The 58,594-nt window shown below is 41.8% G+C and overlaps 1 protein-coding gene across 1 annotated transcript; it reads right to left on the bottom strand.

Moving 5' to 3' along the window:
- Positions 1 to 14,345: 14,345 nt before the first annotated feature.
- Positions 14,346 to 46,461, bottom strand: LOC308288764 (alpha-protein kinase 3-like; the record flags this gene model as incomplete). The annotated part of the gene is made up of 16 exons (XM_080730234.1): positions 14,346 to 14,628; positions 15,933 to 15,981; positions 17,793 to 18,010; positions 18,701 to 18,789; positions 19,805 to 19,981; positions 20,488 to 20,585; positions 20,997 to 21,032; positions 22,040 to 22,167; positions 22,638 to 22,785; positions 23,992 to 24,414; positions 26,152 to 26,335; positions 35,311 to 37,047; positions 37,381 to 37,627; positions 38,095 to 38,212; positions 39,319 to 39,440; positions 46,316 to 46,461. The coding sequence occupies 16 exons, from the start codon at positions 46,459 to 46,461 to the stop codon at positions 14,346 to 14,348; spliced, it is 4,203 nt and encodes a 1,400-aa protein (XP_080586360.1).
- Between the last annotated feature and the right edge of the window lie 12,133 nt (positions 46,462 to 58,594).

Raw genomic sequence — 58,594 nt, 5'->3', positions numbered from 1 at the left:
GGAAAAATGAGTGTGGTTGCTAGGCAACACAGAATCTTTTGCCAGCAAAGTGAACCTACTTTTTTAAAGCGTTGTTGTCTGTTGTTATCCGGGTTGTAAGGCTGTTGGACAGCTTGGACAATATAATGTCCAGAGGCTTGTGCAGGTTACAAGTTACTTGCTAAATAATTGTAGTCAGTAACGTAATCCGATTACTACACATTAAAAAGTAACTACTAGTTACTTTCAGTTACTTTTGGATTACTTTTTTAGAAAAAAAATCTTTAATTTAAATAGTTTTTAAGTTTTACCATTGATAACTAGACAAGAATAATTGAGTCTGTGAAATTAAGAAAAGGACAACAGAATTTTACTTAAGCGCAATGGCAGTACTTCACACTGATTCGACTTGATTATTTTATTGTTTGGCATAACTTATTTGTAAAATTGATGAGGGCAAGGGGAGAATGTAATCCAGCATGTAACCCCCATCATTCAGATCCGTTACTGTAATCCAGATTACACATTTTAAAATGTAACCTGAGACTTTACAAGTTACCCGTTTTTTGTAATCTGATTACGTAATCCCGTTACATGTAATCCATTACTTCCCAACCCTGAATGTCCAATCAGACAGGATTTGTCATGATTCACTTGACATCACAATATATAATATAAATGGAAAGACGGAATTCATTTCCCTGTGGATTACTCGACTTGCGTCAGTGCAACCACACTTCTAGTTATTATTATTTTTATTTTTTCTGATTTGTGTTTCAGAATGGGAAATAGAATGACCGGAAAGGTCACTGTGTACAGCTCAAGTGCTAAAGGACAGAAAAAGAAAAAGAGAGAGAAGAATTGAATGAATTACATTGGATAAATTAGTTTCATAAATCTGACAGAAGTATGTTTGTTAGATAACTACAGTATCAGAGACAACATTCACTGATGTAATGTATTCATGTCTGCCACTATACAGTAGATGTATTCGACTAGTAAGACGCCTCAGGGCGACATGCGCCAATTCTTGGCCATCTGGCCAGTGATGTATATCGGACCAGTTACCCATATATGGAGACCCCTAGTACCCATATATGGAGATCCTTTTATGACCATGCATGGAGATCCCTGTCTGAACCAGCCACACAGATATGGGCTGTCTTCCTCCATATATGGGCATTCCCATATGAAATCCTGTTATATATGGGCTTAATATTGATGACATCAGGGATCTCCATCTCCAGGGATTCTGTTAGAGGGTTCCCATAACATCACAACATACAATATGTTTTATGCCCATACATGGAGCTCCCTATCTGAACCAGCCACACAGATATGGGCCATGTCTTGGCCATCTGGCCAGTGTCGATGACATCAGGGATCTTCATATATGGGCATAAAAGGGATTCTGGGGAATACCCATACCGGTATATGGACTTTTACATAGGTGATGTCACCTGTGATATCACCTGTGATGTCACAGTGATGTGTCAGGGGAACCACAGTGTCAGGCGAGACCTTCTGAGATACACGGATACGTGGACAAGATGTGCCGGTTTTCATAGTAAACTTGCGACCTATGGTCGCAATTAGTATACTGTAGCAACACTGGTGGAAAGTACTCAAGTAGCTACTGTATTTAAATACAATTCTGACCTTTTTCAACCTGGTGTCCAAATATTTGCGTTACTAGTTAATATTGGAAAGGAATACAGGACTTTTACCTTTAACAGAGCATTTCTACATTGTGGCATTGCTACAACCACTTAAACCCCAGTATCCGTATCCGATGACGCGTGGTGCACGTGATCTGATATTTCCTTTGAAATCTTTCCCCACAATAACAGAAAACTGAAGAGACACTAGCATAGAGCCCTGAGGGGCTCAACCATATGGGGTTGAAGTGGTTGAGTGAAAAATCTCAATACTTCTTCCACCACTGCCTAATTCAGGCCGGGGTGTCCAACAGAGGCGTCAATTGGGTATGGCATGGTCGAAGGCAAAGCTCTCTGTCTAGCGAGCAATCTTCGTTCCTACTCTCACCTATGGTCATGAAATGTGGGTCATGACCGAAAGTATAAGGTCGCGGGTGCAATCGGCCGAAATGGGTTTCCTCAGACGGGTGGCTGGTATCTCCCTTAGAGATAGGGTGAGAAGTTCAGTCACCCAAGAGAGACTTGGAGTAGAACCGCTGCTCCTACACTTGGAAAGGAGTCAGCTTAGATGGTTCAGGCATCTATTACGGATGCCCCCCGAGCGCCTTCCTAGGAAGGTCCTCGATGCGCGTCCCACTGGTAGGAGACCCTGTGGCAGACCAAAGACCAGATGGAGGGATTATATCTCCAAACTGGCTTGGGAACGCCTCGGTATACTCCCTGGAGGAAGTTGCTCAGGATAAGGAAATCTGGAGGTCTCAGTTGGAACTGTTACCCCCGCGACCCGATTCCGGATAAGCGGTTGAAGATGGATGGATGGATGGCAGCCGCCATACCTTGGCTACAGGGAAAACAATATATATATATACTTCTTAAAATAAATGCATCATGCCTGTTGCTAGGGTATGGCAACATGACTGGTATCTTGCACGCGCGACACCAGTCATGTTGCCATACCTTAGCTTTTGCTGAACTGACACCACTGGTGGTGGTGGCCAAAAGGTAGACTGTGATATAGGCTACCAGTAGATCATAAAGGCTATACAGGTAGACCCCACTATTTCCCGTTTCAAGTGTGTTGTGCTGGCTTGTGGCCATGTGCCACAAGCCATGTGGCCATGTGCTGGCAGCTTGTGACAGAGGTGACAGCTTGTGAGTTGTGACTCACCCATGCATGCACATGTGGATGTTGTGTGACAGGAAGCATAAGTGACATCACAGTACTGTCTGTGTACGTTTGTAGTATCACACCTGAATGTGATGAGGTCACTACTTACATCAACAACCATCTGGGAACCACGCAGAAGCTCCTAGGAATAATGAAGGTTTCTGTTTGCAGGGAACACACACTGTGCTGCATATCTCCCAGTGCTGGAAAGTATAAGTGCCTTTACTAAAGTACCGCACTTACGTAGGCCTAGCCCGGGGGTCAGCAACCCGTGGCTCTAGAGCCGCATGCGGCTCTTTAGCGCCACCCTAGTGGCTCCCTGGAGCTTTTTAAAAAATGTATGAAAAAGAAAAAAAGATGGGGGGAAAAAATGTATTTTTTGTTTTAACGATTTTTTTATCGTCACTGTCGGGCAGAAACCTTGTATCTCCAAGTTTCAAATTTGTATGTTTTTTTTTCGCAAAGTAAAGCCCTGCTTCATCATACAACACTGACGCACAAAAGTAGTGAAAACAGCAGATCTACAAGCACACAACGCCTCGCACCGCGAGGCGTTGTGTGCTTGTAGATCGGCTGTTTTCACTAGTTTAGTTCATTTTTTAAAATGATAAATACAAAATGAAGTTTTGGACATACAAGGTTTCCACCCGACAACAACGATTTATAAGGCTTTTATAATTTGTTGCGGCTCCAGACAGATTTGTTTTGGGTTTTTTTGGTCCAATATGGCTCTTTCAACATTTTGGGTTGCCGACCCCTGGCCTAGCCTATACCATTTTTAGGTACTTTCACTTTATTTATTTCCATGTTTCAATATAATTGTACTTTTTACTCCACTACAATTATTAGAAAATTTTTGTTAGCCCACAAGTTACTTTGCATATTTATTAGGGTAACAATAATACAAATAATAACAACAACAATAATGATAAAGAAACATGCAAAATAACCGATCTACTATAAAAATATATATATATATTATTTTTGTATTCATTTTTGGAGCGGTGAAGCAGCTCCCTACAAACTAGTAGTGTGTCTCCCTGTCTCCCTGTCCAGTAAAGTACAAATAGCTGCAATGCAGGCCAGGGTAACCAAGTGGTGCTGTTGAGCAGCCGAGACACACACACACACACCCACTATGCGCACTATGTTTCTTTAGTACAACGGTGCATGGCCGGAGTTATGTTTCATTAGTACAACGGTGTATGGCCGGAGTTATGTTTCATTAGTACAACGGTGTATGGCCGGAGTTATGTTTCATTACTACAACGGTGTATGGCCGGAGTTATGTTTCATTAGTACAACGGTGTATGGCCGGAGTTATGTTTCATTAGTACAACAGTGTATGGCCAGAGTTATGTTTCATTAGTACAACGGTGTATGACCAGAGTTATGTTTCATTAGTACAACGGTGTATGGCCGGAGTTATGTTTCATTAGTACAACGGTGTATGGCCAGAGTTATGTTTCATTAGTACAACGGTGTATGGCCAGAGTTATGTTTCATTAGTACGGTGCGTGGATGGATTTTTAAACTATAAAAACAGGAACAGATTGAGAACTGTTGTGCAGCCTAGACACACACACACACACACACACACACACACACACCACACACACACACACACACACACACAAACACACACACACACACACACACACACACACACAGGGTATAGCTGCTCAAATTCACCGCTCCACTTCGAACTGAGGTTAGATTTTTTATTTCACTCTGGTACTAGGCTATAAGTGTATTTGTTTGCAAATGTAGGCCTACTTTAATTCAAGCAAACATTTTAATGCAGTATTTCTACATTATTGCAACCTTTACTTAAATGGGTAACATATCTGAGTACTTGTTCCAACTTCCACCATTCGTGCGCATATCACCATTAACCAGTGTTTCTGAGGAGTCTGAAGTGGCACACTTTCAATTCTAAGTTCCATCTCTAAGGTAATTGAAAAAATTGTCTACAAACAGGTGGCTAGATATCTTGAAGAGAAAAAAAAAAGATTTACAAGTTCTAATCTGGCTTCAGAGAGTCCCATTCCACAGACACATGCCTCATCTATTTGAATGATTACATCAAACGTGCGATTCACGATTTCAAATATTGCGGCATGGTCATGCTCGACCTCCAGAAGGCATTTGACACCGTTGATCACTCTATTCTGATTGATAAGCTAAAAGATATCGGTTTTGACAGCAGCAGTGAGATGGATGCACTCTTACTTGGTGGGGAGAGAACAGATGGTGGAAGTCAACGGAACCCTGCCCCCCCCCCTCCCAGTAAACTGTGGGGTTCCCCAAGGAAGCATACTAGGACCACTGTTGTTCTTAATATATGTAAACGACATGTCATTTGCTTGTGACTGCAATCTGTTTCTGTTTGCAGATGACTCGGCTCTCCTAGTCGTAGGCAGCGACATATTGCAGGTTGAAAAGGCCCTTAACTGTGAACTAAACATGATCTGCACCTGGCTCAACAACAACAGACTCTCAATTCAATGTATCCTCTTTGGATCTAGTCAGAAACTCAGCAAAGTCTAGAACTTCACTATTAAATAATTAGGTAACACTATGTAATAACAAGAAAAAAAACGACATCTCCTACCTGGGTTGCACCCTGGAGGCTAACCTACCTACCTATGTGAAAACATGACTACCAAGGTAATCAAAAAAGACAAGCAACAAATCTGTTTCTTTAAATTGCCCCGCTGATCAATTTTAAAACACGAAAGACTAGGAGGTGCTCTTATTGGGCCCCTCATTGATTACGGAATCCTCGCATGGTATCGCGATGCCCCAATTGCCAGAAAATTAAAGCTCCAAACAGCCCAGAACAAACTGATTAGGGTCGTGCTTGGTCTTCCTTCTCGGGCCCACGTCACCGCTTATCACTACATAAGCGTGGGGTAGCTTACAGTAGCTGACAGAGTACAGCATTGCAATGGACCTGGTGTACAAGATACACTACACCTCCAAGATACCCATGTACCTGACAAACTACTTCCAAAACGTCAAGGATGTCCACTACCACAATACCAGAGGTAGCTCCACTAATCATGTTCAAACCTGATTTAACACTCTAATTCGTAACTCCAGCTATGTGGAACGCCCTCCCACAGGCCTTGTAAATAGACTAAGCCCCCATCTATTGTTTTTATCATCGTTTTTATTGTTTTTATTATTTTCTATTCTGCTTTTGTAATTGATGTTATCTTACTCTGTTCTATCCATCTGTATAATGAGATACATAAAGTGGTCCCTGTGTAAATAAGCTGTAAAGCTTACTAGGATCTCCTTTTAGTTGATCTTGTACCAGTGCTGTCATACTGTCAAACTGTACTTTTTTCTATTGCAAACTGCTAATAAACTCTTCAATCAATCAATCAAACAAACAAACACAGTGGCCATGAGAGTGTGTCTTTGTGTAACAGTGCTATCTAGTGGACAGACTGGATTGGTTCTGGGTTTGACAGATCCATTTCACCTGGATAGTAGCCTACCTACAGTACAACATCAATATTAGTATGTAACCTATTTAACAAGGAGAGTCACACTGAGGTTCTATACTTCTTTTGCAAGTGAGACCTGGCCAAAACATAGGCCTAGATCTGTGTTTATTCATCATATAGTTGAAGTGTCATTATTGTGGCTCAAATTAATATTGTAAAAGCAGTATTGACCTAGATGTTACAATTGGGATGCACCATATTGAAAGTTTGGCAGATAACTGATAACCAATTAATTACATGATGAAATGATACCTATATCGAATTCAGTACACTTACTTACTTACGCCTTTAAATTCCCTATTTGAGGCGGGTCGTCCACTGGCCTACTGGTCCGGGCACGTACCACTTAGGCATTGCTACATAGGCATTGATGCCTGGCGGCGTCACCGGTTTGATTCCCCATCTGGACGACCTTTGCTGTGTGTCACTCCCCATCTCCCCCCCATTTCCTGTCAGTCTACTGTCCGATCAATCCCCCCTAATCTTTAAATTCCCTTGGGAACATAGACCATTGGTGAAATGGCCAACAGTTCAGTAGAGTTGACCTGTTATAGCAGCCATTCTGTAAGACTGTCCAAAAATATCAGGGTTATTTCTGCAGATATAGGCCAACTAATTGTTATTGTTATTTTGACATACAGTCTTTAAATAGCTCTATATTCTGATAGTAATGATTGGATGCTATATTGTTTGTTCAGTACAGGGGTCTGCCCGTCTCTCTTTAGTAAACATAATATACCGGTAACATGTCAGGCTGGGATACCACTTCCATCCAATCAGGACAGAGAACTCATGCTGGATAGATACAAAATTAAATAGGAAGTGTCAGTGTGACAAAAAAAAAAGACAAAAAAAAGAAAAGAATTAAGAAAGAAAAAAAAAATACATTTGTAACTGCAACTGTGGAACACTACATTGAAGGAGAAACAGGGAGGCCCCTGTTACTACAAAAACTAGAATTGAATATTTCAATAATAACATTTTGTTGCTTGTTGTTTTCTTAATGTGTTAAGCCGCAGGGGGTCCGGGGGGGTAATCTGCCTAAAATGTATGGCACAAAATGACAATGATTGTGCCTAGTGTTCACCCACCAAATGTCATCTAACCCCTGGAAATGCACAAATGATATGTATTTGGTCCACGGAGCGGCTCCATGGCCTGCCCATCCCAAAATATTTTGTTCCAGGGACCCCCAGAAGTAAATATTTGAGTTAACAAGACTGACCTATGACTGTCTTGATCCAAGGCTAAACAAGCGAAGCTTAAACCAGCGTCCTCCAAGTTACACCACTTTTTATGTCAAGGACCCCTAAATTGACACTTATTAGCCAATGGACCACCATGAATCACTGCTGAATCACCATGCCCATGTTAGTTAAAAAAAAAAAAAAAATCTCATGAGGCCCCCAGCCTGTGTGGGGCCCCAGGCGGCTGCCTATTTTGCCTGTATGGGCTGCACGGCCCTGAAACTAAGACTAGCCTACCTCCTTTATTTATTATGCACCCGAATACCCTTCATGAATTATTTTATTTCATGATGGCCCTACACTGTATCTTTTTTGCAATTATTCTTGAGTTAAATTGTCCCATTAGAAATCTAATCCACATGACTGGCATAGCACAAATAATAGAACAGAGAGAGGGGAAGAGAAGGGGAGACTTGTGGATATAATTATGCTCAGCTGCAGTTATTTTGTTACTAGTGACAAGAGGAAAACCTAAACATGCATTGCGTTCTACCTTTTCTTTGCTGACATCATTCCTGAAAATTGTGGGGCCCCCCTGCGAGGAGGGGGGTGGGGGCCCTTTTGCAAATGATGACGGAGTTATATCTGTTCAATGTTATATGAGTCATACATAAAGGTTTCCTATGTAAATAAGCTGAAAAGCTTACTAGGATCTCCTTTTAGTTGACCTTGTACCAGTGAACTGTACTGTCATGAAACTGTACCCTTTCCTATGCAAACTTCTAATAAAGTCTTCAATCAATCAATCTCTCTGGAAGAAGTTGCACATGAACTCTGCTGGCGGACTGAGGCGCTCCAACACGACCACTAGCTAAATGCTGGGTGCAGTAAATGTATATTCCTTTCTTGGTAAGGGAAAGCTAAAGGAGTGCTCATTAACTACATTCCACACAGCTGTGTGGAGACTGGGCCAGCAGGCGGGGGAGGGGGAGAGAGAATTAGACTGGAGCAGTAGGGAGCATTTGGGTGTGTGCTGTGTGGGGGCCCCCTCTGCATTGCGGGGGTTGCGTGCCCCTCCCCTACGCCACTGCACACAGTGCTGCAAAGTGCATGATAATACTCGTCAATTCTGCGCTTCTTTATTAACTAATTTACTTTGCTCCATTGTTGGCTAAATGACGTTTCGTTTCGGCGTTTTTTGGGCAAATCTGAGCTGCAGTTCATCTAACTACTTTCGCCGTGGTTTCATCCACAATAAGCGTGGGAGGACGGAGGAGTGACGGTGGACCGGAGCGTTCAGTGTAAGCGATGACTGCCGAGCGAGCTCTATAAATGAAATGCACACACGTGTGTGTCTGTGAGCTTGTGTATCTGCTATTTTTCTATACCAATGAAACGGGAGATTAGCAGAGATATGTAAATGTAACCATTAAAGCAATAACACCACTCTGAAAACCGGACAATTAGGTGTCCGGCCAGAGGCTGAGCTGGGCAGAGGACAGCAGGGTCGGAAAAAAAACAGATCGCCCTGTGGGCGCTCAGGCACGACTGCTCTATATTTGATCAACATAAGGGGTTTAGTGGTGCTCAGGCAAGTGATGGGTATCGTTTGGATTTTTACGATTCCGGTTCCTGTTCTGCTTATCGGTTCCGGTTCCTAACGGTTCCTATTTCGGTTCCAAAATGGTTAAAAATATATATTTTTAGCTGAAACTGAATAGAGATTTCTTTTTTATTATATATACACACACATTATTTTTAAACATTCTTTATTTATTTAATTATTGGGTAATAAAAGGTAATATGTCTCCAGTTGCATAATTGCACATTTATGGCCTAATTGTGTTATTATTATTACTATAATAGGCCTGCCAATGTTTGGGGAGAATTCACTTTCAGTTTCATTTTAGCAACACACACACACACACACACACACACACACACACACACACACACACACACACACACACACACACACACACACACAGTATCTTGCTGTGAACTCTAGAAGTGGCCCGAACTCTAGAGGTGAGTGGCCCGAAGGACCGCCGAACTTCAACACAGAGACGCTCCAGCGTTATGCTTCGACGCATCGCGGTGCTTGGATTGTGCAATTTGTGCTGTTTGTGCTGTCTTTTTTTTTTGCGCATCACATCTAGGAACCGATAGGCAGTACCGACATTACATATATTTTTTGGGTACCCAGGAACTGTCATGTGTAAGGTGTCCAGTGTAGTCAGGGCTGACAGTCTTTCAGCAAAAACTGTACTGGGACAAAAGATTTGACAGTAGGCTAACAATTAATTGCCTATGAAATCAAGTCAATACTTTTGTACTTTTACTGACGTAGCCTATATGTTGAATTGAGGACTTTTGCGTGGTGTGGGGGTGGGTGGGGGCTGTATAGGCAAATTCGCGAGGTTGTTATAGACTGATTGATTGATTGAAGAGTTTAGCACTGTTTGCAATAGAAGACGCAGTTACAATACACAACATTGGCACACACACACGTCACAGTCCCATTCCGCGAGACCCAGTACTTGGGAAACAACAATGCTTAAAACATCATACACACGCAGTTTTTATAGACGCTGTCTGTATCTGTCGCTCTCTCTAACGCACACTCACTCACTCTCACACACACACACACACACACACACGCGCGCGACGCGAGCGAAAAGCGGTTGTCCGTGGTGTAACCCATAGTTATACTTATTATAACTCTATGGGTGTAACACGTTGAAAAATTAAAAATATCCGAGCACATCGGTGCTTAATAATAAGTGAACTTTCCGACGGCGAAGTCCTTCTGATGGATTTTTCTTGGCTGTCAATGTATATAGTCCAAAAAATCGCTCTGAACGTGAGTAAAACGACAGTGTACTGTGTACGCTATATTATAGAACCGTAGAGGAGAAAGGAAGACCACTCCCCCTATGAAACCAAGGCACAAAAGAGGGGGGGCTGGTGGGCTGTGGCGCTCGATTCCACATATTTGCTATAGCGAGGGCACTGCATAGGAGGAGAAAGCCTCGTGCTGCCCGCCCATCCACCTTCTGACACATTTATCGCCTTTCCCAAACCAAAGAAGGGGGGCGAAAAAGCGACTAGCAATGCCCACGGAAGGAGGAGCAGTTGATTCCACATGATCTACACGCTGAGCGGGGCGGCGCCCACTGACTTCAATAGAATACGTGGAGCCAGCCGAGAGAACCTCCCGCGTTTATCATCAAGGGACATTTATCCACTTTCCATTCTGACGTCACTGCCAAAGTGACTTCCAGGGGCTAGGTAAAGACATTTTGCTATCACAAAATGTAAAAAACAACGGCACTTTCAGCACCTTTAAAAAATGAACAAATGTTGCATGTCTTGAAGTAGTTAGGACATTAAGAATGTGAGTTATCAGCCGTGGAGTCAGATATAGCCGTCCTATTCCTAGCCGCCGTGGTGCACTATGTCACATAAATGTGATGACAGGCAGCAGCTAGCCCTGAATACATGACTCTCATATACATGAGAGTCATGCTCGAACTTTAACATGAGGACCAGTGGGTAATCGAGCCCTCAACGGTTTGCTCTAGGAACATCAGATTTCAAAAATAAAGTGCTTACCCAAGCCAACTCTGCTAACGATTTGACGCCGCACAACGTTCATTACACGCCGCTCCCCGGTTGTTGAGTAAAAAGCATTTTTGTCCGAAATTATTTTGTTTTCCATTGGACTTCCTCGCTTATCCCAAATGATGATCCAACCTGCGCCTCACTTGTGCCACAGCGCCCCCACATGCTTGGTAGGTGTATTTCGCTGTAACAGGTAGGTTTTCACAGCTTCACTTGTTATAATTCTTAGCTTCTTGATTCTTTTCCCTTCTCCTCCGGTGTTTGCGCTCATGTGTCTCTCTCAAGTAGTCAAGTCAACAAGTGAGAAGATGTTCGGCCGCAGGGCGTGCACTACAAGACAATGTGTTTAGATTCAGTTACAGCCGATAGAGGGCGCAGTTGCGCACTTTGGGGGTAAGCGAGGAAATGACCCGGATGTCCAATGGAAAACAAAATAATTTCGGACAAAAATGCTTTTTACTCAACAACCGGGGAGCGGCGTGTAATGAACGTTGTGCGGCGTCAAATCGTTAGCAGAGTTGGCTTGGGTAAGCACTTTATTTTTGAAATCTGATGTTCCTAGCGCAAACCGTTGAGGGCTCGATTACCCACTGGTCCTCATGTTAAAGTTCGAGCATGACTCTCATGTATATGAGAGTCATGTATTCAGGGCTAGGCAGCAGCATGACTGAGTCCTCTCAGGTTACAGAGGTCACTGAGATAACACGAGTTATTTACCTTTGCAGACAAAGAACGTAGATGGAAATGAACGCCAGACAGCCACGGCAGAATGCCGTCACACAGTAAAACAGAATGTGTATTTAAAGGAGCTATAGTCAACTTTTTCTTGAAAAACCGACGCTAAAATAAAAATAATGTTTAGAAAATATTTTATAAAAAAGATTAAGCTTCATATACTGTATGTGTTTCTATTCAAAAATCACCACAAAAAGCGTAAAATAATGATAAAATAATCATTTTGGCCATAGGCTGACGGATATAAACAAAGTGATTATTTTATAATTATTTTACGCTTTTTGTGGTTATTTTTGAATAGAAACACATATATGAAGCATTATTTTTTATTTTAGCGTCCGTTTTTCAAGAAAAAGTTGACTATAACTCTGAGAGTGTGCAAATTGACCCAAACGGACCATTCTACCACTTTGTGTGGTCACATGTTGCAGATACTGGATTCTGATTGGCTTAAAACAGTGGTAAATCAGACAACAACCTTGAGTTGGCTCATGGACCCCGCCCACTGTTGTGTTGCAGTTGTAACATCTGTGTTTTCTTTCATTTATATGGTAGAAGTGGTAGAAAAGCAATTTACCATTCGAGGGTTTCGCCATGTGCCACAACCCTGAAACAGTGGTAAATCAGCCAACAACCCACTCCCTCTCATGGTAAATGGCTTACTTTGGTTCCATTTGCACACCCTCAGAGTTACAGTTGGATGATTTATAGCCTACTCCATATCTATCAATTGGCGTTTAGAACATTGAAAATGTTGACTTATACCTTTGAGGGAATCAACGGATGAATAAGCCACAAATGAATCCTTTAATTTGCATTCAAATTTGCAGTTCCTAAGAATGCAAAAACATACTTTGTGGCAGTATGAAAGCACAGCACCATTTAACCACTGTACAACAGTGACTTATGGATAAGCTACATTTGGCTCAACACAATCTCTCAACAACATACTTCCTGATACATGTGCCAAAGGCCTTATAATGCCTTATGCATTATTGCATATCGACAAGTGGACTAAAAAAAGACAAAAAGAAAAAGAAAAATGTGTGCACCACCACCACACACCAATGGACTGTACGTAAAGGTACAGGTAGTGATATTTTAGTCATTGCTATAGCAATGATCACAATATATCAGCAATATAGAGAAGAAAAATCACTTACTGCACCTTTAATGTTACTTCAGTCCTACTGTATATTATGTATTCACTATCTATACAATATATCGTTGCTGTAAGGCGGAAACCTTGTATCATCATATTTCATCTTTTAACGGTTTCCCCCCGTAAATTAATGCCCTACTTCGTCGAACAACAGTGTCGCTCAAAAGTAGCAAAAAATAGCCTATCTACAATGTGACACGTTGTGAGCTTGTAGATCTGATATTTCCACTATTGGAAAAATAGTGAAAAGTGTGTGGGTGGGTTTTATGAACATTGAACCAAAGAAAAACACACAAAAACAACAACACTTGCATTGGATCCATGGAACACTTTTCCATTTCTTGAAAAGTTACCGTTTTGGACATACAAGGTTTCCACCTATAGCGTCAACAGTTACAGTATCTTTACCCTTGATATTCATGCAGCACAATGTTATTGACCTGAGTCAAGTTTGGGATTCACCCTTATTTTACCTATATAAATATACAAATTGATATAATATAAACCCTAGCAGATGCTTACAGTATGTCATTTTATAAGTTCAATTTCTGCAGACATAGCTGTTTTAACAACTTAAAGCCTGTATACTTGGCCAGAGTCACAGCAGGGCTATTCTATACTACGCCCTCTCCAGTATCCGCTCAACACTAAATATAGCCTATATATAAGTGCACAAAGCGTTGTACTGTGATGCGTTGTGAACTTGTAGATCTGCTATTTTAATGTTCTCCCCCAGAAAAGGGACGCTAGGGTTCAAGTGATTAACGTTTAACTTTCTGCAATGTGGAGAGATGTCTTCAGTGGCTGTCACTTTAAGCAACGCATTAGGGAATCACGCCTGTCGAGGAATGGTGGTAGTCAATAATTTAAGTAAATTTTCTTCTATTATGACATTTGTCTGTCCTGGTATAGCCAGCTCTGTGGAGGGGTCACAAGCCTTCTCTGTTAGACTAGCTCCCAACTTCACACGGCCAGCCAAGACATGACAGATCCACATCTTTGAAAAAAAAAAAAAAAAAGCAAAACAACAACAACAACAACAAAAACAGTGACAATTCATCAAGATCGTGATCGACAGAGAAAATCGGTAACATTTCATCAAGATAGTGATACACTGAGAAAATCAGTGGCATTCGATGACAACAGACGCTTAAGCCTGGTTCATACCGAACAACTGCAAAATTATTCCTAACTTTCTTTGGATCAGCTAGCCAAAAAAATAATAATGGTTTGGACGTTGGTTGGACTTTTTAAAAGTATGACAATCCCCTTTATTTGGCATCAACACAAGACCCATAGGTGACTCAGCATGGCTTATTGCTTAGTGGCAGGCTTATCCTGATTCGATTCGGACTTCCTCGGAAGCCTGGGGCTGCCGGCGGCTTTTCTGCCAGGCTGGGGGCTGGAGGAGCCGGCAGCCAGCTTGCGTTGGAGTCCTGGGCTCCTGGAGGGGCCCTTGGCCCTGGCCGGGGTCTGCAGGGACTCCAGGGCCTTCAGGGAGCGCAGGCCCAGAAGACCACAGTAATAGTTGCACTGATGCTGGGAGGTGAACTGCTCAAAGACCCCGGGGTTTGCAGCCATGGACAGACCTTGATACCTGCAATGGTACACACAGTATTACTTAAAGCAGGGGTTCTTAACCTGAGTCCCCAAATTATTTTGGGGGGTCGCCTGATGATTAACTTAAAGTGCAACATTGTTTTCTCACTCAACAGTAAACAAACCAACATGAAGTTTAAGTGCATAGAGGGTTTCTGCACATTTCTAAAGTGCCAATTTAAGGACCTTTTTATTTCTCTAAAATGACAAATTAAACATTGGTGAAATTGGCGAATATTAGAGGCAGAAATTGTGAAGTATTGTGAGCTTGTAGATCTGCTATTTTTGAAATGTCGTGAAAATGTGTGAAAATCTTTGAATATAATTATGTACTTTGTTGAGCGAACATTTGTAACTCAAATTTTGCTTCTGGGGTGTCCCTGGAACTAAATATTTTAAGATGGGAAACAAAGGTTTTTCAAATAACTTTAGAAGTATTTAAAATATTCAAAGACTTGCACAAATGTTCACAATTTTTCAAAAATAGCAGATCTACAAGCTCGCAGTACGGCATTCAGTGCCACGCTATGAGCTTGTATTATCTGCTATTTTTCAATAGTTAAAGCACAAAATAAAGCGTAATAATGCGTTCCCACTCCCAGTTCCCCCTATGAAGAACATTCATGGGGGGCCCGTAGTGAACCCTTGTACCCAGGGCCCAGAATTTGGTGCGACACCCCTGGCTCCATGAATTCAAGGCATCATGTATTGTAATTGATAAAAAATAAGACATTTTGTGGGTGAACTACTCCTTTAACATTTAGTTTGAGTTTAGTTCATTTGTGCATGATTATAAACACACAGTAAAATGAAGAAAAAATAGAATAGTACATTAGAATGGTACGATAAAAAAAAACTAAAGAAACATGATGTGCCAGAGAGGCAAAAAACAACAACAAATGGGCTTGTAAGGTGGCCTTCCTAATCAGGGGCGTCATAAGGTGGGGCCTTGATTATTTTGTACTTTAGCTATTGAAAAATGGCAGATATACAAGCTCACAGCGCGGCACCGAGATCTTTTCAAAAATAGCAGATCTACAAGCTTGCAGCGCGGCACTTGCCAGCTGCTATTTTTCAATGGTTAAAGCACAAAATAATTGAAGTGAATCCTTGTACCCAGGGCCCAGAATTTGGTGTGACACCCCTGTTCCTAATGACAGTCCATTGAAGCCTACAATGGCACAGCTGGGTTTTTTGTTTGGCAATTAAACTATAACAATATAAATGTAAATTGCACGCTGTGTAGAGCCATTATCAATATTCTGTGTTGTGTTCACAGTTGCCAACAATAATATTACCCACCCTGGAGATTTGATTGAAATTGCAACATTTGTCGTTCTGGTGTCGACACCTGCAAGATAATCACACATAGCAATGTTAGCTTTCTGTTTTTGCCGATACAAACATTAGTCATGTTGCATTACAGAGACGTGCACCCATTTAGTCACACATTAAGCTTCTCCATAATTTCAACATTTGGCTTGCATTTTTCTCAGAATACCCTAATGTTCTTCTCAGGGTTCTCAAAGTGGGGTCTGGGGAACCCCAGGGGGTCCTTGAGGAGGCTCCAGGGGATCCCCAGCTAAATTAGTTAAAGCCACTATGAAACCTTTTTTAATTAATACATTTTAATGTTGTCCGATCTGTATGGTAGATTATGTTAGTATACAATACTAGTAAGACACCTGAGGGTGGAATGCGACCTCAGGGTGACAATTCTTGACTATCTGGCCAACCACAGCTTTTCTCTGACGATTCTAGTTGTTGTCATTCTGGGGAGAGTTTGTTCATGTTTTTGTGAGGGTATCAACCCTAGGAGACACGGGGAGAACATGCAAACTCCACACAGAAAGGCCCTATCGCCAACCCCACCTAGGGTGTGAGCGATAGGGCCTAAACATGGAGATGTGGAGAACACTATATATGGAGATAGTCCAGTCCATCATGTCATATGGGACTACCGTCATAGACAGTAGCCATTGTTAGGCCGGAGTCAATGGCTGTCTGTCTGACTGTCTGTACAGGAAGTGATGTCACATGACATACTTTTTATGCCCATATATGAGTCATTCTGTACCACATCTCCATGTTTAGGTCAAACAGGTTCGCTCCATTTCTCCATGTATAGGTCCAAATGCCCAACGTCGAGCTTGACAAGGAGGATACCGCACATTGTACCTCATCCACCCTTTCTTCTCTCTCCTTTTGGTATCTTTATCCTCCTCCTCCTTTTTTTCTTTTTTATTCTTCTCTTTTTTTCACAGCCGCCCCCATATTTACTTTAGAAAATATATATTAAATTCTAAGAACGTTTCGAGTACCAGTTTGATACAAGAGCGAATAAGCGCTACACTTCTGGAATCCTGTGCGTCGACTTAAAGTCGGATCCAGGCCTAATAACTTTATCTAGCCGCCCCGTTGCCACCTCCTTGTTACATTTTCTTTTCTGAGACACATTGTACCTCATCCACCCTTTCTTCTCTCTCCTTTTGGTATCTTTATCCTCCTCCTCCTTTTTTTTCTTTTTTATTCTTCTCTTTTTTTGTCTTTCTTAGTCTTGTGTATCCTTCTCTTTTGGCTACTGTCTATGACGGTAGTCCCATATGACATGATGGACTGGACTATCTCCATATATAGTGTTATCCACATTTCGTGACATTTCCTGACATCACACTGACATCACTCCCGTACAGAAGGAAGGTTACAGAAGGAAGGTTACGGAAGGAAGGAAGGAAGGAAGGAAGGAAGGAAGGAAGGAAGGAAGGAAGGAAGGAAGGTCACTCAAGCGACACGGTTTTTCAGAGTATATGCGACCTTCGGTCGCAATAACTTTTGGGGTGATTGTATTTTGTCTCCCTGTTCTTCTATTGAGACATTTAGATCGTGTCAAAGGTCATGTCTCACCCAGGTATAAGATCTGTCACAGATTCTGACCTGATGGTCAAGATTCAATTTACCTGGTACAGAACAAACGCTCTATCGCAATAATTACTACGGTAATATAAAGATATATCAAACTTCACACAACAACACATCACTTACACTGTCTTTAATTAGAGGAACTTTGATGCAGGCCTAAACCCATACCATTAGTTCAGAGAGTCCTTATGATGGGACCTAACTCCAGTACTCTGCACAGTTCACATTTCCTCCATACTGTACCTTCCAGGCGAGTAAACATCAGATTGCCGTTGGTCCACTGGTGGATCCAGTGCTGCAGGGTGCAGACCTTCTGCTCTGCCTCAGAGCCTGTCCTCATGACCAGCCTGCCTGTGGCGTCCAGCATGCAGTACTTCTGGTAGAGTCCGTCCAGGTCCGTCTCCACCGTGCCGTGGGGGACAGTGTTTGCTGGCCGGTACATCAGGTAGACCGGAATCACTCTGTGCAACAACCAAGGTGAGCTCAATTATTATTATTACGCCTGATTTGTACTTGGTTGCACACAGGGCGTCACAAGGGGGGGGGGGGGGGGATGGGGGGGGGGGGGGGGGGATGGGGTGGAGTGAGTCTGAGTTACTAGGGCCCAAGGTGGAGGGGCCTTAATTATTTTATACTTTAGCTATTGAAAAATAGCAGATATATAAGCTCGCAGCGCGGCACAGATATCTGCTATTTTTGAAAAGTTGTGAAAATGTGGGCAAATCTTTTAATATGTGTATTCTTTAAGCAAACATTTGTAACTAAAATTTTGCTTCTGGGGGGTCCCTGGAACTAAATATTTTGAGATGGGGGTCCGTGGCCAAATCCATATAATTTTGGGGTTCCTTCCCATGAAAAAGTTTGAGCAACACTGACATAGAAACATAGGTTTTTCAACCCCCCCCCCCCCTCAAAAAAATCACGCTGTGAGCTTGTATATCTGCAATTCTTCAATAGTTAAAGCACAAAATAATGTGTAATAATGCGTTCCCAGTCTAAATGCGTTAAACCCCCTTCCCCTATGAAGAACATTCATGGGGGGCCCCGCAGTGAATCCTTGTACCCAGGGCCCAGAATTTGATGCGACGCCCCTGGTTGCACATCATGTGTGTCACATAATAACCACATTCAGTTTAATCTATGATACTCACTCCAGTGTGGGACCAAAGTGTTCAATCACCCTGGCTTCAGCAGAGAAGATTTTGCAGTATTCACGAGCCATGTTCTGAATCCTGCATTCCTGGTTGTAGAAGATTGGAGGAAAGTCAAATGAGGGTATAAGGGGTGGCACAGTTGAGTTTAAAGTGTTAGTGTATAGAATAATAAAATATTCTTCTTCAGTCTTGGGAATGATGCAATCTGTAACTTATATATCCACTGCCGTGGATGGATTTGAACTCGGTTTTCCCACATGAGAAATGTTCACATTCACTTAAATAAATTGTGGAAGGCAGTTTTTAACTTTACAGGTCGTCACTGTTGGGCTGAAACCTTGAAATATGGAGATATACAAGGTTTTCTTGTTTTCAACAAGCTCAAAACATGTCCATTTTGAACATTCGTGTTTGGGTTTTATAAACATTGAAACAATGAAAAAGTATTAACAAGAAGTAGTGTAGTTATTATTTGACTAAATAATAACTACATTATTAGATGCGTTTATTGGAACACAGGTTCTTATTTACATTTCCAGAAAAGTAACAATTTTGGACATACAGGGTCTTCAACGTTTTCAGGCCAAGGACCCCTTAGTTGAGAGAGAGAGATGAAGCAGGGACCCCTACAACCTTTTCATAGATTCATTGTTTCATTGTTTGACAGCACAATCATCAGTGTATTTTAGATTCATGTCAATTTATGTTTTCAGATATTTAACCACTTGAACCATCAATACTTATAAAACTTGACCTTTCACTCTGTACATAGTCTGCTCTTTTTCCCCTCTACACCAAACCTCTTTGCTGAAAATAACTGATCTACAAGCTCACAACGCATCGCGCTGCGAGGCGTTGTGAGCTTGTAGATCTGCTATTTTTGGCGAAAGTTCTCAGAATATGGAAATGGAGGAAAAAAGGTTTCTATGACACAAAGATTTGGAGGACCCCCTATAGTAACTCTAAGGACCCCCTAGGGGTCCTGGACCCTCTGTTGAAGACGCTTGACATACAAGGTTTCCAGTCCACCCTACAGTGACTTGGCAGGTGAGCTGTGACAACAAACGCTGAACAGTTGAACAGATTTCTACAGTAACTTGCCTGTTGGACAACCTCCAGGTTGTTCTCTAGCAGCTGTCTCTCATCCTTCCCGCCGTACGTAATGCCGTTGCGCACTTTGATGATGCACGTGGTCCCGGACTCGAACACGGGCTCCAGACCGTAGATGATCTTTGCCCTCCAGGCTTTGCGAGAACAACCTTCACCAACGTGGGACTCCTGCATCACGATGAGGGTTACTATTAGTTAAAGGACCACCTCACCTCTGGGACAACCAGATCTTATTTTATTGTTGTTTGGGACACGATCAACACAATCCTGAGTTACTTTTTGTGTTCAATCTGTGTTTTTAGATATTTTAGTATTTCAGCATGCTACAACTGGTCATATGATGCTTTATTGCAATAAAGTGAATCAAATGAATTGAAAACTAAAAACTAAAACATTTTAGTTAATCAAATAAATTAAAAATAAATAAAAACAAGCCTATAAAAATGCTATAACTAACTAAATCAATATATAAGTGTTTACGAAAACCAACTAGAACTAACTAAAATCCCAAAGAAAATGTCCTACACTAAAACTAATAAAAACTAAACTAACCTAAGCCTTTTTAAACTACCAAACCAGCTTTGGAAACTAATTAGAACTAACTGAAATTGGAAACATGAAGTCAAAACGTAATAAAAATTGAAAACGAATGAATAATTCAAAACTCTAATAACCTGCATCATGATGCGGCCGAAGAATTTGTTCGCCCAAATGCCGGCGTCGGCCAGGCCCTTGTTCAACACTAGTGGGGTCATTTCAATCTCCTCCCCAACTGCACGGCACAAACAAGTGGAAAGTAAAGTACATTTACTCAAGTACTGTACAATTTTGAAGTCCTTTTACTTGCCTTCAGTATGTACATTCTTTTCACTTTTATATATTGTAGTTTTTTAATCCCAATCAACAAGCTCACAACGTGTCGCATTACGACGTGTTGAGTGCTTGAATAATTATCTGTTATTTTTAAAGGATTTTGAACAGTTTTTAAAACCTGAGTGTGAAATGGGATATTCTGCACAATGAATACTTTTGGTACTTTAAGTACTTTTCTACTTTTACTCAAGTTGTAAAATATGTTTACTTGTAACATGGTATTTCTACATTAGCCTACTACCATTGCAATTAAATGAATGTGATTGATTGATGTTATTACAGACATAAGAAACACAAACCATCACCTTACCTCCAAGCTCCTCCCGCAGGAACATTCCAGCCAAGACTGAAGCATAGGGAGGTAGAGAGAGACAACACAATGAGACATGGACAACAAACTGTTTGGATGTTTGTTAAGATTAATCAGGGGGCTTCAACATTTTTCAGGCCACAGTCCCCTTGGCTGAGAGAGAGATTTGAAATAGGGAACCCCACTAAATAGTGTAGACAATTATAATAAAACTTTGTTTTTGAGAGACCCTTCCGTGTAACCTAATAAGACACTTTCCAAGCACACCATAGCTGATTGTCTCATCAGTCTGTTGACTGTAATATATTCCACATGTTTGTCTTTCAAGTGACTATAGGGTTGTCCATGCTACAGCTTTGATGGATTTACAGATTAGTTTGACAGCACTATCACAACTAAATATTTGACAGTTTACACAATCTTTCCAATGATCAATGATATTTCCAATAACATGTTGAATCCATGTTAATGTGTATTTTCAGACTTTAAATAAATACCACGCAAGAATTTGACAGCCCCCTTGACCCCGAGTTAAAGACCCATTAGATCAGGGGTCTTCAACGTTTTCAGGCCAAGGACCCATTAGTTGAGAAAGAGATGAAGCAGGGACCCCCAACAACCTGTTCATAGATTCAATATAGTTTCATTGTTTGACAGCACAATCATCAGTGTATTTTGGATTCATGTCAATTTGTGTTTTCAGATATGTAACCACTTGAACCATCAATACTCAATAAACCTGACCTTTCACTCTGTACTTAGTCTGCTCTTTTACCCCTCTACACCAAAGCTCTTTGCCAAAAATAGCTGATCTACTGCGAGACGTTGTGAGCTTGTAGATCTGCTATTTTTGGCTAAAGTTAACGGAATATGGATATATGAATATGGATATATAATTGTATAATATAAAAAAAAGTAGAACAAAACCTATCAATCAAAGATTTGGAGGACCCCCTGTAGTAACTCTGAGGACCCCCTAGGGGTCCCGGACCCCCTGTTGAAGACCCCTGGATTAGATAATGTTTAAATAAGTGAGTACATACTGTCCACACTCAGTAAGAGGTCTGTGGAGTCTGTTCCATGTTGGTTTGTGATGGAGCACCCATAAACCCCACAGTCTCTGCTGGAGGCCTGGACAATGGCTAGATTGACTGGAGTCTCATCCCCGGCACTGAGAAATAAACAGAAGACGCCTATGATTATTCTAAATAATGTATTCTAATCACATAATATCACATAAAACATGCATTATATCTGTGGCATTTAACAAATGAAAACCTTTTAGGCTAAGAAGAGATACTTCACATCTATAACATCCTAAAATCCTTCCAGATGCCAGGAGAGACAAAATGACTTATTATTAGTAATGCAGACTCACAAGTTAGTCTCTGAACATTTCACTCAAACAGGGGTGTCGCACCAAATTCTGGGCCCTGGGTCCAAGGATTCACTGCTGGCACTCGGTGCCACGCTGTGAGCTTGTAGATCTGCTATTTTTCAATAGCTAAAGTATAAAATAATTAAGGCCCCTCCACCTTGGGCCTTAGTAAAGTATTTCTGGAATATCCATTTCTAAACAATGGAGCAACTAGTGAAGATATCTCACCACCAGTCACCACACTCCAGCTCACACCAGCGTACCTTCTTTCAAGCTGAGCGACCTCCACTTCATCCCTGAACCACCTGATCGTGGAGTCAGCGAGCACGTTGAAGAACTGGCACCACAGTTTCAAGTGTCCCGAGGCGTCCGAGAAGGGCTCTCCCCTAATCTTACGGATGACCTGAGGAGCTGCGAGAGGCAGGGGGAGAGAGAGGGGGGACACCCCAGTGGACGTAAAGATAATACTCTTTCTTACGTTTCATCCACATTCTAATCCCTGATTTATGCTCGGTGGCGCATCGGGCCCTGATCTACAAGTTGATCTATGAGCTCACAACGCATCGCACTGCAAGTTCTGCAACGTGTTGTGTGCTTGTAGATCTGCTATTTTTGCCGTGTGACACAAGTGTGAAACTAAGTATAAATCAGGCTTAAGCTATCAGCTTCCTTAATGTGCGATGCGTCCGTTAAGCCTGTCTACTTAATCAGCACCCCAGCATGGGTCGCTCTCACTGTAGCGCCAAAGCAAATGATCCCAGGCCGTGGGGGGGGGGGGGGGTTACTTCCCACTGAAGGTCAGCCAAAGAAAACTGCAGTGGATAATGACTCAATTTGTTCACTAAGACCGCTTCCTCAAACCATGCGGCTGCTTCAGATTCCAGCTGTACCGTCTAGCAAAGAGTCAAGCAACAATGCTTCAACAAAAAGAGCTGTTTTCAACTGCAGATTTTCAAAGAATAAATACAATGTATTCAAATTGCACTTACAGGTCAATATGAGGCACATAAAATACAATCATATGAAAGTTTTCCACTGTTAAACCCACGAAGAACTGGGCTAGCCTAGAAGACCAGACATATCCTCCTACTCATACTGTACATCAGGTGATATCCACAGCATCACAGAACCAATACACAGACTTTAGGGAGGTCCTTCATATTGGGATGGTAGGCCTATCAGGTTTGGTTTTCCAAACAGAGGAGGTGAGTTGGTGATCCTGATTTCAGACTAAGGGCTGTCTTATGCCTTAACTTCTAGGCCTGTCAATGCTGTCTCCAACCACCAAACGTTTCGTCAGAGTTTCGACTTTCCGACATGCAACTTTCCGAACTCTAATTCGGGGTAATGCTTTTCAGAAGATGCAATTGACGTCATTTCGTAGTTGAACCGGACCTTTCGTAGTTGTCCATACTGTCGGAGACAGTATGGACAGGCCTTTAAGTTAAGCTGGTACTTAAATTTATATAGGGACTTTCAAGAGACCCAAGTACATTGAGATAGAAAGACAGACAGACAGACAGACAGACAGACAGACAGACAGACAGACAGACAGACAGACAGACAGACAGACAGACAGACAGACAGAGTGTTGTTGTTTGTTTGTTTGTATTTTACCTTTGAATGGGTCTTGTTTGTCCTTCCCTGCTGGTTTCTGGTCTGTCTGGACAGTGGGTGTCTGCTGAATGGATTCTTGGCTTGGTTGTGGTTCTGGAACATCTACGGCCAGTTTCCTCCGGCTCAGCAGAGGAGAACGCCTCTCCGTGGGAGGTGTTCGCTGGCCGCCGGGCTGCAGTAGTAGAGGTGACCTTCGTGACAGACTCGGGGACACAGGGATGTTCTCCGGGCCGGGGCAAAGCTTGTTGCTCTTGGTGGACGCCTCATCCTTCTGAGGCTGGCTGTCTGAGGGAGACACAGTCTCACTGTCCTCCATTTGCAGTTTAGGGGTGAAGATTTTGCGTCGGGCGCCCAAGGCCAATTCTTTTGGGGTTGCAGAGGGGATGGGGGGCGTACCATTTCCCTTCCTCAACAGTGGGTTATCTTCAGTATCGGGAGTTAAAGAGGCAACCTCTGAAGATTCTTCTGCCGCTGATACATAACTGTCTTGTTGGATAAGTCGAACGTTCGCCCCTTGCAATTCAGCTTTATTTACACTTTCTGTTGCCAACAGCTGTATAGTTTGTAAGCCACTAATGTTTGGCATGTGTTCTTTATGCTGGCCTAAAAGCGTGTTGTGGGTTTCACTGATGACTTGCGTCTCTGGGTTTACGTTTTGAGAAAAGACTACATCTTTACTGTGAAATAGTTTCTGGCCAACACTGCTGTTATGTACAGAATCCATTTCTGTAACTACATCTGCCAGTGGTTTCCTGTGTTCTGGAGTCATACACACAGGCAAGTTTGATCGCGGTGAAATGTTTATTTCAGCGTCTGAAAGGAGAGATAACAAAGCAGTCTTTGAAAGGTCCTCAGCCACAGAGCGAGATATATCCTGCTTAATATGTGGAAAAATAAGCACTTGTGTGTCAGTGCCAAGACCACTTTTTGTGGTGCTCGTCGAATGGCTATCATTGATAACGTCTGTGTTTGGGGCAGCATTTTGATCTTGAAGTTCTGTGTCTTTACTATGACAGTGTGTCTCTGTATCGTGCTCCAGAACACAAATCACTCTCGGTGAGTGCACAGAACTCATCTCTATTTCTGCGTTCACCGGCGGTGTTCTGTGTTCTGAGACGATGCTCACTGATGGACTTGAAGTTAGGGAAACTTTATCCGCCGTGTGCTGCTTTGGAGCCGAGCGAGAGACTTTTATTTTGACATTTTCAGTTCCTAAAAGGCAAATGTCAGTATTATCTTTCAGGGGAATGAGTGCAGATTCTACAGTGTCCATGACGTTGTCGCCTTCCTTTGCTGTGCTGCCAGGAAGCATTATTGCGTTTTTTGTGCTGTCAGCATCTGTGACAGCGATAGGAGGGATCACAGGATCTGTGATTGGAGACGGGGCATTTGGGGATTGTATCGGCTCACGTTCTGCTTTAACTATTCTACGATGAGCCTGTAAATGTTCAGATTTGATGTTTGAAGCAGGACTAGAATCAACGCTCATCTTTTCTGCCTCCAGTCTACATTCTCTGTGGCCGCTTGTTAGTTCCTGCCTCCTTGCTGTGACCGTTTGGACTTGGGGTGTAGTGGGACATCGTTCACCTTCAGCAGAAGGTGGTGACATTGTTGACACAGAGGAGCCGAGAGCTTTCATTTGCGCTCTCAACATTTCGGCTACGGATATGACTTGGGAAACGGATGTTTTGGGGATTTCCTTGAATTCATCCTGCTGCTCCAACAAGTTTGTCTTTTGGATGCTTGGTTTCTCTGGGTTCAGATGTGGGGATTTGGGGACCTCCTCTGTCCTTTTTAACACAAGCTCATTCTTATCCATTTCCTTATTAGACACATCCACCATGGTAATATCACTGGCTTCCTTTCCCATTTCACCTATTGTGCTTTCTGTTTTAGCGTGCTCACTTGCATTTAGTGGTAAGTCAGTTTCCATCTCAGCTACATTCCCAGCGGGACCCAAAGTGTCTCCATGTACTTCTAACGTTAACTTATTACCCTCTAGTTTCTCGTCAACTTGTATTTCTGTCTGTTCTACGGCTTTTATAGCTTTCTTAACTTGACACTGCGGGACAGTGGGTGAAATGTTATACCCCGGGGTCTTCTCGCCCTCAGCGGGGCTTTCGAGGGGTGACTTTTGTATCTCTGTAAAAGGGAGTGCACTTGATCCGCTGGAATGAGCCCATGTTCCCTGTGACATTGCGTCAGAGGGTGCGAGGACTGGATGGTGCTTGGCAGGGGTCTGGTTGTCATCGGGCTCTCGCTGAGGCCGCACAGCGGGCTCTCGCCGGGCGGGTTGCGGTTCGTTGTTGACAGGTGCATCATTCCTGCTCGTCTGTGTATGGGCCTGTGGTGGATTAGATTCACATTGTTTTCTCTTACTGAGGTAAAAGTAGCAATACCACAATGTAGAAATACTACACTGTGTTACAAGGAAAAGTGATTTACCAACAATCACCAGGTAAATGTACAACAACATACACACACACACACCTCAAAAACCAATAAGGGATCAGAATAATACTTATTGTACCAAGGAAGAGTATTATAATTTTTTAATTATATAGCAAACCTCTTTCGAAAATAGCTGATCTACAACCTCACAACGCATAGCGACACATTGTAAGCTTGTAGATCTGACATTTTTGAATTGACAAAATATAAAATGGGGCTTAATTGGTTAATGCACGTTTTGTAATAACAATGTATCCATAAAGTAACTTGAAATAATTAATGTAGTTGAGTAAAAAGAGTCTTGAATCTTGCCTCTGAGATGTAGTGGAGTAGAAGTATAAAGTACTAGAAAATAGACATGCTCAAGTAGGCTAAAAGGTGATGAAAGCACCTCAAAATTGCAATGAAATGCAGTACTTGAGTATATGTACTTCATTACATTCCACCACTGTGTATAATAAGCCTGCATAACCTTGAGGCACAGATAAGCAGCGGGTGGGTTTCCATGCTGTAAATACCTATTCTCTTATATGCCAGGCATTGGATAAACACATGTAATACTGACGGGGAGCACATCGTTAGCAGCATCACACGTACACAACAGAATAGAAACACATTAAAAGGAAACCCGCCCTGTAAGCCATGGATTATTTTATGAGCATGGATATTTCAATCAGTGATATGTCAAAATGAACAGCTTTATATCAAAGCCATGGTGCGTGCAGTGAGGGAGGGACGCTGACTTTATGGACTGCATTTATGAGTAACCAGGGCCCAAGGTGGAGGGGCCCTAATTATTTTATACTTTAGCTATTGAAAAATCGCAGATATACAAGCTCTATAGCTTGTAGATCTGCTATTTTTGAAAAGTCATGAAAATGTGTGCCAATCTTTGAATATACCGGTATGTATTTTTTAAGCAAACATTTGTAACTCAAATTTTGCTTCTGGGGGGTCCCTGGGTCACTAATTATTTTGAGATGGGGGTCCGTGGCCAAATACATATCATTTTGGGGGTCCTTCACATGAAAAAGTTTGAGCACGACTGACATAAGCCCCTTTTCCACTGCAAGGTGGAACCAGAACTTTCAGGAATCTGAACCTATTTTTTTGGTTCTGGTTTTGTTTCCATTGCACACGGCCCAGTTTCAGACGGGGTTCCTGGAACCTTTTTTAGGTCCTGCTCCTGAGGTAGAACTAAACTTGAGTTCTGGGAACCTATGGGCGGGGCCAGCAGTGTTGCTGCCTTTTTTTGGGACCAAGTCTGGTTATATGGAAACGTAAGCAGAACTTGGTCCCAGAACTTCACAGGTTCTTGAAAGTTTTTGGTTCTGTAAAGTTCTGGTTCTAGTTCTGGGTTGGCCCTACAGTGGAAATGGGGCTATAGAAACTTATAAAAAATCCAAAGACTTGCACACATTTTCAAGATTTTTCAAAAATAGCAGATCTACAAGCTTGCAGCGCAGCACTCGGTGCCGCGCTGTATATCTGCTATTTTTCAATATAAAGTACCCAGGACCCAGAATTTGTTGTGACACCCATTTTCAACCACATCTTCAAGACAAATTGGTCCTCATATGAGGACATCATTTCCTGTCTACTCACTTGGTGTCTAGAGGAGGGCTGTGGACAGTACAGAAACCTGCCAGTGAGATCATCGGTTCTCTTACTGAAAAGTTATACTGAAATACTAAAGCAATTTTTCTTGCATTAATAAAAAAGAAAAGAAAAAAGAACTAGTAGACAGAAATGGAGCCTTATGGTCAATTTATAATGAGTATTAGTGAGCCAAATTATATGAAGATAAGTTGTGGTGAACTAGAGTTGAGCCAGAAAGCAAAGCTCTCTGTCTACCAAGCAATCTTTGTTCCTACTCTCACCTATGGTCATGAAGTGTGGGTCATGACTCATGACTGAAAGTATACAGTCGTGGGCACAATCGGCCGAAATGAGTTTTCTCAGACGGGTGGCTGGCATCTCCTTTAGAGATAGGGTGAGAAGTTCAGTCACCCGAGAGAGACTTGGAGTAGAACCGCTGCTCCTACACTTTGAAAGGAGTGAGCTTAAGTGTGGTTCGGGCATCTAGTACGGATGCCTCCCGAGTGCCTACCTAAGGTCCCAGACCAAAGACCAGATGGAGGCATTATATCTCCAAACTGGCCTGGGAACGCCTCTGTATACTCCCAGAGGGAATGGAGGAAGTTGCTCAGGATAAGGAAATCTGGAAGTCTCAGTTGGAACTGTTAACCCTGCGACCCGATTCCGGATAAGCGGTTGAAGATGGATGGATGGAGGAAGTTATATTTAGGGTTGTGTGTGATATTGGCCCATGTGATGCAGCTGTATCATACTGTATCAACTGCGCCAGTTCCATTATATCACAAATTGAAATTGAAGTCATATTTTGGGAACAAGGTATGCTTTCCTCTTTTTTTTCTCTTCTTTTATTTACAGTATAATGATATTTTTGAGTGACACGCAGCAATGGCTTTCGGGATCGGGATTCAAACATTAGAGCCAACAATGGTATGTAGCGGCCCTACATGCAAGGGCGTCACAAGGGGTAGGAAAGTGGGACTGAGTTACTAGGGCCCAAGGTGGTGGAGGGGCCTTAATTATTTTATACTTTAGCTATTGAAAAATAGCAGATATACAAGCTCACAGCGCGGCACCGAGTGCCGCGCTGCGAGCTTGTAGATCTGCTATTTTTGAAAAGTTGTGAAAATGTGTGCAAATCTTTGAATGTATGTGTATTTTTTGAGCGAACATTTGTAACTCAAATTTTGCTTCTGGGGGGTCCCTGGAACTCAATATTTTGAGATGGGGTTCCGTGGCCAAATGCATACCATTTTGGGGGTCCTTCACATGAAAAGGTTTTGAGCTCCACTGACATAGAAACATATGTTTTTCAAAAAAACTCAGAAGGATTTGAAATATTCAAAGACTTTCATGATTTTTCAAAAATAGCAGATCTACAAGCTCGCAGCGCGGCACTCGGTGCCGCGCTGTGAGCTTGTATATCTGCTATTTTTCAATAGTTAAAGCACAGGGGCCCCGCAGTGAATCCTTGTACCCAGGGCCCAGACTTTGGTGCGACGCCCCTGCCTACATGCTTTCCTTTTAAAGACAAAGCCTGTCCTTGTTTTCATGGAGCATCGAGATTCAATACTAACCTTGCTCATGTTGCGATGCAACAGATTTTGAGCTTGTAGTTGTGCTATTTTCTCTGTACTTCGTAGGGCTTAAATCTTTGATGAAGAATTTAGAGGTAGACTATTTCCCCCAGCTTTGCATTTATGATCATGATTAGATTTGGCCTACATGTCATCATGGTCATATACTCTCCACCTTGTTGTCTGTCTGACCACCGGCCCATCATGTCAGTCACATTCTCATGTCCAACTCATAAATCTTTCCTGCCTGTACACTACATTTCTTTCCCTAAACCCTTTCACTGCCAGGCAGCTATCTGATGCCTAGTGTATGTCAGTGGTTCTAAAACCTTTTCATGTCAAGAAGATTATGTATTTGGCTGTGGACCCCTATCTCAATATTTTGTGCCAGAGACCTCCAAAAGCAAAGATTTTAGTTAAATATGTTTGACCAAGAAGAGACAACAAACGCAAAGGGAGAAGTAGCTGATCAGAGCGCTTTGCTTGGCCCAGTGGATGCGAAATTTTTATTTAAAAAACTCACTCGTTGATTCCCTCGTACAACAACATGTGTTTTACTTGAAAAAAAATGCTTCTCAGGTCAAATATCAATGTGCCATTAAAATGCGATAAATTGCGATTAATTAATCACAGAGCCTGTAATTAATTAGATTACATGTTTTAATCGCATCCCAGCCCTAATATATACTAGTAAGATGCCTGAGGGCGACGAGGTCACGCCAATTCTTGGCCATCTGGCCAGTGATGTATATCGGACCAGTTACCTATATATGGAGATCCATGTACTGTATATAGTACATCCCTTTTATCCTCACACATGGAGATCCCTGTCTGAACCAGCCGCACAGATACGGGCTGTCTTCCTCCATATATGGGCATTCCTATTGATGACATCAGGGATCTCCATACCGGTATATGGGATTGGGCACATTAGGGATTCTGTTAGAGTGGTTCCCATGACATCACAACATACAATATATTTTATGCCCATACATGGAGATCCCTATCTGAACCAGCCACAAAGATATGGGCCATGTCTTGGCCATCTAGCCAGTGATATTATATCAATGACATCAGGGATCTTCAAATGGGCATAAAAGGGATTCTGGGGAATAACCATATATGGACTTTTACATAGGCGGCACCGAGTGACGCGCTGCGAGCTTGTAGATCTGCTATTTTTGAAAAGCTGTGAAAACGTGTGCAAATCTTTGAATATATGTATTTTTTAAGCAAACATTTGTAACTCAAATGTTGCTTCTGGGGGGTCCCTGGAACTAAATATTTTGAGATGGGGGTCCGTGGCCAAATACATATAATTTTTGGGGTCCTTCACATGAAACAGTTTGAGCACCACTGACATAGAAACATAGGTTTTTCAAAAAACCTTAGAAGGATTTGAAATATTCAAAGACTGTGAGCTTTATCTGCTATTTTTCAATAGTTAAAGTACCCAGGGTACCCTGTCCGTGTCACGACCATCTGGCATGTGACAGTCTGCCATCACATCCATCCACACTAGATAAGCCATGACATAGATGGAAGGTCATTCTCTTTGGCCATACTGTAGCACAGTGCATCCAAGGTGCTCAAAGATGACTAGTAGAAAAAGTCATTTTGCACACCTACTGAAATGGACAGCTGTGTTGGGTCCCGCACACCGTCTTCACTTACAACAAAAAATGTTTAATGCATATACAACATTTCTGGCACTCGGACCTTCAATGCCCAAAGTATTTGTGTTGTGAAGAGAAGACATTGTGCGGGACTCCCGTTTTTTGCTCTTCTTATACAGGAGATGACTAAATGTAAAAATCAAATGAGGCTTTATAAAAAATAACTAACTCAAACTTTATTGTGTGTTTACAAATCTAACACAAATTACAAAGAAAATGTTGTTTATTTCATACAGGCCTTGTATTTTGATCGTAAATATAGCCTCCATTTGTTTACCTGTGTAATTTTTTTTACATTTATTTCACAATACAAAAAAGCGAATGAAAGATGATTCTATAATAGCCTTGTATGCGCAGTGTAGTTATTAAATCACTTGCAGTCATTGTCATTCTGAAAATACAATCAACTGAATATTATGTCTTACACAGCTCATTTTGATCACAGCCTGATTTATACATTGTGAAATGACAGTGTCGTGCGCCGGAAATAACCAATAGCCAATCTACAAGCTCACAATGCGTTGCAATGCGATGCATTGTGAGCTTGTAGATTGTCTCTTTTTTGTCATGTGACACCGTCGTACGACGTACAGTAGTACAAACAAGGTTTACGTCTCTGGAATGGTCCATGGGTGCTGTGTGGGCATATTCACAAGGATAGTGGGCTATTTAAAGTCTTCCGTGTCTAGAATGGAATGTAAATAATTTTAAGAGGTGCTCCAGTCATACAGGGCCCTGCCCCAGGCCTTTATTCCTTCAATATTATCCAGCCTAGGGTGACGATGATCGCATTAAGCAGTTCAAAATTAAAGTTCATAATCATCAAGCAACTGTGAGTTTGTGTGCTTGTCCAGGTATTCATCTTTCAGTATAGTAACTGTGTCTTTATAGGTCTCCTAGAGAAATCGATCAGACAACTGCAATTCAGAGCGCCGCTGTTCCAGTCTTACTGATAACCAGGGGCGTCACACCAAATTCTGGGCCCTGGGTACAAGGATTCACTGCGGGCCCCCCATGAATATTAACTATTGAAAAATAGCAGATATACAAGCTCGCAGCGCGGCACTTTTAAATCGTGAAAATGTGTGCAAGAAACCTATGTCAAGGACCCCCAAGAAGATATGTATTTGGCCACGGACCCCGATCTCAAAATATTTCGTTCCAGGGACCCCCAGAAGCAAAATCTGAGTTAGAAATGTTCGCTTAAAAAATACATATATTCAAAGATTTTCACATTTTCACAACTTTTCAAAAATAGCAGATCTACAAGCTCGCAGCGCGGCACTCGGTGCCACGCTGTGAGCTTGTATATCTGCTATTTTTCAATAGATAAAGTTATTAGGGCCCCTCCACCTTGGGCCCCAGTAACTCAGTCCCACTTTCCTACCCCTTGTGACGCCCCTGCTGATAACCAAGAAAGTGGAGCATGTCTCTCCAGTTCTTAGATCTTTACACCGGCTCCCCGTATGTCAAAGAATTAGCATTCTTGATGAATCAGTCATATTGGCATTACGTTATGTACAGTATGTATTGTTGCGACCGTTAGGTCGCAGTTACTATGAAAACCTCCACTGGCTGTCTGTCCCTCCCTCCGTCAGTCAGTCAGTCCCTCTGTCTGTCCGTCACGTCACACTTTTGGCCCTACTCTTATCTCCAGCACCGTTGCCCCTATCCATGCCAAACTTTGCACACACACTCCTTGGCTGGCAAACCACAACCTCCGCCCCTGATTTCTCACATGCCCCTCTTCTAGCGCCACCATGAGTTTGCTTTTTGCAGACAACATTAATGGACACTGCTCCTACAGATGTTGCCTAAAAATCAGGCACAGCGGGACACAGTATCTCGCAACTCATGTCATCAACGTGCATCTGTCCCATTTCCCATATTCCCTCCTGAATACACCAAACTGTGTGCTCATAATAACTATGCTCTTCAAGTGCTCGTTCATCAAGTGCATTTCAATGTGCATGCGACCTGATGGTTGCTTATCTCCCGATTAGGGAGTCTTACTGTCCAAATAAACAAATACATTAAAGCATTGATTTAAAAATATTACTGTGGTTTTCAAAGCATTGAGTGGTTTAGGGACAAAATACATGTCTAATCTTGTGCTACATTAAAACATGAACCAGTCAGACCTCTCAGGTCATCTGAGACAGGCCTTCTTTCTGTCTCCAGAATCAGAATTAAACGTGTATAAGTCTTTATGCACCACATGCTGTGTCTGGAACAAACTCTCAGAAAACTGTAGGCCCACTACAAGTGTTAACCATACAATTATCCGTAGCTGCCCAGACAATAACACATTTTCATAGATACACTGTAGTTGCTTAAAGGGAAGATTTATCATCCATTTCTGCTGCTCCAAAATCTATCACAGGGGTCTTCAACATTTTCATAGTTTCCATATAGTTTCATTGTTTGACAGCACAATCATCATTATATTTTGGATTTATGTCAATTTGTGTTTTCAGAAACGTGTTTAACCACTTGAACGTCAATACTTAACTTGACATCTTTCACTTAGTCTGCTCCTTTTTCCCCTCTACACCAAACGTCTTTGCTGAAAATAGACGATCTACAAGCTCAGTGCGAGGCGTTGTGAGCTTGTAGATGTGCTATTTTTGTTCTCAGAATATCAGGAAGTGGTTAATATAAAAACCCCCTAGTGGTCCCGGACCCCCTGTTGAAGACCCTTGATCTATCAGGTCCTCATTGAGACGCCATCTGCTCCATGTTGCTCTCCATTGACAGGCCAATTGCCTTGTTGCTGAGAGCACATAACAATACTGTCAACACAGACGGACAAACTCTGAACTAGGAGAGCACATTATATAACTTGTGATTGCCTCTCACATAATATGTAAGGCTGCAATTACTAAATTATTATACATATTAAACACTATCATAAATGATAGAGTATATGATTCTATCCCATGTGTTTTTCTTTGCCTTTGGATCATTACTCATTATGAAGTAAAAATATCAAATTCAAGCCACAAATAGACCTTTTGTCATCTTCCAATAATAATAATGCAATTTTATGTCTGTGATTACATCATCACTGTCGGGTGGACATTAAGGGCCCTATTTTTGTCCATGCCGTACCACTTATCCCTATAGACTCTTTTGCCATTCTTTACTATTTTGAAAAACATTTCAAATAGTTGATCTAAAAGCTCAAAAAAACGTGTAGATGTAGATCGGCTATTTGAAGTATTTAAAAATGTGTTTCAAAATAGCTGCATGTCCAAAATTATTTAGTCACAAGTTCTTGTTAATACTTTTCATTGGTTAAATACACACTTAGTCACTTTCAACTTGGCCTCCCTATTTTTTTACATGTCATTATAGGAGAAAACGTTTCCAATTTTGTCTTTTACTTTGTGAAAATAGCTGATCTACAACCTTGTAGTTGTTAGCTATTTTCACCACTTTTGTGTGATGCCGTCACCATACAACAGTGTATAAAAGGACAGTGGTTCCCAAATGTCTCAGATTAACAGACCTGTAAGAGTTCACTTGGAACGCCCTAAACTTTAGGGCCTAAAGGAAGCCTGGCACTCTCTCAACCATACTTTGAGAGCCACTGAAATATAGGACATAAATATATGAAAAGGAAACAAACAAAAAAGCATAAAAGAAACACATTAAATGTTGCAATAAGGAAATGCAAGGTTTCTCCCTGACAGCGATGATTTGTAACACAGTGTAAAGGCTATAAATAGGGAAGATGCATGTCATCACTGTCTGGTAGAAACCCAATGGGTGTGGGTTTGATAAATATTGAACCAATGAAAAGTATTAAGAGCTTGTGACAAAATAATAACTACACCGGGACACACGGTTTTGAGCATACAATACATTTCTGTCCAACAGTGACGATATAGCCTACGCATAACACAGTGGGGTACACATGTAAAGGCTATAAATAGCAGCAGGATGCATGTGTTACTGATCTGGCCTGTGTTGGCAATGCAAAGCACTCATGAGCTCATGGGAACACAGCCACTCACCTTCCCCAGTGGCGATGGCCTAGACACACACACATTCTTCTGGCCGGAGCTGCTTTCCCTCCCAGACAGCTGATCTCCGCACACATCCAGTGGTTCACATGGAGGCCTGCTGGGTAAAGCATTGCCACCTCCTCCCGCTGGATTTAGGTTCCTGTGAACTGATGTACCGTTAACTGAGGTTTCGGGAGGCCGCTGTGGATGAGTTGCTGCTGTATCCACCCTCACATTCACAGCCTGAGCGGTGGGGTCTTGATACTCAGTTACCAAAGGTTTCTCATCATCCTCCATGACCATAATGTCCTCTTGTCGCGTTACAGCGATAACCTCTTTAATTGTGGTCTCAGGAGAGGCTGCGGGATGCGATGCTTGTTGCGTTACAGCTACCTCCTTTGATGTGTCTTTACTTGAGGTCTCGGGGGAGATTATGGGGTGTGACGGTTGTTGCGTTGACACAATAGGAGGACCGAGGCTTTCTGCATGTCCAACTCCCTTCTCAGGCTTTGCAGCTGGCTTACTTTCAGTCCCCGACAAAATGTGACGTGTAGGGGACGCGACAGTAGGCGATACAGGAGAAGGAGGACCAGGCACAGCAATGTGTTTCTTTTGTGAAGGAGCTTCTGCATTTCCGGGAACTGGCACATTTCGTTTTTCTGAAGGCGCATCGAGGCGAGGCCGGACTTTCTTCTCTGCTGCTGTTCTTTGATGTTTTGTCTCTTTGTCCAAAGCCGAAGCAGAAGAGACCACAGCTGACTTTAGGTTCCTGTGAACTTTAGTACCATTAACGGACATTTCGGGAGGCCTCTGTGGATGAGCTGTTGCTGTATCCACGCTCACATTCACAGCCTTGGCGGTGTGGTCTTGACCCTCCACAACTAGAGGCTTCTCATCATCATCAACATCCATGACCGTAACGTCCTCTTGTCGCGTTACAGCGACAACCTCCTTTACCGTGTCTTTAGTGGAGGCCTTGGGGGAGGTTACAGGATGCAGTGCTTGCTGTGTTGACACTGCGGGAGGACTGAGGTTTTCTGTAAGCCCAACTCCCTTCTCAGGCTTTGCAGTTTGTGTGCTGTCAGTCCCTGAGGAAATGAGACACGTAGGGGAAGCGACAGCAGGGGATACAGTAGCAGGAGGTCCAGGCACAGAAATCTGTTTCTCTAGTGAGGGAGCTTCTGCATTTCTGTGAACGTGTGGCTTTGGTTTTTCTGAAGGCTCACTGGTGGGTGGCTGCACTTTTATCTCTGCTGCTGCCTTTCGTTGGGGCTGTTTTGTCTCCTTCTCCGAGGCCGGGGCTGAAGAGACGACAGCGCTCTCTACTTCCATAACTTCTTCTAAAGGCCCCTGAGGTCGTGAAGACTCCTCCAGGGACGGCTTTTCACAAGCCTGCTCGGTCGCTAGTCTCTCCCTGGACAGCCTCTCCATGGGAGGGTCGGGCTTCACGACATTGGCGCCGTTGGAGATCTTAATCTTCTTTTTGATGAAGGGCGCTTTGGGTTGGTGGGATGTGAACGTCTTCTGCACAGAGTCGTATACGTACGTGACCGCTTTGCTGTCGCTGTCATCGGCAGCTTGTCCGTTGGTGATGGGAGATGCGGTTCCGTTAGTCGTGTGGAGCGGGTTTTCTTCTACCTCCATGTTACTGGCATCCTGTAGCCTGACCTCAGCCTGAGAAACCGCGAACTGAATCTCTTCCTCTGCCTCTTCCTCTTCTGTGGAGCTGGGAGTGCTCAGATTAACCTGTGTAGGGGTGGAACAGTTCATCGAACAAATCCTTTTCATCGATTATAAAAAAAATATATATATATTATTTGTCCAAAGATTTTATGAATAATCAATTAATAATCGATTCCTATGTCAATATAGTAGTAAATCTTCAAAATAGTTACAAAATAGTAGATTTTCATTATTTTCATGACACTGTATTACAAAATAGGTCTTGAGTGGTTAATAAATTAATTGAAAAAGGTTCTTGATTATTGGATTAATCTGAAAATTAATCGATACAATAATTCAGTTCTTTCACCTTTTTTCATGCATGTTCGCCATAAAGCTTATCAAATCAAATCAAACCTCCATGGGAGAGCGGCGTTTCCTCTGGGAGCGATCTGGACTGATGGTTCTGAGCTGTTCCTGAATGTTCTCCTTGCTCTCCTGGTCCCTGCGCCTGTTCTCTGCCTTCTGTTTGAGTTTGGAGAAGTAGCGCTGGTGGATCAGGAACTCGCTCATGACGCCCACCTCCAGGACCCCGGAACACGACACGATGCCTTTGCTGTTGCTGGCCGACGCCTGGTAGATGGCCGCGTCATCCACAGAGCAACTGAGAAGACATGCACCGCGGTCATGCTTTGGTGAAAACATACTAGGACAGGGGTCTTCAACGTTTTCAGGCCATGGACCCCATAGTTGAGAGAGAGAGATGAAGCAGGGACCCCCACAACCTTTTCATAGATTCCATATACAGTAGTTTCATTGTTTGACAGCACAATCATCAGTGTATTTTGGATTCATGTGAATTTGTGTTTTCAGATATTTAACCACTTGAGTGTCATTACCTAATAAACTTGACCTTTCACTGTACTTAGTCTGCTCTTTTCCCCCTCCAAAGCTCTTTGCCCAAAATAGCCGATCTACAAGCTCACAACGCCTCGCAGCGATTTGGAGGACTCCCTGTAGTAACTCTGAGGACCCCTTAGGGGCCCCGGACCCCCTGTTGAAGACCCCTGTACTAGGAATTAAATAATTAATCAGTGCTACAATCAAATGACACAGGACATCCCAACGTACTTGTAAATGTGCAGGGAATGGTTAGGTCCATCGTGGAAGATTTCATATTTAGGCAGTCCACAGTATCTGTCTAACTGCATATCATCTTTATACCAAATAACCCGAGGGGTGGGGTGACCTGATGGACAAAGACAAAACCAAATGAAAAAGAAGGAAAAAAAAAAAGGAAAAAAAAGAATATATATATATATATATATATTAGGGCTGGGACTTTAACTGATTAATTGCGATTAATTAATTACAGAAAATTAACGCGATTAAAAAAATTAACGCATTTTAATCGCACTTAGTTTTTGCACCACAGAACCTTCAGTTTCGGGCATACCGATCATATGCAAAGGGAGAAGTAGCCAATCAGAGCGGTTTGCTTGGCCCAGTGGATGCGAAATTTAGATTTAAAAAACTCACTTGTTGATTCCCTCGTACAACAAAATGTGTTTTACTTGAAAAAAAATGCTTCTCGGGTGAAATATTGATGTGCGATTAAAATGCGATTAATTGCGATTAATTAATCACAGAGCCTGTAATTAATTAGATTAAAAATGTTAATTGCATCCCAGCCCTAATATATATATATATATATATATATATATATATATTTATATATATCACATGGTAGCAGCCACTCTAGAGTTATGTGTTTATTTCATGTCCAGAACCCCCAAATTAATATGTATTTGGCTGCAGACCTCAATCTGACAACATTTCGTGCCAGGGACCTGTCCTACTGACCGATGACCCACCCGGTCATCAAATTATTGACCCAGGAATGGATGCATGCATGCCCCCAGGTTGGGGGCATGCATGCAAGTGGCCAAATATGTATTTTTGGACACAATAAGCCCATTCCCAAGATGCACTGCAATCTTTCATGGGCAGATGTGACTTATGGTGGCTGGTGTAAACACAGTAGTAACAAAGAAATTGCCAGCTTATTGTGCCTAAAAATACATATTTAGCCACATGTACGCATGATGCACCCACTGAAATCAAAATACTAAAACCGCTAAAACAATAGAATGCAGCAAATGAAAACATTTTAACACTCATCTTTTCTTTTCTCTAATTACAATCTAAAATATGAACTCTTGTTGTAAAAAAACAAAGTTGTCCTTTAAAGCCGTTAAACTAATCTTGATTCTATATTAACAAAAGTTGCTGGGGGCACCTGGAACTTTGAGAACCACTGACCAACAGAACAAATGATGACCGCAGGGTGTTTACCTGTGACCATACAGGTAAACTTCACATTGCAGCTCTCAGACACAGCTTTTGACTTCAGCGTTATCTCAAAGGACGGCTGGGTTTCCTCTGTTAACTGGGCCATCACACTGCACAGAGTACTCCTGAAAAAAAACAAAAACAATCAATCTGTTCTCTGACCCGCTTGTGATTTATTAAAGTCAACCTCTTGACTTTAATAAATATCAGGAATATGCCTTTCACTGCCGACAGGTGGGTATACTCAGTTGCTAGCTTCATTTAACCACTTAAGCAATATACCGTTGTTGTGAACTTGTAGATTTGCTATTTTCAGTCATTTTAAAATGTTTGAAAATGTGCCCAAAATAGGGACACCAGGCCAGGGTTAATGTGGTTCAAATTAGAATTGGTGACATTTCCGTTTCTCAAAGGCAACTGTGTTTGTTGAGGTCTTGACACGGCAGAAACATGTGTGGTATTACATCTCATAGTGGGAGAAATATGTAACAAAAAAAGGCTAATGTGTTCACTTCCGGCAGAAAGCGTGAAAATTTGCACCTAGGGGTATTTTTGTGCGCTGAATTCAGAAATTGACGGTCCCAAGCACTTTTCCCATGGGATCTGGTGGCTCTCATTCACTTACCATACTAGGGAAAAAAGACCCCCCAAAAAATCTTCTTCAAGTAGCATGTGAGGGGTCAAACTAGGTGTTTTTCGGGATTCTGAATCCATTGCAAGCATTTGTTTTGCACGAAAAACATTCCTTTCTGAGAAATGGACACAACAAAACTTTGAAAAGTGATGACTCATCACTAAACCATAGTTTGTGGGGTCCATTTCTTCCCCAAGGAATGTTTTTTGTGCAAAACAAATGCTTGGAATGGATTCAGAATCATGAAAACCCCCTAGATAGACCCCTCACATGCTACTTAAAGAAGATTTTTGGGGGGTCTTTTTTTCCTAACCCTAACCCTATGGTAAGTGAATGAGAGAAAAGTGAATTTGAGAAAAGTGCTTGGGACCGTCAATTTTTGAATTCAGCGCACAAAAATACCCCTAGGTGCAAATTTTCACGCTTTCTGCCGGAAGTGAACACCTTTTTCACATATTTCTCCCACTATCACTTGGACTCTTTAAAGTCTGCACTGATGATACACTTAATTGTGCACATCAGCTTTTTTGTTGTTGTTGATGCAAAGTGTTCTTGGGTTTTTTGAAAGGCTCTATATAAATTCAAGTTATTATTATAATGATTACATCTACAGTGAAAAACATGTAGGCTATGTGTGATATTACATCTAGAATGTGTGTGTGTGTGTGTGCGTGCGTGCGTGCGTGCGTACGTGCGTGCGTGCGTGCGTGTGCGTGCGCGTGCGCGCGTGTGTGTGTTATAATTTACATCTACAGTGTCCATCAACTCTGTCAAAGTGCACTTGAGCAAGGCACATGAATGCCCCAGGGTCTGTGCACTGTGACTGACCCCTATGATGTAATGATGTGTACTGAACTGTGAGTACAGTATGGTATGTGGATGATGGAGGGCCAGGCAGAAAGACACGTTTCAATGACGTGTTAACAGCTTCAAAGTGTCCAAAAATAGCTGATGATCTACAAGCTCACATGTTTCGATGCAATGCATTGTTAAGAAGTTAATTGACAGTACATTGATCTTCTTTTATGTAACAGTCTGTTCCTGCAGTCTAATTATACTTTCAAAGAGTCACTGCAGGGGAACAAATATATAGGCCTACTGTATATAACAGGAGTCCTCAACGTTTTCAGGCCAAGGACCCCTTAACTGAGAGAGAGATGAAGCAGGGACCCCCTCTACATATTGTATAAATGGTAAGTTCAGACATTTAACCACTTAAATCGTTGATATTTTGTAAACATGACCTTTCACTCTGTACTTGGTCTGCTCTTTTTTACCTCTACACCAAACCTTGCCAAAAATAGCCGATCTACAAGCTCTCTCTGCAAGAGAGCTTGCAGATCTGCTATTTTTTGGCTAAAGTTCTCCTCGGAATAGGGATGCGAGGGTTGAAGTTGTTAATTTTAAAGAATATAAATCACACAAGGATCCCCCCCCCCTGTAGTAACTCTAAGGACCCCCTAGGGGTCCCAGTCCGCTGTTGAAGACCCCTGCTATATAAGATTTTATTCATTCAACATTTTGTCGAACAAACCAATTTACGTTAGTGTCTGAAGTCAGGGTAAAATAAAATATCAAATAAAATATCACTCTCCTCATTGTGTACTGTAATACAGAGGTTGGTTCCCAAAATGAACACAGGGCCTAAAACAACATATCAACCACTATTTGTTATTTGCACTCGTGCTTTCTGTCCAAGTATTAATGTATGGATTTGTGAACAAATACATGACATTACCTTGTTGGCCTGTATTGAGAATACCTGTGACCTGAACGGCTACGCAGAAAAGAAGCAAACAGAAGCAACTCATCAGCCACAATGCATGTTGGTTATGACTGAATATGAAATATACACATTCATATGGACTGTTTAAATTCACCAGCCACAAAGCATGTTGGTTATGACTGAATATGAATGATGAACAATCATATGGACTGTTTAAATTCATCAGCCACAAAGCACGTTGGTTATGACTGATGAATGATGGACATTCATAGTGTTTGAGCACCTTCATGATGACCACACTTCATTTATGAATCTGTGCACCCTGTCTGTTTCCCAGATAATAATAATATAAATAAAAATAAAACATATTGAAAGTGAGTCACTAAGTTGAACCACTTCTATATAGTCAGGGTTGTTAAGTAACGGATTACATGTAACGGGATTACGTAATCAGATTACAAAAAACAGGTAACTTGTAAAGTCTCAGGTTACATTTTAAAATGTGTAATCTGGATTACAGTAACGGATCTGAATGATGGGGGTTACATGCTGATTACATTCTCCCCTTGCCCTCATACATTTTACAAATAAGTTATAACGCCAAACAATAACATAATCAAGTCGAATCAGCGTAAAGTACTGCCACTTTGTTTAAGTAAAATGCTGTTGTCCTTTTCCTAATTTCATAGGCTCAATATTCGTGTCTAGTTATCAATGGTAAAACTTGTTTTATTTAATTAAAGAGAGTTTTGCTAAAAAGTTATCCTAAAGTAACTGAAAGTAACTTGTAGTTACTTTTTAAATTGTGATAATCAGATTACATTACTGACTACATTTTCTTTGCAAGTAACTTGTAACTGTAGGGGATTCCTTTTTAAAAGTAACCCTAACAACCCTGTATATAGTGGCAAACAATAAAGAACTGGGATATTTGTGCAACTGAAACAGAGGTTAAACAGAGGCTAAACAGAGGTTTCTTCAGTCCATATGAATTTAATATATAGAAATGAGACACATGACCATAAATAGAATGTTTTCAATACATAATGCAATATATTGAATGGTCACAACATGCATACATGATCAGGGGCGTCACAAGGGGGGGGGGGGGGGGGGGGGAGTGGGACTGAGTCACTAGGGCCCAAGGTGGAGGGGCCTTAATTATTTTATACTTTAGCTAAAAATAGCAGATATACAAGCTCACAAGCTTGTAGATCTGCTATTTTTGAAAAGTCGTGAAAATGTGTGCAAGTCTTTGAATATAGCCACTGTATTTTTTAAGCGAACATTTGTAACTCAAATTTTGCTTCTGAGGGGTCCCTGGAACGGAATATTTTTAGATGGGGGGGGGGGGGGGTCCGTGGCCAAATACATATCATTTTGGGGGTCCTCCACATGAAAAGGTTTGAGCACCACTGACATATAGAAACATAGGTTTTATCAAAAAACCTTAGAAGGTTTTGAAATATTCAAAGACTTGCTCAAATGTTCACGATTTTTCAAAAACGCAGATCTACAAGCTCGCAGTGTGGCACTTGGTGCCGCGCTGTGAGCTTGTATAGGCTATCTGCTATTTTTCAATAGTTAAAACACAAAATAATTGTGTGGGGGCCCTCCTTGTACCCAGGGCCCAGAATTTGGTGCGACACCCCTGCACATGACGCAAACAAATCAACACAATGACATGATAGAGTGGATCCTTAGCGCATGCACACTAGGCCCGTCACAATTATTACACAATTGCCTGATTGCGCTTATTCGAGATAATCGCAATTACATTAGCAAAATTGCCAGAGTCGTTTATATTCATCTGCAAAATTAATCTGTTGAAAAATGTACGTACATTTTCAAATATAGAGATAACAGCAGATCTACAAGCTCGCGATGCGTCTTTGGCTATATCCCATTATTTATTTTTCATTATTATTACCGGTGATCTTTTGGATATTTTAAGTTATTTGTCAGATCTGCCTTGTGCCTTTTTGTTAAAAGGCAAATATAAATGCTATTTTAATTCATACTGTATGTTCAATGCCAAAAACACAAATGTATGACAGTTAATCGTCAACAATGATGTTATGAGAGTGAAAACCCCAATGTATACTCCAATTAATGTACAGTGTGTGTGTGTGTGTGTGTGTGTGTGTGTGTGTGTGTGTGTGTGTGTGTGTGTGTGTGTGTGTGTGTGTGTGTGTGTGTGTGTGTGTTTAATGATGTGATTTTAAGTGATTTTAATGTGTATTAAACATGATTATTTCCTGAGCCTGTAACAGTTGATCTTTGTCTGGTGATGACAACCCTTTCAGTGTCGGGTCACTTCACAGTTCAAGGATCCAACTTTTACTCCCCACTGCGCATCACCCGTGATTAAACACACACACAGGAAGCCTTCCATTTGTATTTAGTCACACACTGTAAATCGCAGATCTATAAGCTCCCAGTGATGCATTGTGAGCTTAGATCTGCCGTTATTTTTGAAATGTTTGAAAATGTATGAACAATTTTCAACAGATGCGAATGGAAAACGATGCTGACGAACAAATGGCGAAAAATGGCAAAAATTATTGTGATTATCCCAAATAAACGCGATCAGGCGACCATGTAGCCTTGCCTTAAATAGCAGATCTACAAGCCCACAGCTATTTCCGGCGGCGTGACACCGGGCCCGCAACTACAAATCAGACTATCAGCGACAGACGACAGTCATACAGGCAAACAGTGACATCAACGGGCAGTAATCCACCCGGTCATGCTCAAGCTATTTCTGCTAACTGGTTTGATTGCGATGATAATCGCATGTGAGAAGTGAACGGAATTAAAGGATCGTTAGAGACGCATGCTTGTGGGTGTGAAGCAAAGGTCACAGATAGGGGGAAAGTATTATTCCATGATGCATTGGTTTCTTGGACAAAATGTTTAAGTCACTGAGAGACAGCAAGCGGTAGTGGGTTATAACTACCTAAGTATGTTGTAAAAAAAATAAATAATAAAGAGTACAAATCCTATTATATTGTTTCCTGGGGGAAAAAAAATATATATTTATGTGATTAATCCAGCAATATTGAGGAAATGTTTTGGCCAGTACTGCTGCTGGAATTATACGAAATAATATATGAAAAATAACAGATCTACAAGCTCCCTGAAGGTGTGTTGTGCTGCATTGTGAGCATGTAGATTGGCTCTTTTTCCTACTTCTTAAACCTTTATTACACTCACAGTACATGTGTCTATGGACATTATTAGATTTTTATTTATTTTTTATTATTTATCAAATACTTAGTAAAATGTTGTCAAATTGTTTTGAATTGATAAAAAGTAGGCCTACTGACAAATCACAACCTATAAAAATGTATAAGAAAAACAAAAATGGGTCGAGAATCCCGACCCACTGTTTTGGGTGCAGTAGATGTCTAAAACAGGGGTCTTCAATGTTTTCAGGCCAAGGACCCCTTAGTTGAGAGAGAGATCAAGCAGGGACCCCCACAACCTGTTCATAGATTCCATAATAGTTTAATCGTTTGGCAGCACAATCATCAGTGTTTTTTGGATTCATGTCAATTTGTGTTTTCAGATATTTAACCACTTAAATATCTGTCAATAAACTTGATCTTTCACTCTGTACTGAGTTTGCTCTTTTTCCCCTCTACAAAACCTCTTTGCCAAAAATAGCCGATCTACAAGCTCACAACGCGAGCGTGAGCTTGTAGATCTGCTATTTTTGGCTAAAGTCCTCAGGATGCTAGGGTTCAAGTAGTTAATATAAAAAAGGAGAAAGGTTTCTATCACACAAAGATTTCGAGGACCCCCTGTAGTAACTCTGAGGACCCCCTAGGGGTCCCAGACCCACTTTGAAGACCCCTGGTCTAAAAAGTTTCTCTGTGTATTGCAGACAGTAAAGAGTTTACTGAATCATTATTCTTGTGTGTAATCTTATTTTACACAAGGTTATTCAGTTAGTTGTATACCGGTACATGCTGGTCTATATGAAGCTATTTTCCATATAAAAGCAGAGGTCCAGAGGTCAGCCTGTACATAACCTGTCAATCAAACCATGTGTTTGTTTACACTGCCCAGGTTACTATGGTGACCACTAACAAAGGAAAACACTTGAATCCTGCTGCCTGAATGCTGATGCTGCTGTGTGTGTGTGTGTGTGTGTGTGTGTGTGTGTGTGTGTGTGTGTGTGTGTGTGTGTGTGTGTGTGTGTGTGTGTGTGTGTGTGTGTGCGTGTGCGTGTGTGTGTGTGTACCGTATAATTTACTTATATACTTTTGAGGAATTAATATGGCCTTATAGTGAGTTCCTTTGCCTCAAGTCCAAAATGAAATTACCCATCATGAAAACATAATTTTAGAGCTAAGGTTGCAATTATAAAAAGTTTCAGTTTGGGTGAGAGATGGGATTAGGCATTTAGGGGTAACATTTAATCTTATGCATGGTTGGGGTTAGGTTTAGGGTTCAAAATGGAAAGAATAACATTTGCCATCCTAATTTTGGGCACTGTACACAATAAAATCCATAGTTTTAAAGACACTGTGCATGTTTCACGTTTCATTTCAGTTTAGTGGATAATTCTGGGTAATACAAACAGGGGTTGCACACTTTTGTTTTATGCCAGGTTCAGGGTTTGAAAAGTCTACCTGTTTTCGGGCCTGACACTGGAGAGGTAGCTGCGGCTAGCAGGGGTGGTGGGCCGGCTACTCCCGCTGACATCATCCCCATTGTAGGAGCTGCTGGATCTCCCATCGCTAGAATAGGAGCGTGGCATCATTCTCCTGGCACTCATTTTCCACCAGATGAACTTACACTCACGATGAATGGATCAAAGCTTTCCAAGAGAAACTCAGAAATGCAGCTCTATTGTTTCCAGGTAGTATAAAAAGCAGAGGTTCAGAGCTTGATTTTATCCAAAGAGACAGAGAGGAGCTGAAAGAGACAAGAAAGTAGAACTATTTAGATGTGTACTTGATTCTATGACAGAAAAATAGCAGATATACAGCCTCAAAATGTGTTGCATTGCGATACATTATGAGCTTGTAGATCTGTTATTAAAAAAGTAATAATAATAATAATAATTGAAATGTTTGAAAATAAAATGTAATTAAATATTTTGACAAATTACGCCTATAATGGCATGCCCAAAATTGGGAAATGTTAGTTTGTCATAAAAACAAACAAACAAACAAAAGATAGTGAACTTCCTTTGTCATGTTGAGAGGAAGTGGAACAGACAATGCAAGTCAAAACAGGACATGAGATGCTTTGTCAAAACACATCTACAGTAGGTATTCCCCTGTTTAGTTACTCCATGACACAGCCAACGGTTGAACAGATATGTTTCATTCAACAAATTGTTTCCCAAAAGTTGCCTGCAGTTATAACTCACCGTTCACAAGTTTCTTTGTGTCCTCCGTCTGATAGCTCAGACCCCCGTTGTTCGTGGACCCTCCGGGCACAGCAATTTCCAATCAAAGCACACAAGCATGTGTAGCCAGCTAGACTATTTATAGCCGGCCTACAAATAGGCAACGAGAGCACATCACACTTCCCAAAACCAGCCGTCGGACCATTTGATCAGAAACAATACTCCAGCAGCAAAAAGACAAATCCAGTTGCGTTGAAGAGTCTGTTGAAAAGCAGGACAATGAAGAAGTCCATGTGAAAGAGAAGAATCCATACTAATCCCTGTGTCAAACGCAAGGTCATCCCACATTTGGTGATCTCCCAAATGGGACGGGGGGGATTTAGAAAGTTACTGCTGAAACGCCCTCTGGGAAGGAAACCACTCTTTCGTACGGGCCTAAAGTACGAAGTGTCTCTCCCTGGTATCCCCCTTTGCAGCGAACTGCCTCCTAAACTCTGGATATGGACGGTAATAAAAGATTCATATGAGCCTGTCAGTCAGAGTAATGACACCACCCTTAAAAGTCCATTAATAAGTGCAGTAAATTCATTGCAGTCGCGCTGGTGTCCAGTCACACACGGGCCTCCTTTCCAAACATAAATGTCTAAGGCTTCCAGGGAATTTTGTTTGTGCAGAATATTTGCAACACATTTAAAAAGACATCAGTCTAAGATGGGAGAGCTACCATAATTATGCTTGTGTTTACTTTATACCGTCTTTGTAAGACGTCATCCATCTACTTTATAAGAGGGCGTACGTAGAGCCGTAGCTTAGTACTCAAACCTTTTCATGTCAAAAACCCCAAAATGTAATTGGCCGCAGACCCCAATCTGAAAATATTAATCCAGGGACACCCATACAACATTTGGGTAGTTAAATAGTTAAAATAATTCAATTTTTTCAAGACTTTTAGAAAATAGCCAATATATTTTGATCCTGGGGATTTGTCTGGGGACCCCCTGGAACCCCCTCAAAGACCCCTGGTGGAACCTTCCTCTCTGGCCTGCATTGTCATGTGACTTACATACAGTACAATTGCTTTGAACCCACAGAGGAAAAGCAATAGAAATAGAACAGCCTTATATAGTCTAATCCCACAGCTATGGCCTCTCATCTCTCTCTCTCTCTCATGCACGGGCGCGCACGCACGCACGCACGCACGCACGCCACACACACACACACACACACACACACACACACACACACACACACACACACACACACACACACACACACACACACACACACACACACACACACACACACACACACACACATAAGAACTATATACAGCACGGTGTAATGGTAATGGCAATGCTTTTATAAGAAATTCAATACATTTTACCATTTTACTCAACTTGACAATGGGAAGTCCTACTTGGGATCAATGGGGTTGAGTGCAGTGGTTCAAAGTAACAAAGTACATTTACTAAAGTGCTTTTTTGAGGCACTTTTACTTTACTTTAGTATGACCATTGCTCAATGCTTTAGTATACTATAATACTCCACTACATCTCAGGGCAAATATTGAACTTTTTACTCCACTACAATTCCTTGATTCCTTTTTTTATTTTTTTTTACAAAACATACTGTTCATTGAAAAATTAAGTATATTGTATACTTTGACTATTCAAAATCAGCAGATATATCTGCTATTTTCAAAGGATGTTGACAAACAGAAAAACAAAGTGTGAAATGGGACATTCTGTATTACGTGCTTTTACTTTTGGTACATTTTGATGCCAACAATACTTTTGTACTTTTACTCAAGTCAAATTTCTAACGCAGGCCTTCAACTTGTAACAGATCGTGGTATTGCTACTTTTACTTAAGTAAAAAGAAAAAAACCTGAGTATCCACTCTGATTCCACTACTGGCTGAGTGACAGTCAAAATGCTTTCCTTGTTACCTTTAACTTATATTTGTATTTTCTTGCATGCCGACAACTCAACAGAACTGTACTGGCAGTACAACTACAGATTCCAGCTCCTATGAATCTGTTCCCTGTAAATCAAGTGTCAAATTCACCAATCAGAATGTCTTCTCACGTTACACTACAAAGACCCGTGCCTCCAGCGGGTTCCAGCTGCGCGCCCATTCCGTAATTCTAGACATATTTCTTCCTGTCCAATTTCCATCCATCCATCACGAGTGTCTCTCTATAACTTTCACTGCTGGCAAGGGACTGATATGGCCACCAAACAACAAGCTTACTAATAAGACGTGTTTTATAGTAATGACATATCAATTGTCCACAACGGTGGCCCTCATAAATTATTCTGCATTTGGCCGCGGACACCCGTCTAAAATTATTTTGTGCCAGGGACCCCAAAATTATATATATATATTTTTTTAATCAATATTTATTTTTAAATAGCAGATCTACAAGCTCAGAACGAGTCACATAGTAGTACGTTGTGAACTTGTAGATCGTTTATTTTCAAATAGCCAATGTAGCCTATATAGGGTCAAAGTGGTTAGAAGGTAGCCTGATACTTCAGTCCGCACATCACCACCCCCTGTGGTGTGTAGAGTCTGACGCTTGCAGTCAGGCTAGTTAGAAGGGGCCACTGTGGGTCCCCAGACCCCACTTTGAGAACCACCAGGCTATACAAAACATAGGCTAGTTTCATGGAAGAGCTGACTATCATATGAACTTTGACAGTATAACCACATGACACTAGCATCACTGTTCTGGGCCCGTCATAATGGGCAAAAATAGACATTTCATGCATTAACACTATTTTTGTTGTTGTTATCATACTGTATAGGGCTTAAATGGTTAAGAAGAAGAAGAAGAGGAAGAGGAGGAGACAGGATTACAAACAGGGGTGTCACAAGATGGGGGGGGGGGGGGGGGGGGGAGTGGGACTGAGTTACCAGGGCCCAAGGTGGAGGGGCCTGGAATTAATTTATACTTTAGCCATGGAAATCTTTTGAAAACTCGTGAAAATGTGTGAAAATCTTTGAATAATATGTATTTTTAATTTTAAGCGAACATTTGTAACTCAGATTTTGCTTCTGGGGGGTCACTGGAACTAAATATTTTGAGATGGGGGTCTGTGGCCAAATACATATCATTTTGGGGGTCCTTCACATGAAAAGGTTTGAGCACCACTGACATAGAAACATAGGTTTTCCAAAAAACCTTAGAAGGATTTGAAATATTGAAAGACTTGAACAAATTTTCACGATTTTTCAAAAATAAAAGATCTACAAACTCGCAGCGCAGCACTGGTGCCGTGCTGCGAGCTTGTATATCTACTATTATTCAAAAGTTAAAGCACAAAATGTGAGCGAATCCTTGTACCCAGGGCCCAGAATTTGGTGCGACACCCCTGATTACAAACATACAGTAGCCTACATCCAAAAAGTTGTAAATTTGGCATGTCAAACAAAGACATTCAGTATGCATAGTGAAAATATTGCACATGTACTGTGTACACTGTCAAGTACATAGTGCTAATCATGCCAGGTATTGTTATTGCACGTCCAGAATATTATAACAGTTATGTGTGGGAGTAGCTTAATGTCCTGGTTTAGATGGATGCCAGGTCTCTGAGGAACAAACTATATCTGTCAGTGTGGATGTGCAGCCGTCAATAGTTCTGCAACACCTCCCCGATGGCAGGGGGGCAAACTGGGGGTGGCAGAGGGGAGAAATGTTGGTGGGACATGTTCCAGAGGCGACCGCGGTTTTCCAGGGGCCCTGAGCGCAACGGTGGGGGCCGATGGGCAAAGAGAGTCGCAAGCTTTACGTATTTATTAGAAGTATTCCATAGGAAAAGGTACAGTTTCATGACAGCTAATATTATTGATTCACTTGATTAATAGTGTAATATGAACACGTTAGGAAGCATATTTGGAAAAGTAAATGTGTATGTATTTTCATTCAAATGCCTACATGAGGAACCCGCCCCTGATATAAAATGATGAGAGGCACTCTTGCCGATTTCGTAAGAGACTCGTCGCCAATTGCAAGATATTTAAAAGTTATTTGTATGATTTCCTTTATCGGATGTGATGTAGGGAGCTCGCAACCCTCCTTGCCCATCGGCCCCCACCGTTGCGCTCAGGTTCCCTGGGATAACCGCGGTCGCGTTCCAGAGACAACAATACAATATGACAAAAAGAAGGGGAAAAGTAATCATTCTGGATGTAATGAAGTAAAAAGAATAACATTTTAAAAAGTGCACTCCTTGGTGTGCAGGTCTCCACCCCCTAACCCTAACCTCACACTAACCTAATTGACAGAATAATGGGATGTCGGAATTATGAGCGACCCTGCCTAATTTGGAAGGCATCATAACCAAATGGAATGGAACCAGAAAAATCGATCATTTTGCTCGCTATATAGATTATCGTTTTGGACAAACTTTGTAGGACTGTACTGTGGTAGGCCTGGTAGCAAAAAGTGTGTTTTTGTGGTTTGGTCCTGAAATGTGTCCCGAGTCCCGACCAATTGTTTGGGAAACACAACTGGCCGGGATGCTGTTTTAAATGTGTGCACTGTGCAGATGCCAATCTCTCAAAGCACTTTGTCACTATGGGTGTCAATGCAACCGGGCTCAAGTCATTCAGCCTTTTGATGGATGCTGACAGTGACTGGTTGATAACGCCGGTAAACATGTCCATCAGCTGATCAGCAGCACAGTCCTTGAGAACACCGTCCAGGTATTCCATCAGGCAGGGGTGTCGCACCAAATTCTGGGCCTTGGGTACTTCAACTATTGAAAAATAGCAGAAATACAAGCTCACAGCACGGCACCGAGTGCTGCGCTGCGAGCTTGTAGATCTGCTATTTTTTTTCCAATCGTGAACATTTTGTGCAAGTCTTTGAATATTTCAAATCCTCCTAAGGGTTTTCGAAAAGAACTATGTTTCTATGTCAGTGGTGCTCAAACTTTTTCATGTGAAGGACCCTCAAAATGATATGTATTTGGCCACGGACCCCCATCTCAAAATATTTAGTTCCACGGACCCCCCAGAAGCAAAACTTTAGTTTTAATTGTTCGCTTAAAAAAAACATATATTTTCACAACTTTTCAAAAATAGCAGATCTACAGCAGCGCGCACTGTGAGCTTGTATATCTGCTATTTTTCAACAGCTAAAGTATAAAATAATGAAGGCCCCTCCACATTGGGCCCCCCTAGTAACTCAGTCCCACTTTCCTCCCCTTACAAAGGAAGAATGCAGTAAACAGAACCAGATGGAAACAGATGAACCGCTGTAGCAATCCCGAAAAAAAGAAGATCGGGACAAATATTTGTATTTATTGTTTTATTTTCATATATCCGGTCTGAACAACATAAATGATGGTGGGTGAGTGGGGAATAGTTTTGATTTTGCTATTGCCTCATGATAACAAGGTATTAATAGAAGGATACTGATGACGTGACTGTAAGCTCTGGCGTTATGCTTAACAGTATCGCCTTTCACTAACACGGCGCTACACGCCTCTCTGTCGGAAATAGAGGGTGGTTACCCTGGCCTTTGCGTGTTGGCTGTTATTTTCCATTTTTTTATGGTTTTGTATTTTCCATTTTTATTTCATATATATACCGGTATATACAGTATATATATATATATATATATATATATATATATATATATATATATATATACTATTTATACTATTCACATGAATATAGATCTCATGCTGTTAAACTGATTGATTGATTGATTGATTGATTGATTGATTGATTGATTGAAGAATGTATTAGAAGTTTGCAATAGGTCAACTAAAAGGAGATCCTAGTAAGCTTTCCGGCTTATTTACACAGGAACCACTTTATGTATCTTATATAACATTGAAAGACAGACGGGTAGAACACACACATAGTACTTTGCATAGGATAACATTAATTATAAAAGCTGAAAATTAAGAATAAAAGGAAAAAACAAAAACAAAAAAAAACGAAGAAGCAGATAATTACAGTGGAAGGGGGGGGGGGGGTATAGGCTCAGTCTATTTACAAGTTTCGAGTAGCAGCCGTCTGTAGGTGACTTTTCAGACCGATTTTGAAGGATGTTAGGGATTTACACTCCTTTAGGGCATGCAGTAGGACGTTCCACATGTGGTATAGCAGGAGAACGAATTGGAGCCTTTTTTAGAGCAAAAAAAGGCTGAATGTGATTAGTGAAGCTGCCTCTGGTGTTGTAGTTGTGGACATCCTTTACATTTTTGAAGTAGTTAGTCAGGTACATGGGTATCTTGGTGGTGTAGTGTATCTTGTACACCAGTAAAATAAATAAAAATGCTCGCACACTGAGGGCTCACATGCGAAAAAAGTGCTTTTATTGCACCAAATGCAGGACCTGCATGTATTGGCTGCAATAAAAGCACCTTTTCGCCTGTGAGCCCTCAGTGTGCGAGCGTTTTTATTTCTTTTACTAGTATCTACTTGTCGCTCAGCACCTGCCCAACTTTGGTCATGGATGTGCATGTCATCTCCCTCTTTTCACATCTTGTACTGTACACCAGGCCCATTGCAAGATGCTGATCTTAATGATCTTAACAAATGTTGTCGGGTACCCCCTGGAAAGGACCACTCTTCACTCTTTGAGAACCACTGATGTAAGCATTTCTGTCTCATAGTTGTGGTGACAAATTTGACCAACTAGATTCTCTGTAGCCTGTATGGTTATTTTAGTTCCGTTTTGTAAGTATACAATCACCACCATGTGTGTGTGTGTGTGTGTGTGTGTGTGTGTGTGTGTGTGTGTGCGTGTGTGTGTGTGTGTGTGTGTGTGTGTGTGTGCTTGCGTGTGGTGTATGGAACAAGCATGGTGCTGAACTATTCAACGTCTGTTGGCTGGCACTAAATTTATATCTCAAAGAGTGTAAAATGGAATCAAATGGACCCTTGGGGGTCCATCTTATCCCACTTGTACACGCTCTGAGTTAAATTGGCACTGAGTATCTTGCTGTGGAGCAGGCATTGCAGATGGCTGGGGAAAAGTAATCCCATCTCATTTCCACAGTGGCAATGATCACCATCTCTTGGGACATAAAAAAAGGAAGATTGTGACCTTTCAACGTGCGGCCATGAACCGTCCTCTCAGAGTCCTACTTCTCTGTTACGCCTCCGTTTACACAACCTGAGAGAACAACACAGTATATGGTCAACACTGCATGCTGCCAGTTAAAACTGTAATCCAGGACTTATTTTAATGAATACAATTGTGTTTACTGCATGGTAGATACTAGATCATGCATTTTGCCTCGTTGTGAAGTAACGCAGGGCAGCGCATATTTGGAGGGGGAAGAGCACTGTTGTGCTGTATGTCTGCCGTGGCTATATGCAGTGGTTGAAAAAGTACTCAAATGAATTAAAAAAGTATCAATCCTGCAATATAGAAATACTCTATTAATAGCAGACACATTGTGAGCTTGTAGATCGGCTATTTTCAAATGGCCGAAATGTATTAATATAGGGCTTAATGTATGTTTTAAACAGATGGGTCGTTTCATTGTTGAATTAATTAAATAGCGGATATAATGCTGTCTGCCACGTTAGTAGTGTAGTTGCTCTACTCCCATAGAGATAGGTTACATAAGGACTTAGTGCTGCCCAAAGGCTGGTGTAAATATTTAGTAGTTACTTTGAGATACGTTAGAGTGGTGCAACAGCTGAAATTTTAGTAATGCGTAAGTCTTGACTTAGAAGCCATTTACGTTACAACTAGGCTATACGTTTGAACTTAGTGTGAGGTGGTGCAACCCCGCCCCGATATGGATATAGTTGACCTGTTCTGAGATGACTCGACCAGCCAGATGAATAGTTTAACTCCTGCTTCTTAATTGTGCCAAGAGCCCTCTATTGGAGAGTCGCATCATCTCCGTTCTCTTCAAGTCTTCTACGTACACATCTATTGGCGAATAGTGACAAAGCGCTGAACCGGAAGTTTACAAAATGCATTGGAATCTATGGGTAAAAACTTACATTATCAGCGTACATGTCATGAACCACGTGACCGGCGCTGTTTCTGACCCCGCTTTGGCAGAACTCTCTAATACAAGGCTCTGACTGTGCCGTATTAAGAAGCCTTGATGTTTCACCCTTTAGGGAGAGGTCGATTGCTTCTCGCCCTTAGGGTGTCTTACTGGTACTACATAACTAATACATTTGTATGGTAGAGTATGTTAATACAATATAACACCTGCATGGTAGATACACTGTAATGTTAATACACTGTAACTACTACATCGGAATGGTAGAGCATGTTAATACAATATAACTAGTACATCTGTACGGTCTAGATAGAGTATGTTAATACAATATAACTACTACTACATTGGTATGGTAGAGCATGTTCATACAATGATCTAGTTAGTACAAGTGCAGTGGTTGGAGGCGGTCTCCCTACTCTTCCATGGTGAGATTAGCGAAATATCTCCCCGGGGGCCAAGTCGGGATTGCCTCTTAGAACCCAGGTTTCTTGTGAGAGAAATTCCAGGCACAACATAAAGTTTACGGATAGTCTAGCTTTAAATGTGCAGCCTTTTTGCCAGCAAACATCCCTGTCAGCACCAGTTTGTGAGTTTTCATTTCACGGGTCAATGCCAACACAGCGGTCTGGACTACCTGCATTCATCATAGCCCACAGCAAAACTACTTTGCCCCCTCCGTTCCCACACTTATTCACCAGCATATTGTTGCCAAAATCAATTTGTGAATGTTAATTTTTCTGTACAATTAGGCAATTCCACTATGTTCCTTTGGAACAGGTGTGGTGAGTAACTTCACCACAGGTGCCTGCATGTGTACTGAATAAGATAGCAGAAAATGGGGAACATAGTTGGAGCGGGTACAGCATTGTTTAAACCAGTGGTTCTCAACCTTTTCAGGCCAAGACCCCCCAAAATAATAATATTTTAACTGGGGATCCCCCCCCCCCCCCACCCTGGCGAACTACTCCTTTAAGGCCTGTGAGTTTCAAGTGGAAAAAATATAAACTTCTACCTTTTTCTTTCAAATGAAAATGTAAAACGGGTCAAAATGACCCGAACATAACTTAAGGGTTAAAAAGTCCTTAAATTGTCACTTTAGAAATGTACAGATACCCTCAATACATTTAAAATGTATGTTGGTTTGTTTACTGTTGAGTGAGAAAACAATGTTGCACATTAAGTTAATCATCTGGGGACCCCCCAAAATTATTTGGGGACTCCCCTGGAGCTTAGAAAAATCTACAGCCAACTTCAATGCTAAAAAGTTACTTTCATAGAATAATTGTGGAGTCAAAAGTACAATATTTATCTTTGAAATGTCGTGTATCAGAATCAGAATCATCTTTGTGACTTTTTTGTCACATCACAGGTTTAAAGGTGTAAAAGTGGCGTTTTCGGGCAAGCTCCATTCTTCTCGTTTTCTTTTGTGTGACACTGTTGCACGAGGAAATAGGGCATTCGTTTATGGAGGGAAAAAAAACAAAAAGTGAAATGTTTTTTTTTTCTGTGGGACAGCTACGATGTGGTGCGGTGCCTGTGCCACAGAGGACCTGGTGGCACACAGTAAATCACTGTTAAAACTATAACAGGCTGCAGTGGAACATGCTGTTCTAGGCCTGCTGGGACATAACAGTGGTGGTGGGGGGTGGGGTGACGACAGCGTCTGTGGACAGACAGAGGGACTCACAGACAGACGGACAGTAACAAGCCTGGCTTGTAATGCTGACAAGGAGGCTTGCCAGGACAGGAGCTGACTAAACATTGCCTTTGTCACATGTTTCATTTTCTATGCTTAAAAACAAATTAGAAAGTAGTTATATTTCTTATACTTATCTTTCTATTTCTATTATTATTATTGCGACCGTCAGGTCGCACTTACTATCAAAACCTCCACAAACTGTGAGTCAGTCAGTCAGTCAGTCCGTCCGTCCGTCCGTCCGTCCGTCCGTCCGTCCGTCAGTCTGTCTGTCACATCTCACACGTCACACTATTGCCCTGCTCATATCTCCGCAACCGTTGCCCCGATCCATGCCAAATTTTGCACACACACTCCTTGCCTGCCACACTACAACCTCCAAGGACCCCCGGAGCTCCAGGGACCCCCAGGTCCCTGGGGGACCCCCAGATGTAAAAAATGACCAAATGTGCAAAAATGACCAAATGACCACCCCAACGGGGCTGCTCACGGGGAATTCCCGGGGACCACGACTCCTGGTGCTCCAGAACGGATGCCAAAGTGGTGGCACCCCCAGTGGAGGACCCCCTCCACTGCAGCTCAAATAAAATGCCGTAACTCGGGCTAGGAGCGTCCGGGAGAGCCGGGGCCGGTACCTATTCGTCCGCCAAGGCAACGCGGAGACCCCACCCCTCATTTCTCACATGGCCCTCTTCTAGCGCCACCATGAGGCCGATTCTTGCAAAACACATTTTTGGACACTGCTCCTACAGATTTTGCCCTAAAATCACGCAAATCGGTACACAGTATGTCTACACTCATCTCATCAATATGGATGTCCCATATAGCGCCACCATCAGGCCGATTTTTTGAACCACATTTTTGGACACTGCTCCTACACATTTTGCCCTAAAATCACGCTGCGACCTGACGGTCGCTTATCTCCCGATTAGGGAGTCTTACTGGTTATTATACTTACCCTTATTATTATCTTACTTTTTCTGTTGATGTTTATGTAATTTGACCTCTATAGTCTACCTGTCTTTATGTTTATAAAAATGACACACACACACACACGCGCGCACACGCACACGCGCACACACACACACACACACACACACACACACACACACTTTTTGCCATTTTAACCCTAACACTACAGCAGAAAATAGCTGATCTATAAACTCACAACGTGTCGTGCTGCGATGAGTTGAGAGCTTGTAGATCAGCCATCTTTGGTGTGCGACAGCTGATGCGCAACTAAGCATAAATAAGGCATATCACTAACCTAACCGCTAGCCTCGCATCACCAGGCTTTCCGCTGGGGGAAAGCCTGGTCTTCGTTTACTAAACGGGCCGTTTGATCTGGTCTAGACCGGATGGGCTCCTACGTCATTTTGTATTCAAAACGGACTACACTTTGGCAGGAAACACCAAATCGGAAACAGTTTCAACCCAGTAGCGCATGCGCAAGTAGTTAGCGCATGCGCAAGTAGGGGTTAAAACTGTTTCCGGTGTTTCCTGCCAAACTGTAGTCCGTTTTGAATACAAAATGACGTAGGAGCCCATCCGCTCCCGACCGGATCAAAAGCCCGAAATTGGAAGCCGTCCCAGGCTACCTAACCGCTAATCCTAACCACTAAACCCCAACCTCAATCTGTTCCTGTTCCCTATCGGTTCCACCATTTCTCTGGTGCGGACCAGGACAATTCTACTACACCAGTGGTTCTCAAACTTGGGATGATTAGCTTAATGTAAAGAAAATGTCTCACTCAACGGTAAACAAACCAACATAAGTGTATACAGGGTATCTGCACATTTATAAAGTCACAATTTAAGGACTTTCAAGACCGTTTTAATATCAAACTGGCCAAACTGTCAAATA

Source organism: Nannobrachium achirus (genome assembly GCF_963921795.1).
Source record: "Nannobrachium achirus genome assembly, chromosome: 7".
NCBI lineage: Eukaryota > Metazoa > Chordata > Actinopteri > Myctophiformes > Myctophidae > Nannobrachium > Nannobrachium achirus.
This window is presented reverse-complemented; position numbering and strand designations above follow the sequence as displayed.